The sequence below is a fragment of the Arachis hypogaea genome, chromosome 3 (genome assembly GCF_003086295.3).
Source record: "Arachis hypogaea cultivar Tifrunner chromosome 3, arahy.Tifrunner.gnm2.J5K5, whole genome shotgun sequence".
Lineage (NCBI taxonomy): Eukaryota > Viridiplantae > Streptophyta > Magnoliopsida > Fabales > Fabaceae > Arachis > Arachis hypogaea.
The window spans coordinates 131,951,285-132,023,373 of record NC_092038.1 but is presented as its reverse complement, the minus strand read 5'-3'; the positions used below and the strand labels follow the sequence as shown (position 1 = coordinate 132,023,373).

Sequence of the window (72,089 nt, the reverse complement as noted above, 5' to 3'; positions counted from 1 at the left end):
ATCCCCAGAACCTGTAAAGGTCCAGTAGAATGTAAATTTAGTATAATAACCATCATTTAGCATAAGCAGTAAGCAGAGAATAACTGGATCCCATACCAAGCTGAGAGGATTGAAAAAGTTAGTTGAAAATAAATGGCAGGATGCAAGACATTTTAAAGTTACATTGCTTCTAAATTTTCTAGTCTCTTCAAAACACAATTTAAAGCAAGAAAAAAACAAGAAGTAAATAAAATTTCAGCATTCCTTCAATCTGATTAAGGTTAGCAGAGCTTAAACCACTTTGTGCTAGCAATAATGCACAAACAAGTGAATCATGAACTGACAATTTTCCATTGATGCAAAAGTGCTTACCGGATATTACAAACATTCCCTCTGGACTGAAAGAAGCTTCTAACGTGGAGTTGCACGAGACAGGTGTGACATTATGTTGATAACTATGTACATATGACAGAAGAACAGTCACACAGAAATCCTATCAAAGCATATATAAATAAAAACTTAAGTAGAAGTGAACTGAGTTTAAGTAACAAAGATACTAACAAGTGTGCCACGAAATGAATCAAGAACATGAATATGCCCATCTGCAGTTGTTAAAAGCATGAGTCTCCCATCGTTACTAAATTTCACTGTATTTGCATCAGAAATATCTCCCCCAACAGAAAAGATCTCAAAGGGACCCTGTAGAGTGAATTTTACCATATGAGATAATTAGAGTATATCATAATTAATACTCCAAATTATAAAACCAATGTAAGAACCAAGTTTTATACTTATTCTTGTGCAAAATTTGCTTACCTTTTCATACTTGCGAGCATCAAACATTCTTATGTATCCTCCAAAGGCAATTGCAAAAACAAGCCCTTGATCATCATATGAAATAGCAGGCCTTCCTTGTACACGTAAAAGTCCCTATTTTGTTTATAAAGTAAGTAAGAATCCCCTAAAAGAGTTACATGTATTAGATACAAGAAGATATACAGGATATAAACAAGCAGAGATGCAAATGCCATACCTGGCATTTCTCGGCCCTTTGATCCCATAGTAAAACAGTTCGATCAAGAGATCCAGAAATAAAGCACTCCTTCCGGGAGCACAAGCTAAGTGAGACAACCCTGGAAAAAGAACAAGTATGCATTTTGTTATATGGAAAAATGGATAGTACATGAGCACTATATCATATAGTTCGAAATAGCAAACCTGTCATGATGACCTTTGAAATATCTCAAATACTTGTTATCATGCAACGATAGAAGCCGCAGAGATTCTGGTTCAACTAATCATATTAGTAATGGGTGCACGAAAATCAGTGGAAATTGACACAGGTATGGAACATACCATCCCACCCATTTCTAGATGAGTATATGACAGTGGTCGGATGAGACGTGAAACAAACCAAGTCAACCCCATACTTCTTGCTGTTAATTGTCTTCAAACATCTGGTAACAATTATGACATCTTAAAAACAGGAAGGATGTGGATGATACATCAAAATATGTAAATAAACTAAAAATAAATAACTAAATAACTTGACATGTTTAATAACTAATTGTGCATATTTACACAACAATCTACCCAACCATTTAGTTGCAAAGGATGTTAAATTTTCTAGTTGCGAAAACTAAATAACATTAAGAATGTTAAGAGTTCCAATCTAGCACTAGAAACTTGAACAAATTATTATGTGGAGAAAAGATTAACCTAAAACAGTGGAGGCTAAAATGGAAAGAGAGGCATACGTTCCGGCAGTGACATCATAGAGACGAATGGATTCATCATTGCTAGCAGTGACTAGATAGCTGGTTGCCCTGTGAAAATCCATGGAACTAATTTTACAATTCTGCATAGATACACATAAATAGGTAAGCAATGAAAGCATAATAAGAGAGTTACGAAGACAAAGAACTGAATTTGAAGGTTGCAGCCCTAATTTTATAACAAGAAAAGAAAGGAAGGGTAACATACATAGTCTTTGAAGGCCATTCCAACTTCCATGCTCTGAAGAATTTCCTCACTGAGCTCCAAAGACACCTTCTCTTCTCTGTTTTCCTGCTGTATCCCTGCGAATGTAAAACATTTTCAACAGTGAAGAGACGAGCAAGCAAAGTAGAAACAAAAGCCGTTGCATTTGAAACCTATGAATTAAAACCACAGCATGTTCGACATACCGCCCATTTTTTTGGAGAGAAGAAACTTTGGGTTTCTGAGAAGGATTGGAAGGAACCTTTATCCAACCACAACAACTGGTGATGTCTTGGATTTTCCGGGAAAACGCAAACAAAATCACCGGACTCGGAGGCAGAGCTCGACGGATTCCAATATCGGCTTCTTCAAGCCCTAGTATTGTATCCTCAAAATTCGATAAGTTGAACCAGACCGGTCATCGAACCGTTCTAGTCACTGGTTTACTGGTCCAACCGGTCCAACCGGTGGTTCAACTAGAAAAACCGTTTTAGAATAAAATAATAAATAAATTATAAATAAACATCCTAAAATATAATTATAGTCTAATATAAATCTTAAAATATCTTCGAAATTTAAAACACTACATAAAATATCATCAACCTAATCCATATGATCTTATCAAAATACAAACTCAAAAATTAAATAGTAAAACAACATATCTAAATATTAAATCCCAACATCATGATTTATCAATCATCAAAATCCACAAGAACTTGTTGCAAATTTGCTTCGGTGGATTAGGATTAAGATTAGCAGCATCATTCGAAATTTGATAAAAGTTTTATTAATCTCTATTTGATTAATACTATTATCCATAACTGAAATTAATAAAAGTTTTATTAATTAAAACAAAATTAAAGACCAGCCACAGCACAATGAAAAATAAAAAAAATTATCAATATGACCATATCTAAATTCTGCCACCAACATTCAGCAACAAACAAAGGCAGCAAAACCAGCATAATTAGGAGCTAGCAACTACAAATCAAAGCAAAACCAGCAACTACAAAACAAAGAAGTATCCATAACCAGATATGAAATTAAAGACTAGCCACAGCACATTGAAAAATCAAAAAATTATCAACATGACCATATCTAAATTCTGCCACCAACATTCAGCAACAACCAAAGAAATAAAAACAGCAGGACATTCAGCAGCAAAAACACCATTACCAACAGCATTCAGCATTCAGCAACAAAAATTATCATTCAACAACAAACAAGGCATTCAACAACAAAAATTAGCATTCAAACAACAAAGTGTCATCAATCAAATCCATATGATCTTATCAAAATACAATTTCAAAAGTTAAATAGTAAAAAGAAATATCTAAATATTAAAAACTAACATGAAGATTTATCAATCATCAAAATCCATAAATTAGAATCAGCAACAGAACGGCTAGAAATCCAATAATCATCCATAAGACCATAGAACAGAATCAGTAACAAATCCATTACTCAATTTCAGAAACAAATCCATTAATCAATTTCAGAATCAGTAACAAATCAGTAACAAAAGCACATATTAGAACAGAATCAATAACATATCATAAATCAATCACTAACTTCAGAGTTCAGATTCACAAATCCCTAATTTCAGAAATTGCATATTTGAGTAATTTGAAATTTCAAGAGTTCAGACCACTAACCTTTGACCGAGAGAAATTATAAAAGCTAGAAATTATAAAACCAATCAGAAATATGGTTAAAGCATTTCATCAAACATGTTGAGTGCGGTAAAATTAAAACGAAATAAGAGAATCCAAAGCTTAATTTCAATGTGATAGAGAAGAGAACAAAACTATTGTAACTTTAATTTAGTCTATGAAAAAATCCAAACCACTACCAAATCAAATAATTACTTATTGTAGTAGAAATCAGAAGTTGCAGAGTTTGAAGAAGAGTATTGGTGTTGTCTGTTGAGTGAGTGTATTGTCTGGTGGCGGGTTTAGGGAACTCACGGCGGGGACAACAGAGAGCAGTTCGACGGCTGAGTGGAGCACGCGGGTTGGTCGCAGAGTTTGAAGCAGAGCAACGTGGCTTCCAGACGAACGCGAACTAGAACGGTGAACAACGAGTGAACGCGAAAGGTGAACGCCGAGCGAACGCGAACGGCGAAGAACGCGAACGAAGACGCAAACGTGAACGGCAAACAAACGGCGACGGAAGCGAGGCTGAGCAGACAAACACGACGGACGCCGAGCTCGAGGAAGCAACCGTGATCGGTGACAGCGAACAGGGGTTGAAGACTTGGCGCACGAGGGAAGCTAGATGACGGATGGCGAACTTTGAGTGCGACGGACGGCGGCAGTATGCCCCTCCTTGTGGCGGTGGTGTAGGCTTACAGTGCTAGGGTTTTGTGGTTGGGTTTGTGTGATTTCTCTGACCGAAAGAAAGAAAGGTAGAACGGGAGAAAGAAACAAAGGAGCTTCCCTTTCTGTGTAAAACGGCCGGGTTCCGATTCGGTCTGACCGACTGGTTCTCGTCCGGTTCAACGATTTTTTCTCGGTTTTTTTATTGTTGGTTTTATATGTCTTGACCAAATCATTAATACCGTCAGTTCGGAGTTAAACCGATCTGACCAATCATTCCGATTCGGTTTTCAGAACATTACTTCTTCTTCAAGCCCTGGTATTGTATTCCAATAAGGCAATAACGGCTTCTTCGTGACCAAACAAAAAAAGAAAGTATAAGGAGCTAATGGAATATTTTTATAATATGTTTAATGGAGATTTATGGAATATTAAAGATATAATCATTAGTGTTATCTTTTTTCATCAGCGTAAGTTTTTGGAATCAGTGGTATCATAATATGGTATCAGAGTTCTAAATTCAAAAAGTCAAAAGTTTAATCCTTGGTGAACCCTAAAATCAGCTTAAATTTTTGGGATGTTTATTATTCCTATGATGGTTATTTTAGATATTATAGGTAATGTTCATTTTATAATTCATATAGCCTTTTGTACAAGTATTTCATTGTATTTCTAACAGGACTCAAAAAAAGTAAGAGGACTCAAAAAAATGTTCATTTTATAACTTATATAGCACATTGTACAAATATTTTATTGTAATCCTAGCAGGACTAAAAAAAAAGCCTGATATTGTATTCTATCTGAGATTTTTTTTTTTTAATAGATATTATTTATAGTTTAATTATAAGAGATAGATATGCATAAATAAATAAAAATTTTACATTCTGATAAAATAAATACATATAATTATATGGTAATATATAGAATAAGTGACTTTTTTTTCTTTTCTTTAGAAGTTAGTAGTAGTTAGGGGTGCACATGAGGCGGGTGAAGCCGGGTTTGATGTGACCCAAACCTGACCCTAAATATACATCGAATCTATTTATTAGATTCGAACCCGATCCTAGATCCGATGAAACCAACACACTTTTGGGCCACAATTATACCGGGTGAAAACCGAGCCGTTAACATTACATTACGTTAATACTTTCTTGTAAGCTAGCATGTAAAAATATCCAAATTTCTAAGACTCCAACTATTATTTGACATGGTAAAATTTACTTAGAAAAATATAACAAGAACCAACCCTTCTTCAAAATTAAAGTATAATTAAAATCAATACTAATATTGTCTAATAACACAAAATATTTAAATCAATACAAATAACACAATATTATGCATTAGTCTAAAGTCTTATGCATTCTAAACATAAAACATTAACTTATAGTCTTATAATGACTAATAATACAAAATATTAAGGTTTACAATACTTAAATTTCACATAAGAATAGCCATTATCCATCACTAATAACACAAAATATTAATTGTATATGATGACCAGGCCACCGGGCCGACTTCGGATGACCCGAGTTATGGTCCGGACCCGACCCGAAATAATGAACGGGTCTATTTGTGAGACCCTTACCCGACCCTAAACCTGATGAAATCACACCAAATTAGCTCCTAAAATGTTTGGGGCCGGACCGGGTCTTCGGGTCGGGCGGGCCATATGCACCCCCAGTGGTAGTTATCTATTTTAATAAATTTTTATGTGAAATTATTAATTGAGAATTATTAGATGATTTGATATATTTGATTAAGTATTTAAAGACTCTTAATTATTCATTTTACGTAAAAAATAATTGCGTGTAAATTTTTATTTTTATTTAATTTATAAAAATAAAAAGAATATAATTATCTACTCCAATCTTAAAAAGATTTTGTTTATCTTAAATTTTAGATTTTAACTTTTTTTTATCTATTCTTTCTCTAAGTTAATATTTTCTTAATACATAAAGTTAGGCATTCAAGCGCTTTTTAAAACAAGTTTTCAACTATTTTTTTTGTTGTTATTTTTTTTTTCTTCTTTTTCTTCTTTTGTTATTGTCTTTATTGTCTTCTTCTTCTTTTTTTGCGAGCTTTTTTTTAACGTTGTTATCATTATCGGTGCTGCCATTACGGTGGTCTTCTTTTTCGTTGTTGTCACCACTATTTTTTTGTTGTCGTTATTTAATTTTTCTTCTTTTTTTTCTTTCTAATCCTCCTTTGTTATCATCGTCGGCGTCGTCTTCATCTTCTTTTTCTCCTACATTTGTTCACAAAATTAGAGTACAGAATTTTTAATGCACAACACATAAATTTTTGTATAAGTACAAAAAAATGTTTTAAAGAACTATGTACCCAAAATATTGACATCTAACTAACAAAAATTCGAACAATACAAAAATTTTTGTGCACATCATATAAATTTTTAAAAGATCACATGCTCAAAATATTGATATCCAACCAACAAAATATATCTATTACATAAATTTTGATTGACAACACATAAATTTTTTGAGGATCACATATCTAAAATATTGACTCACTCAACTAACAAAATATATTCATAACAAAAATTTGTATATTATGTACAAATATTTATGTATTATATACAAAAATTTATATGTTATATCAATAAATTTTTGTTATGTACAAAATTTTTATACTATATAAATAAATTTTCATACTATTCAACAAAATTTTTTGTACTACAAAAACACAAAAAAATAATAATAATAACGTATGTACACAATTTTTTTCGCTAAATTTATACCAACTTAATTAAATTTAATTACGACAACACTTTACACTTGTAAATATAACATCATTTTCTTATTTCCCTGATTGAGATATTTTGAGAGACTCCCGCTTCTTTGATTGTGTCTTCTTTTTCAAACAATTCTTTTCTTAGCAATAAAACTATCATTATTTATGAAAAAAAAAATCATAAATTTTTCTATTTTAAATCTTTCAAAAAAAATTTATTGAATTATATTAATTAATATTAACTAATTAAATATTAATTTTTTATATTTTTTATAAATAAGTAAATAAATAAATAAAAATACCCATATCAACCAATCCTTCCGTTGGGCAATTAGTTTTAGAGAATGGCGTATATGCAATTCTATATTAAAAGGTTGGGTTATTAGGGTCCCATTATTAATGCTAATTTAAATTTAGATTCCTTTTTTTATCTCATAACACTAATCTATGTATCTATGCTATACACAAAAAATATTATTCAATGTATGTTTTTATATACTTAATATTTTTTAACTTTATTTTTTATTAATTTATTTAATTTATATAAAAATGATTAAGAATCCTAACTCATTCTTTTAACTATTCTCCTAATTTATAAAAAATAAAGTTTTATATTTTTATCTTTTTAATATTTTAAAAAATAACATATATATATTTAAATTTTATTTATTTAAATATTAAAAAATAAATTAAACCTCCTAATCATTACTCCTATTTTATTATTTTATATTATGTTTTTATATAAATATTTTTTAATAATTACTAAAAATACAAATTTATGTTACATATTCACATATGATAAATAAAAATTAACATGTTAATAAAATACATTGGTATAATTATAAATAAAATAACTAAAATAAGAGTAGTGTAAATTAAATAAGATACCTATATTATTCTTCCCTTAAATGAATAAATATAAAGAAATTAATTCAAAACCATCAAATTTTTCTCCTAACTTACTTATTATTCAAAATCTCAATTCTTGGAATTCAATTTTCATTATATTCCGATTAGATTTTCTAACTAATTATATATATACTACAACTAATTTTTTTTAAATGCAATATAAATAGTAAGAATTCAATTCAAATATCCACATTAAATCATCCCAAATTATTACTTTTTTTTACCAATATTATCTAATAAAATATTTTAAATAATTTCCTCCAAAATTTGAAGTTGGATAAATACAAAAGATAATTTTGATCACACAAACATATATAAATTTTCTCTGTTAAAGTTTACAAATTTATAACCCATTTTTTTATAATTAATTTTAGAAAAAAATTGCTACTCAATCAATATTAATTCAGACAACACCTCCATCTATATATATATTACATAATTCAATTTTAACAACGTAAAAATTTAATTTTGAATAATACTGTTAATTTTTTTTAATTATTTTATATATTTACTTTTCACCAATCTTCTCAACTAACATCAACTTCTAAAATAATTACTAATTAATCTTATTTATATTAATTTTTTTATTTATATTTTTTTTCACGATTTTAAATTTGTTATTCTTCTTTACTCAAATTTTCGTAACACTGTTAGAATGATGGGAGAAATCCTAATTATAGTGCTCTGCTAGGGTTTAAATGGGAGAAATCCTAATTTACGAAAAAAAATACAAATGTCCATCTGAAGTTATCTGAATTCTGAAAGCGTTACTGAAATCCTAATGGCAGTGTCGGCTGCTCACAATCAAGACAGAGAAAGAAAGAGTTTGGAGGAAGAGGAGGAAGTTGTTGCATTTAGCAAGGAGAAAATTCGAGTAGGGGTAGAGAGATGCTCAAGGAGTTTAGTGGGTAGGTTGCTGGCTGACCAGGCTTTCTCAGGAGGGACGATGGAGGCAGCAATGCAGGCTATTTGGAGGCAACCAGAGGGATTTAGCATGGTGGATCATGGAGGGCCATGGCTTTTCAAAAATTTTACCCTAAATATAAAGAGGTGGAGGAGAGAGGAGACACTTAATAATGCAGAATTCTCTCAAGTTCCAGTGTGGGTTTAACGTTGGAGATTACCAGAACATTACAAAACAAAGGAGTTAGGTGAAAATTTCGAAAGAGTAATAGGAGAAGTCCTAGACGTTGACATCTTTCAAGTGAGAGGCAAAGAAAGTAGGATTGTTAAAGTGCTGATCAACCTGGATGTTACCAAGACACTCCGAATAATCATCAAAATTGAGGACCCAAATAGGAGGACTATGGAGGTCTCAATTCGCTATGAACGGATTGAAATTTTTTGCAATTATTACGAGTTCTTGGGACATGAGATACAAAATTACAGCAGACATTTAGATAATTCGCTAAGAGGGGATGTGGAAGATGAAGGATGGGGGGATTGGTTGAGATCTGAACAGGCAGAAAAATGAGAATAGAACACCACAAAAAATTCCAACACTAATTTTGGTTCTTCAAAGGATTGGAGAGCAAGGAGAGATAAGAGACCCATACCAATTAACCTAATCAAGGAGCTGGCTGGTCTTACTATGGGGGAAAACAGGAGAGGAAGACAGTAAGAAGGGCATAATGAGAAGAAGGGAGGAAAGGAAGAAGAAAGTTTGCTGCTGGAATTAGAGGATACAGGAAGCAGAGTAGATTCTACAGCAGATAACATACGGTCAGATACGATGAACCCAAAAAGCATGGAGAACATGAAGGGGTTTATCTTTAGAACAGGCAGTTACCAAGGAGGACAACAAAATAAGAGGAAGCCAAACTTGAAAAATCTAGCTAGAAGAAAAATGATCAATGTGACAGGAAAAAAGAGGAAGGCCTAAGAAAGAATGGAGATGGAAATTTCAAAGAAAATACGCCAAAAAGCCACTGTTACTAATGTTGAGGGGGAGGGTGCCACCCTTGAAAAGACACCCGAAGGACTATAAAGATGTTGATGTGGAACTGTCGGGATTTGGGAAAACCCCTGACAGTTCACAGTATATAAGAGATTTGTAAATCTCATTCCCCCGAGATATTATTTTATGTGCGAAACGAAAAATAATACCTTAACTGTGTCGGGAGTTTGTAAGAAGTTGGAGTTCTTGAACTTTTCTTGTGTGGATCCTAGGGGATCGATAGGAGGTTTGGTTTTGGCATGGAAGGAAGAGTCAGATATTACAGTTCAGCATCAAGAAGAATTTATGATACAATTCTCATGGACTGACTGCAGACTCCAAAAGCAATGAGGTGGTGGCTGTTCATCTTCATTATGAGGAGAATCGGAGGAAGGAGCAGTTTGACAAAATTTTGGAGATTATTCATCGCTCGGGTCAATATTCTATGGTGATAGGAGATTTTAATGCCATCTCAGAATACCACGAGAAAGAAGGGGGTCGTATGAAAACGAGAAGCTCTATTGATGCTTTCAATAATTTCATTAATGAAGGTGAGTTGGTGGACTTGGGGTATATTGGAAACAAATTTACTTGGAGCAACAAACAATTTGGTAAGAATTTTGTTAAAGAAAGGCTGGATAGATGTTTGACCTGAACACATTTGAGATTAGAGTACCCGAAAGCAACAATCACCCACTTGGAGGATACCGGTTCAGATCATCGTCCACTTCTATTATATTCGAACAAAAGAAAGCAGGAATAAGAGGAGATTTTGGATCCAAGAGAGGTGGTGTGACAGTGAGGAGGTATCAAACATTGTGAAAGAGGCATGGCAGACCCAAATAAATGGATCTCCTATGTACAAACTGTTTTGCAAACTGAAAAAATGTTGCCATATGCTTGTGGAGTGGCAGAAAAGCAGCAGAAGCAACTCAAAGACACTCATTACTAATATTAAAAACAAGCTGGAATAGGAGAAGGAGAAAGGAAATGGCGCGGATAGGAGACAGATTCATAATATAGAGGTTGAGCTAACAGATGCGTACGAGAAGGAAGAGCGGTATTGGCGGGAGAAATCAAGGGTTCAATGGCTGAAATGGGAGGACCAAAATACAAAAATTTTTCATGCAAAATTTCATAATAGAGCCAGGAGAAACAAGATTCGAAAGCTGTTAGATGACTCGAGTAACTACAAATCCGATCAGGAAGGAATAGCTCAAATTGCACAACAGTACTTCACCAAACTCTTCTCAACCTCTAACCCAAGTTCAGCCATGGAGAGTATAGAGGACATGGAGGTAAGGGTCGATGTCACGACTAACAAAAGACTAGTGCGGAGAGTCACAGAAGAAGAGGTTAAAACAGAAACCTTTTCCATTAATCCCTTTTTGGCCCCAGGTGATGACGAATTCATGGGTAAATTCTTTCAACATTACTAGAGGATCATCAAAAGGGATGTAACGGAGGCAGCCATGAGTTTCTTTGCAGGAGAAAAGATGTTGCGAAGTTTTAACCACACGCATATTTGTTTGATACCAAAGGTTCAGCAAGTAGAAAATATGGCTCAAATTAGACCCATTAGTTTTAGTAATGTTTTCTATAAAATCATCTCAAAGATACTGGTTCACAGGATGCAAGGAGTGTTGAATAAGGTGATTAGCGAGAATCAGAGCGCATTCATCAAAGGAAGGCTGATTAGTGACAATACCCTAATAGCTCATGAGCTCATGCATTTTTTGAAGAATAAAACTTGTGGTGATCACGAGATGACAGTGAAGCTTGATATGAGCAAAGCCTATACTAGAGTCGAATGGAATTTTGTATGGGAGGTCAAGGCAAAGCTAGGTTTTTGTGAACAATGTATTGACTGGATGAAAGAGTGTGTCACTACTGTATCCTACTCTTTTATTGTGGAAGGACAACCTCATGGTTACTTTAAACCATGCAAGGGATTGCGTCAAGGCGATCTCCTCTCCCCCTATCTATTTCTTATTTGCGCAGAAGGTTTATCCTATCTTTTCCATAGAGGAGAACAGAGGCTCGAGATCTCAGGATTGAGGATCAATAGCAGATGCCCTACAGTCAACCATCTACTTTTTGCAAACGATTCTATACTCTTCTGTAAAGCGAATGGAGAGGCTTGTCAGAGACTACTTCAGGTATTGAACACCTACGGACACCTTAGTGGGCAGCAGATTAACTTTCACAAATCCTCCACCTTCTTCAGTAAGAATACCCCCCTCATATAAGAGATGAATTAGCCCATATTTACAAATTCCACATGTAGGAATCAGAACAAATATCTGGAGCTGCCAGCAATAATTAACAGATCCAAGAAGAGTACGTTTAATTATATTAAAGATAAAGTGGAACACAGGCTACAGAACTGGAAACGGTCATTACTCTTGGTCAGTGAAAGGAAAGTTCTTATCAAAGCAGTTGCAACAGCTATTCCTCTCTACACTCTGAGCTGCTTCAAGCTACCAAACTCCCTAATTGATGATATCCAAAGAAAACTTATGAATTTCTGGTGGGGTCAAAGGGGAACCGAGTTAAAATAGTGGTGGATTAAATGAGATATAATTTGCAGAGACAAGAAGCAAGGGAGGGTTAGGCATCAAGGATCTTAAAGCTTTCAACTTAGCTTGTTAGCCAAGCAAAGTTGGAGAATAGCAACTAAACAGGAATCATTAGTTAGCAAGATATATAAAGGTCGTTACTTTAAATATTCATCTTTTCTTAAAGCAGACACTGGATCAAGCCCCTCTTGGGCTTGGAGAAGTTTATTGGAGGGAAGGAAAGTGATTGAAAAAGGCTTAATGTGGCAGATAGGGAGAGGAGGTTCAGTTAAAATTTTTGAAGACCCTTGGATTATGAATTTTAGGCCTATCTCAGTCTACCAACAACAGAATGTAAGCTCAGATATTATATGGGTGAATCAGCTACTTAAACAAAATAGAACATGTGATGCACAATTAATTTAGTCCATCTTTAATCCAGATATTGCAGCAAGCATTTTGCAAACAACAATTAATGAAGGAGAAGATAGGATTACTTGGGCAAATGAAAAATCAGGCCACTACTCAGTAGCATCGAGGTACCAAATAGCTTTCTTTTTCTTCCATCCTCCAATTAATCAACTCTCTGAAGTCTGTAACTAGAAGAGCATTTGGAACTCGGTCTGGGATCTGCAATGCCCCCCGAAGGTAAAGATCTTCATCTGGAGGCTACTTCACAACGGGATTCCGGTTCGACAGTGCATCCAAAACAGATTCCACAATGTATAGGACGTGTGCCCTAGGTGTGGAGGAGAAGGAGAGACGGCTCTTCACTGTTTAGTGCTCTGCCATTTGCAAATCAGACTTGGCAATTATCCAACCTCAACGCAGCATCAACAGTTAACAACAATCAAGAACCGTGGTGATGGTGGTCGAAATTGAGCAAGCTTGCACGACGACAATTACAAAAAAAGAAAGAATTAGCATTGGTAGCTGTGCTAACTTGGACAATCTAAAAAGAAAGAAACACTAAGGTAGCGTTTGGTGGAGAGACAGATACTGAAAGACTGAGATTGAGAGACAGAGATTAAGAGACAGAGACTGAAATAAGTTTTAGTATTCTGTTTGGTGCCAAGTGAGAGACAAAAATTGAAACAAGAATAAAATTCTAATTTAATTTGCACAAAGGATAAAATTGGAATTAATTAATTAAAATGAGAGTATTTTAGGTATAAAATATTATTAAAATTTCAGTCTCTGTTTCTAAAAATATCAGTCCCCTGTGTCCCTACATTTTGGAGGCACTGAAATACTGAAATTTTGGGGACAGAAACAAAAATTTTAGTACCAGTCTCTGAGCCAACAAACATGATACTGTATCTCAGTCTCTCAGTCTCTGTCCTAGTACTGCAAAACAAACGCTACCTAAAGTCTTTGAAGGAAAGGATGTTCCTCCTCAACAAATGTATGCTCAAACTAATGAAGTCCATTCCAAATATCAATCGCAAAAACTCCACTAATTTCTTTTAATAGCTTTCTTTAGTTCAGACATATAATCTAATTCCTACTTTTTCATTTATTTCATTAGCTTTTTTTAGTTCAGCAAGTAATTTTATATTGACTTTCCCTTTTTTCCGTTAGGTTATTATGTTTTCATATAAGGGCATTTTGAAAAATTCTTCTCTTATTAATTGGTGTCCAAATATGAACCAGATCACAACAATATACTCATTTTATATGATGAAACGAATATTGTTTATCTTAGAGAAAAAAAAAAATTCGTAACACTGCTTCACGCTATCATCCATCAATTCTCTTTTCTTTATCTATATTCATCCATCAATATTTATTTTCAAATCAACTGTTTTAAAAACTAAGCACGCATCATAATGTGTCATGTCATCGTGTTTCACACCAACTCTTATCCATATGATTTACATTATATTTTGATTATTTTTTTAATTATTTTTTATAAAAAATAAAATAAAATCTAATTTATTATATTTTTATTTTTTTCTATTACATACTAAAAAATGTTAAAAAAATTAACAGAATTTATTATTTTTAACTAATAATTAATCAATAATATTTAAAAATATAGACTAAAAATATATATTATTAAATTATTAAACCAAAACAATTGAATTGAAGGCTAAAAATATTAGACAAAAATAATAAATTCTACTGTTATTAAAATTTTCTTTTACATACCAAAAATAAGAATTGATTCTTCCTTTAAAGAGATATATAAAAACTAGAAGGAAGTCATAAGAGAACCAATTCGAAAATATGAATTAAAATACATCATATCACCAAGTTTTATTAGTCTTGTTTTTTTTATTCAAATATTTATGTCGATAATTTGATTCCTATTTTATGTTGGATACATCTCTTAATTGATTTTTTTATAATCTAAATCTCTAATTAATTAAATCTTAATTTTTTAATTTTATTTTATGATTGATTCTTCTTTTAAATAAATGTATAGAGAAAAAATGATTTAAATAGTCGCACGAAAGTACACTTCATCGTCAAAATTTTTACTTAATTTTACATATTTAAATATCTATACTGATGATTAATTTATTCCAACTATATTTAGAATATATTCTCTTATTAATTCTTTTTATAAATAAAATATTTAATTTATTACATTATAATTTTCAAAATATATCAGACAATTGATTCTTCTTTTAAATTAATTACTATGAAAGAATCGATTAAAAAATTCATATCAAAATACTATATGTTCTCAAGTTTTTTTGCCAAACTTTACCTCTTCAAATGTATATATTATTATTGATTTTTATTATATATTATTTACATTTTTAGTTCCTTCTTTATTTTAAAATTAAAAAAGGTAAATTATTTATATTAAGATTTTTTAATTATATACTATGATTGATTATTTCTTTAAATAAACCTATAGATATAATTGATTTAAATATTTGCACTAAAATGTGTCACATCTTAGTAAGTTTTTTTTTTCAATTCTACTTATTAAATTCTCTATATCTAATATTATATCTCATTATATCTTAGTTATTTTGGTAATTGATGATTCTTTTTATAAATAAAATCTCTAATTCATTATATTTTTAATATATATCATGTGATTGATTTTTTTAATAGAATAATATATTAATCTCATTATGGATAATTGATATTTTTTAATTAATATTATTATATTTAAATTACATCACATAATTATTATTTTTATTTAAATATTAACAAATTTAATTATTTAATACATAATTATTTTCTAAAACTAACGTCTATATATTAGAATTATTAAAATTATTAATTAATAAAAATATAAGAAAAATTATGATAATTACTAAAATTTCTATTTTAATCATGATTTAATCACTAAAAGTATATATTAAAAACTTATTTTATATATTTGTGTGAAAATGATTTAATCATTCATAGGAATAGACATTTAATCATTAAATCATGTGTTAGTATATATAAAAAAGATATGAATTAGGATGATTAGAAAAATTATTGATAACTAGCAACATTTTAATCACTAAATGTTAATTTTTATATAATTAAATGGAAGATACTTTTTTAAAAATAATTAAAAAAAATATATGCATACTAATATTAGAATGTGTCACATCAATATACTTAACGCCAATAATATTATACGCTGTAAGATAATATAACGATAATATTTAAATTACATCACATAATTATTTTTTTTAAAAAATAAATCTAATTATTTAATACATGATTTTTTCCAAAAATAACGGAAATATAAGAAAACAAAATCATAATAATTACTAATGTCTATTTAGGTCACGATTTAATCATTAAAAACATATATTGAAAACTTATTTTATATATTTGTGTAAAAATGATTTAATTATTCATAAAAATAGACATTTAATCATTAAATTATGTGTTAATATAAAAAAGATATAAATTAAAATAATTAAAAGAATTATTGATAATTAATAGTATTTTAATTATTAAATATTAATTTATATATAATTAAATAAAAATTACTTTTTTGAAAAATAATTGTAAAGAGAAAAATATGCGTACCGACACAAAAATATGGCATATAAATATATTTGGCGCCAGTAATAATATCCTATGAATTTTTTATTTAAATAAATAAAATAAATTTAATAATTATCAAAATAAATAATTTAAAAAATATTTACCGAAATAAATACTCCTCTCTTATCTCCGCTTTTTAATTTACATATGCCCCCAACGCTGGTGTATGAATACGATATGGGGGTGTGGAGTGCTTAACAAGAATGTGGTGACAGTGTTGAAGCAACTCGGACCCTCCGAGTTATCAACACAAAACGCATGGTATGAGTTCCATGCATTTGGGTAACGTCACTCAGCAACTCGGACCCTCCGAGTTCGTGAAAGCATGCGGACCGTCCGATTCACGTTTCGGCAATCGCACGGTACGAGTTCGCACCACAGGAGACACGCATCGCTTCCCCACCTGATGCATATACGGTGTATTGTTAAAAGAAGAAATCCTTTTTTCTCACCATCCGAATACACCACTGTCTCACATTTCACTCTCAAACTCAGTTTCTTCTTTCTTTCTCTCTACTGGTTTTGCATGGTGGAGGAGAAGAAAAATGTCAAAAAAATATAAAATTAAAGATGTTAATCGATCTGAGCTTCACATTATTCATTATCTCAGTGATCCTGATTATGTAAGTATTTTTTAAATTTTTTAAAATTTTGCTAAAACGTATTAAATTTTTTATGTGAATAATTATTAAAATTTAAAAATTAATTATCATGATTGTTGTTAGTGTTAGAGTCTAAGTAGTTGTGAAATATAAATAAAATGATTATGAATAATGTATAATTATTTGCTAGATTTTTTTAAAATTTATTTACAGATTATTAATTATATTTATATATCACTGTTAGGCAATTTTTTATTATTATTGTTGATAGGTTTTGTGTTTTGGAGTGTTGCAGAGAGGGAGAGACCGTAGTTATTAGTAAGTCATTAGGAGTTTAATGTTTTTGTATTTTGAATTTTATATTAATTTTTATTATAATTATAATTAAGTGTAATACAATCTTATTTAAATTAATTTATAAAAAATTAGGTATAATTGTTCTATTATGGCAGTAGTTAAATGTTAACGTTATTGTTCTTGTGAAAAAGTGTTAATGCTGAATGATTAGTTAGATCCTTTTTAATTAAAGCATGTTTGATTTTACTTTATGAGAATATTTATAAATTATTAATTTTAGTAATTATTATTAGCAAGTTAATTATTACTGTTGTTAGAATATAATTGATGGCATATACTGATTGTTAATAATTTTTATTATGGAGGAAAAAAATATTTAGCAAAAGAGTAATTAACATTCGACTTTATTATAAATGATGTAATATTGTTGAAAATATTGATTAGGAATATATGTGGTTGTAATGGGTTTCATTTGCAGTTACGAATAATTTTTAGGATTAATTAAATTATTTTAGAAATTAGAAGAATTAGTTATATAAGGATTCAGTAAATTGATTGATGATGGTAAGTTAGTAATTGTTAATTATCTGACTAGTAAGTTGTTATGTTTTTTTTTTGTAGAAATCAAGAATGTTGACATGTAACCATCCAGTTCCTCCAGATCGGTACAACGATAGGGTGGAGGATCATTTGCGAATTACCGGGTTCTATCATGTGTCTCAGATTGGAATAGTGCAGTGTCAGAAAGCATTGGTAAATGCTCTAATCGAACGTTGGCATCCAGACACACATACGTTTCACCTTCCCATTGGTGAATGTGCTGTGACACTTGAAGATGTAGCTTTAATTCTTGGTCTTCCCACAGATGGTCTTCCAGTGACAGGGATGACAATGAGTAGTTTTGAAGCTTTGGAGGCGGAGTGTTTGCTTCAGTTAGGGGTTGCACCGCGAAAGGAGGAGTGTAGATCTAGCTGCATAAAACTGACGTGGCTGAGGAATCTAAAAGAGAATTTACAATTGACTGATGAAATAAATATACAGAGGTATGTTAGGTGCCACATTATGTTGCTGATTGGAACGATCCTGTTTGGGGATAAGTCTGGGGCAGGTGTTCATTGGAAATTTCTACCCTTGCTACGTGATTTTGTCAATATTGGACAGTATAGTTGGGGCTCGGCATGCCTAGCACACCTCTACAGGGCGTTATGCAGGGCATCTCGTTATAACTGTAAGGAAATAGATGGTCCACTAACACTTCTGCTCGTATGGGCTTGGATCCGACTACCTTATCTATCGCCGGTTCCTAGAGAACCACGCAGTTTTCCACTAGCAAACAGGTAATATTATGTTACAATGTACCCATTTCTTGATATTTAAGCTTCAGTTGAGCTAATTGAGAACATCATTTTAGGTGGCGTAACTGGGAGCGTGGTGACCGACGATTTAGATATTTGAAGCTAGATCACTTTAGGAAGGCCTTCGATGAACTTCAGGAAGGACAGGTGTGTTTTAGTTTAACAAGTTTTCTTAGAAAGCATCATGCATTTTTAGAATTTACTTGCATTGTGGGTTGTTATGATGAGTATTCCTTAATTTTTCAGTTTGTCTGGGTTGCTTATGCTGTGGATCGTGTGGATCCAAACATAATTCCTGCTGAGGTCTACTTGCAAGCGGTTGTTTGGAGCGCTACAGTTCCATTAGTGTCATTTGAATGTATCGAGTGGCATGCGACCGATAGGGTCAGGCGACAGTTTGGTTTCATTCAGGGAGTACCTAATGCTGAGCAGAATTTGGAGAAGGCCCATGGAGAGGTTCTGACTGGTCCTAAGAATCTTAACTGGGCCAAGGCACCGAGTCATTCAAAATGGGTGATGCATTGGACAAACAGGTATCACTACGTTCTTTCTGAGCTTCCCATGCCTTCAGAGCATCATTTGGATACTTACATGAACTGGTACCGTACAAATTATGGAAACCGCTTAGCCTTGTTGAATCTTGTGGGTGAAGATAATGATGAAGGTAACCAGGACATGGATGCGGGTAATGATGATATGGATGGGGGTAACCAGGATACTGAGGAGGGTAGTCAGGATATGGATGAGGACAATGAAGATCAAGAGCCACAAATATCACCTCCAAATCCGACTCAAGAAGAACAACCTCAGCCCACAACCCAGTATCTACCTCAGACACAGTTCACCTCATCATTTCCAATGCAGCAACAATATTGGGGTATGTCACAGTTTGAAACAGGTGAAGGACCTTCTTTTAGCCAGTTGCTTGGTTTCATGGCTGCAGATGCAGCACAGTCACAATATGGCCATCAGCCTGAGATCATGCCAGGCAGGTATTCACTGGATGCGAGGTATCCAGGCCATACCTCATCCGTTGCTTCTGGAGGGTTCGTATCTGTCGACTCTAGTAGGAGTGAGGGTGGTCGCGGTGTCATTAATAGTCAAAATCCTAGCCGTCTTAACATGGGACTTATTGAGGAAGACACTAACACACTCGAACGAGAAAGCGATGCCTATCTAGTTGACGACCCAGATGACGAAGGCGATGATGAGGAGGATGATATTGAAGAGTTTGATGAGGATGAAGAATCTCGTAACGATGGTATTATGTTTAATATTTTACTTTATTTATTCTATATTTGAATGTATCTTGTTTGCATAATTGGCCTCTGTATTTGGATTTTTGTTCTTGATTTGTTGTAATTATGTTGCTTATGAATATGTAATATGCTGCATCTAGTTGTTTATTCCTTGATTGTATACAGGTCAGGCACACAGTTCGGATGACAACGTCAAAGGTTACAATCTAAGGATCGATCCCCCACGTCGGAGTGCTAATCGTTTTACTCCTTCTGTCTTTAAAAAAGCGGTCAAGAAATGCAAGAGCTTTGTGAAGGATGTAAAATGGGGAATGAGAAAGTAGTTGTTTAGTTTTTTGTAGGATAATTGGTATATGTTGGAAACTATGTAGTAATGACTTAATGTAGTTTTTAGTGTACTTTGTAATGTTCAGAGTAATATCTTTGTGTTGGACATTATGTAATAATAAATAGCAGTAATGATCAGATTATATTCTATATTTATTGTGCTTATCGTGTATTGATATTGCTAATGTATTAATGACGTTTATTCTTTAATGTATTGATTTATAGATGTATTAATGATATTAATGTATTTATGTAATCAGGATGGATCAATAAAATAATGATTTTGATGTATTGATGCAAAACATATGCTCATTACGAGCTTGATGTATTGATGTATTAACCATGATATTATATAATGCCACAGATATGTCATAATAATAGATTGTGATAAATTATAAGGTTACATATAACAGGTAATGCTAATTAAATTTGCTCATTCAGGTAATATTATACAATCTCGTGTTAAACATATGAACCTAGGGGGTACCTCTGTTGGTATTCGTAGCACCTGTCTGACGGCATCTGCTACGACTATGTCCTTCAGCCCCACATAAAGTACATCTCCTAGGACGACGTAACATCTGCGTGTCCATCTCATTCAGAAAATGCGTCATCCTTGGGCGACCCTTCGTCACCTGTCTTAGGTATGGATTCGGAATGAACCTAGGTCCGTTGTAAGCAGGCCATGTAGCAGGATTACCCAGTGGCCTAAACCTTGCTCGGTACACCCGCCGCACTTGGTCCATCTTATACACATCATGTACATACATTTGTCAATCCAGTCGCTGGTTGGCACAACATGCGAATACATGTCTGCAGGGGATCCTGTCCACCTGGAACTCACCACAGTCACATCGTAGGCCACATAGATCGACTGCAAACTCCATTCCACTTGGCATCTCCCGAACCTCAAAGACCTCATTCTGGTGGTCAAAGCAACTAACCTGAATATTTCCTGATGCAAGTTGGTTTGCATGCAACTTGGAGGTCACGATTTCAGAGAACACATGCCCAGCATTGATCCTTGCTTCCGCCTCCGCTCTTTTTCGGGTGAATAACTCATTTAGCCTATAGAATGTTGCCTTCACAAGAGCAGTTATGGGGAGATTGCGTGCACCCTTCAAAACTGAATTAATGCACTCCACAAGATTCGTTGTCATGTGCCCCCATCGATACCCACCATCAAAGGCCAATGCGTACTGCTCGCGAGGAATTCGGTTTAACCAGTTTGTGTACGCCTCACCACGTTCCCGTAACCGCTCGTAACGCACCTCATACTCCCGCACCGTCCTAGAATATCCTGGTACATCACAACATATGCAAAGCAAATGAATGTAGGTCAGTAGATTTATGTAAGGAAGATATAAAAATAAATTGCTTAAATATGATAAATGGTTACCGATGTTCACGACCAATTTTTGGAGGTACGGTGCCTTGAACTTTCTCAAGAAGTTTGACTCTATATGCCTGATGCAAAACATATGAAAAGCTCTTGGAGGTGACCACGCTCCGTTACTGCGTTCCACAGCCGCATTTATGGATTCGTGCCTGTCGGATATTAGTCCCACACCGTCACGAGTTACAACATGTTGACGAAGGTTACTAAGGAAAAAATGCCATGCATCAGAGGTCTCTCCCTCCACAATAGCAAATGCAATTGGGACGATATTGTTGTTGCCATCTTGTGAAACTGCCACAAGCAAACAACCCTTATACTTTCCGTATAAGTGCGTCCCATCCACCTGTACAATTGGCTTACAATGTCTGAATGCCCTAATACAAGGATAATAACTCCAAAATACACGATGCATTACCCGAATATCACCCACCAACTCATCGCCTTGATATGCAGGCATAGTCTCAAAATGAACAACAGCTGATGGCTCCTTGTGACACATGGCCTCAAACCATATTGGCAACGCTTCATAAGATGCCTCCCAACCACCAAATATTTTTTCAACTGCTTTTTGCTTAGCCAACCATGCTTTTCGGTAACTGACGGTGTAGTTGAACTTCGATTGGACTTCAGCTATAACCGATTTTACCTTCAATGCTGGGTCCGCCTCAACCAGTGGCTTAATTGCTTCTGCAATTGTGATAGAATCCAGCTTCGAATGATCCTGTGAAATGGTGGCTCTAGTACATGTGTGACTACCATTATACCTCCTTATAACCCAACAGTACCTCCTGCTGATCAAGCTAACCCTAATAAGCCAATCACACCCTAACCCATATTGTGTACACTTTGCATAAAATGTCAACGGCTCAGACTCAAACACCCGGTAGTCTACGCTTCGTCGTATGCTATAGTCTTTTACCGCCTTAATAACAGCTTCTCTTGAACTGAACTCCATACCTACGCCAAATTCACCGTCTTCCACAATAGGAATTTCTGCTGGGACAACAGAAATAGCAAAAATTTCATTAACACGTACATATTTAAAAAGCAATTATAAAGGTTAATCAAATTTCACTTAATCCAGCATGCTATAACTCGGAACCTAACAACATGTTATGATGTCACTCCATACAAATAACTAAGAACATCAGCATATTTAAAAAGCAATCCGCATTTCCCGGTTCGACCGGGATACCAAACGAATCGGACCGGTCAGGCTGGTTCAACCGGTAAACCTTTAAACCGGACCGGTCCTGTCCGGTCTGGTTCATCGGAGTTGAACCGTTAAAAGGAACGCACCAGTGCAAATCATTATTACAATCTCATTCAATCCGTAATAACCATACCATGCACAATTTTATTATTAATTTCTAATTCATACTTCTAGCATATAAAAGTAAAAAAAATAAAATCAAATACCCCTAAACTTGCTAACTCATAACTAATGTTCTGAAAACCGGACCGGATCGGCCGGTTCGACCGGTTTAGCCGCGAACCGGCGATGCAAGCGGTCCGGTCCTTATCTGAAAACCGCAGAGAGAAGAACCGATCAAGAACCGGCGAACCGGTCAAAAACCGGCCGGTTGGACCGAACCGGTGACCGGCCGGTTACGCATATTTTACTATACGACGCCGTTTTACGTTTTCAAAAAAAATAAAAAAACAAACCCGACCCGACCCGCCCGTGGAGCACCCGACCCCACCCCCCTTTCTTCCCCCGAGCCCCGACCCCATTCATTCATCAATCATCATCTGATTCATCTCCAATGGAGAAGAAAAACCCTAGCGGCGCTGCCTGAAGCCCTGTCGCCATCCCTCGCCCCCGTGGTGTCGCCATCCTCAGCTCCAGCAACCCTCCAATCTCCATCGTCGCATGGTTCCTGCCCAGTAGCCCTCAATTTCGATCGTCTTCATCTTCTCAAGTGGAGAACACCAGCACGCAGCAGCCTCTCATCGGCGGTCCTCAACAGTTAACACCGGTAGCCCGCCATCGACCCCAGGTGAGTGACTCGTCCTCTGCTCATTTCTCTTTGTCCTTCGCCTCGTCCTCTGTAAACTGAACTGAACTTAGACCTCTGCTCATGTTCTCTTTCTCTTTGTCCTCACTGTGAACTGAACTTAGAGCTCGGCTTGATTTTCTGATTTCAATTTCCGATTTCAATTCCTGTGAACTTGCTCTTTGTGAACTGTGCATTTTCTGTGAACTGAGCATTTTCTGCTCTATTTTGTGAACTGAACTGTGCATTTCCTGCTCAATTTGTGTTCGGTGAACTTGCTCTGTGTATTTTCTGATTTCAATTTCTGATTTCAAGAAGTGTGAACTTGCTCTTTGTGAACTGTGCATTTTCTGTGAACTGAACTTAACTGTGCATTTTCTGCTCTATTTTGTGAACTGAACTGTGCATTTTCTGCTCTATTTTGCAGCTTAATTCCTCTTTGTTGCACAATTTCTATTTGTTGGTCAATTTGTGTTTGGTTCTCTGCTCTATTTTCTGCTCTATTCTGTGAACTGAACTGTGCATTTCCTGCTCAATTTGTGTTCGGTGAACTTGCTCTGTGCATTTTCTGATTTCAATTTCTGATTTCAAGAAGTGTGAACTTGCTCTTTGTGAACTGTGCATTTTCTGTGAATTGAGCATTTTCTGCTCTATTTTGTGAACTGAACTGTGCATTTTCTGCTCTATTTTGTAGCTTAATTCCTCTTTGTTGCACAATTTCTATTTGTTGGTCAATTTGTGTTTGGTCCTCTGCTCTATTTTCTGCTCTATTTTGTGAACTGAACTGTGCATTTCCTACTCAATTTGTGTTCGGTGAACTTGCTCTGTGCATTTTCTGATTTCAATTTTTGATTTCAATTCCTGTGAACTTGCTCTTTGTGAACTGTGCATTTTATGTGAACTGAACTGAACTGTGCATTTTCTGTGAACTGAACTGAACTGTGCATTTTCTGCTCTATTTTGTGAACTGAACTGTGCATTTTCTACTCTATTTTGCAGCTTAATTCCTCTTTGTTGCACAATTTTTATTTGTTGGTCAATTTGTGTTTGGTCCTCTGTCTATTTTCTGCTCTATTTTATGAACTGAACTGTGCATTTCCTGATTTCAATTCCTGTGAACTTGCTCTTTGTGAACTGTGCATTTTCTGTGAACTTCGTTCCTCTGCTCAATTTCTATTTGACTGTTTGTTGGTTAGCAATTAGCATTGTGAATAATAAATTGGAGAGGTGAGAGATCTCATCAAGGCATTGTGAATAATTAAACATTGATGCATTTTCTGTGAACTTAGCAATTAGCATAAGAAATTAATAATCTGAAAAGTAAGTGGCTGTGTTTGTTCATTGTGTTGTGTTGTTTAATTTCATACATGTTTTATTAATAATCTGAAAAGTAAGTGGCTGTGTTTATTAATTTCAGTTATGGAAGATAGTATTAATCAAGAAGCAACTGCTGATAACAATGCTTCTGTGAATAATAACATGCCTGCCGATACTCCTATTCCAAATGATGCTGCTAATCCTAATTCCTGTAGTGCTAACGATAGTCATTCACAAGGTTCTTCTAACTTTAGGGGAAAAACAGATTTAGCTTGGAAATATGTTGCTCTACAACACGTGAATGGAAAACCACAATATCAATGTTTATTTTGTCTACAAGTTTTTAATGGAGGTGGAATTCACAGGATGAAGAAACATCTAGCAAAGATTACTGGAGACGTGAAAAAATGTCCTAAAGTTCCATATGATGTGGAAAAACAGATGGAAAGTTTGTTGAAAGATATTCAGGCCAGCAAAAAGAAAAGAAAAGTAAGTTTTGGTGAAGAGGGTGGTGATGAGGTAGAGGATGCAATTGATGAGGCAATAGCTCAAGAAGAACAGGAACAACAGCGTACCTCGAGTCAGCAAGGAGTTGGAGGCGATCCAAAAAAAAAGCCAAAGTCATTCCTCCTATGTTTGCACCAAGAACAACTCCAGGAGCTCAACCAAGTATTAAAAGTGTTATGCAAAACAAAGAGGCGATACACGAGGTTGATAAACGATTTGCTCGGTGGCTTTTGGATTGTAAAATTCCATTTAATGCTGTGATGTCGCCATATTTCCAAGATATGTTAGATGGTGTTGCTGGTATTGGACCTGGTTACAAGGGCCTTCTTATGATAAGTTAAGGGTTCATTTGTTGGCTGATCTTAAAAGAGAAAGTCAAATGCTAGTTGATAGTTATAGGAGTGCATGGAAGAAAACTGGATGTACCCTCATGACTGATGGTTGGACAGATCAAAGACAAAGAACGTTAATCAATTTCTTGGTGTATTGTTCTAAAGGTTTGTGCTTTCTGAAATCAGTAGATGCTTCCAGTATGGTAAAAAATGCTTCACACTTGTGTACTTTGTTTTCTGAGGTGATTGAATGGATTGGCCCAAATAATATTGTGCATGTTGTAACTGACAATGCGGCCAATTATGTTGCTGCTGGTAGGCTTATCAATAGAAAATATGATAATATCTATTGGTCACCATGTGCTGCTCATTGCCTTAATCTCATTTTAAAAGATATAAGCAGCATGGCGCATATTTCTAACCTTGCAACTCGTGCTTCAAAGATCACAGTATTTGTGTACAATCATACGGTTTTCTTATCTTGGCTAAGAGAAAGACCTAAGTGGAGAGAAATTGTACGTCCTGGTGCAACCCGGTTTGCAACTGTGTTTATTACATTGAAGAGTATCTTTGACCGTAAAAAGGAGTTGCAACAATTGGTTGTAGATTCAATTTTCACTGATCACAAATTAGGAAGGAGTGATACTGGTAGAGCTGTGAGTGCTATTATTCTGGATGCAAAATTTTGGGACGATTGCTTTACTGTATGTAAACTTGTGAGCCCTCTGATTTACTTGCTGAGGGTTGTTGATGCTGATGACCCCCCATCTTTGGGGTATGTTTATGAAGGAATGCTAAGGGCAGAAGATGCAATTAAGGAGATGTTTAGGCAATCCAAGACTGCATATCAGCCGTACACAGATATTATCAACTCAAGATGGGACAAGCATTTGAAGAAAGATCTTCATGCGGCAGCTTACTTTCTGAATCCTAAATTCTTTTTTAATGAAAATTATAAAGAAGCACCTGATGTTATGCGAGGTTTGCTTGATCTTGTTACCTTGTATTGTAAGTGTAACAATTTGGATTCAGTTCAGGCAATGAAAGAAATACATTTATATAGAGATCGGAAAGAAAGTTTTGATAGACAAGAAGTTATTCCAGCTGCATCTGAACTTAAGCCTGGTAATAATATGGTTGAATATTTGTTTTAACTTGTTTTATTCTCCTATGTTCTTAATTAATATCTTATAATATGTTATGGTTTTATAATTGGTAGATGAATGGTGGAGGTTATTCGGAGGCTCTGCTCCATGTCTACAAAAGATAGCTGTTCGCATTCTTAGCCAAGCATCTGCTTCTTCTGGGTGTGAGAGAAATTGGAGCCTTTTTGACCAGATTCATACAAAAAGAAGAAATAGATTGGAGCATGATAGACTGAATGACATTGTTTATGTTACCTATAATTTGCGTCTTAAATCCAGGTAATATATGTTTCATGAAATACTATATTGTTTCATTTGTAATCTTTATCATAATAAATTTGTAAATTATTAAATCTCCATATATTGTATTTAACTTTTTAGGAAGGAAAAAGAAAAAAAAAAAGCAAAAGACACAACATGATCCAATTGATTATGAAAGTATCAGTCAAGTTGACTTCTGGGTGACTGAAGAGGTTGTAGAGAAAGAGCCTGATCTTCCTAGTAATGTGGATGACTTATTGCGTGAGTATAGTATATTTAGTTTCTAATGATTTATTAGAATGTTGTTAGTTTATAATATAATGATAACATTTCTATTTTATTAGGTGAAATTGATGCTGATTTATATCAAAGTGGCGGTGGTAGTAGTGGTCTTTATGCTGCATCTCTTTCTTCTGCTGATCAATATGGGAATGAAGGTGAAGATCATCCCACCGAAGCAGATTTGCAACAAGTTCTTGCGGATTTTGATAATTGATAAACCATGATGTTGGGATTTAATATTTACATATGCTTTTATTACTATTTAACTTTTGAGTTTGGATTTTGATAAGATCATATGCATTTGGTTGATGATATTTTATGTACTATTTTTAATTTCGAAGATATTTTAAGATTTGTATCAGACTATAATTATATTTTAGGATGTTTATTTATTATTTTACTCTAAAGCGGTTTTTTCGGTTGAACCATTGGTTGAACCGGTTAGACCAGTAAACCAGTGAACCAGTGACTAGAGCGGTTTGATAACCGGTCCGATTTTCTGAACCTTGCTCATAACTGAATCAATGTCTAACTAATAAAGGACTAACACAACATTCACGTACCTGCAGTCATATATTCTGGAAATTCTGGAACATGCATGGCTTCCAGGTCTAAAACTCACATGAAGGATGGCTCCTCAAACGGAATTTCGTTCCCGAGTGCATTTGCCACTTCCGTGACATCTGGGGCCATGGGTGCGTCACCTTCATCTTCATCTCCATTTGGAGCAACAAATTCATAGTTGCTTTCGAACTCTTCCTCACTGTCACTATTATAATCTTCCCGTAGAATATTCCGGTCTGCCTCAGATTGTTCGAACTCAACATACATCTCGATCCACGAGATCTGGGACCGATTTTCAATATACATTGAAAACATCTCCTGCATGCTCGCTTCGTCCGTCACATATTTGGTTTGATACTGGACAAATCCACCAAACACCGGTATGGGATATCTGTATAGCATACACGATACCTTTCTTGCCCTCTCAGCATCAATCTTTTCACATATTACACCTTTCAACTCTTCAAATGAGATAACAAAAGGAATAACAACATCTAGTGGATTTTCACAAATAAATTTAACTCCTTCAGTCGTTTGTAACAAGATCTGACCAAAGTAGTATACTTTTAGTAATACTCTATCACTCATTTTTTCTCACTCAACACAAAAAAAGCATTACATTAATCTTTAACTACAAGATTTTCAAATCTCAAAACTGTAAAAAATGGATAGAAGAAAGAAGAAGCGGCAGTTCAGAAACGAAGAAGACGCCACAAAGCACCACCAATTCACCTCACACTTTTATATCACCATTTTTGCAGAAATCGGACCCTTCGACTAGGTTAAACATGCATTGCAACAAAAAAATGGATGACACCAACTCGGACCGTCCGAGATCCTCCAAAGCTTTCACAACACGGAGGGTCCGAGTTCAATGTTACCAACTAATGCCCTCAGCTATGAACTCGGACCCAACGATATGTTGGCAAAATGATTCATTGTGAATTCGTAGGGTCCAATTTCAATAACACTAAATTTTGCTCCTCACCACACAAATCGGACCCTGCGATTTGTTATTCAAAATATTGATTACAAAGAAAACGCACGGTCCGTGTTCCTGCTGCTCAAACTGACAACAAACTGTCCCACATATATGTCTGTTTCCCCCCTAAACCATATCAAAGTTAAGCTCACTCATGCCCCCCATTTCGAAAAAAATGACCCTCTTATCTCGTTTACCATTAAAAAAAATTTTGAAAATAATAAAAAATATTAATAATATCAATAATCCAAATTTTTGGCATGCAATTAATACATAAAAAAGTTGGTAAAAGAGATTAAAATAGATATGTTTGATCAATTAGTACTCAAAAAGATTAATGAGATAGTGGGAAGAGAATTAAAACGGTTATCTCTCACGTTATCTCCCACTATCCACGTGAGAGATAACCGTTTCAATTCTCTCCCCACTATCCTATCAATCTTTCTTAATAATTGACAAATGATTATTTTTATTTTTCAAATTTAAATCAATTCAATTGGATTATAATTTAATTTAAAATTTTTTAAAATGGATATACTTGTAACCGTCCATTATTAAAAGTATGCTAAAAATATGTGCTCATTATTAACTGTGCATTATTAATAGTATGTTGAAAACGTGTGCTTATTATTAACTGCGCATTATTAACAGTGTGCTGGAAATATATTTGTAACTATCCATTATTAATAGTGAGCAGCACATTTATTTTCTTTCATATTCGCTCACTCCTTTTGTTTCTTTGTATGGGAGAACATATAAATTCTATTCATTGTATGCGAGTACATAAACATTTGAAATATAATTTAGGGTTAAATATTGTTCTCGTTCCTAAAGTTTAGGGTGAAAATCAAAATTATCTCCCAACCTTTTTTGTTATTAAAATCATCATCAACATTATAAAACGTTATAAAATAATTATTTTTTACTTTAATTTTAATTTTTTTTACTAAATTATCCTTAATAATTAATAAAAATAATATTAAAAACAAAAAATAATCCCCCAAACCCAACCACCTCCCCTCCCCCGCGTGTATCTCTTCACTTTCTTTCCTCTCCAATCCGTCCTCCATTCCCCTCACTTTCTTCCCTGCTCTGAACAAGTATCACCGGTCCACCATCACCGCTTGCTTCTTCTTTTTCTTCTTCAGTTATGGCTCCAATGCAAACTAGAGTTCCCAATTTCTCTTCAATCTTGAACAATAATGGTGGATTCAACGCTGTTCATTATCCACAACAGCAAGAACATTGAAATGATGCTTCTTCAACTTCTTCTTCTTTAATTTTTATTCAATCTTAAACAATAATGTTGGATTCAGCGCGGTCATCATTCACAACAGCAAGCACATTGGGATTATTGGACCAATAATGGAATTGCTAGTAGTAACAACTCCTGCTCCCTTCTTTCTTTTTTTTAGTTGATTTCTTGAATTTCAATTTGTTCTTAAATTTTTTATTTTTTCTAATTTTCTTTCTTCTTTATCATTTTTCTCTGATTCGCTTCTTCTTTGTTTCTGTTGTTGTTGTTGATTTTGGGCAAAACTAAAGTTAGACTTGTGATATTTTTTGGCAGTAGAAAAAGAAAGGGGCAAGGCAGTGCTATGATGGAGGTGGAAGGAGTGTTGAGGGTGGAGAATAAATGGCAGAAGTAGAAAATGAAAGGAAAAGATACTGCAATTTTGAGTTCTTGTTTCCATTTTATTCTGTTGTTCTCTTTCTCTCTTCTTCTTTCTTTTTTTTTTTGTTTTTGAAGAACATATGAGTTCTTCTTTTTAAAATTTTTTAATTTATGTTGTTGCTAATTTTGGATCTGAAATTATGATTGATGATTGCTGAATTGTTTAATTTACAATTTTTGTTGATTTGTTTTGTGATTGTTGCTGTTGATGTTACTGGATTGTTGGTGGTTATGGTGTAGCGATGGTGATGGTGATGATAATACATAGGGTAATGCAGGGTCGTGACGAAGGTGGAGAGATTTTTTAATTTTTGTTTAAGGGTAAAATTGTCCGAAAAATTTTATTTATTGATAAAAGGACGATTTTATAACGCTTTGTAACGTTGTGAATGATTTTAATAACAAAAAAAGGTCGGAGACGATTTTGATTTTCACCCGAGACATTGGGACAAAAACAGTACTTAACCTATAATTTAAGTAAAAAGAATTTCATATTATATACCAATAGAGTAGTAACATGTATTAACCGGATTATTAAATAAATTATGTGTATTTAAATTATATTTTAAATTTTTAAATAGTTGGTATTTAGAAGAGAGGTAACCATGTTAATAGTGGATAGTTTAATGGTTTTTAAATACACGTGTTAATTCCTATAAATTAAAATGGACTAAAATTGATTAAATATATCTATTTTAATTTCTTTTACTAACCTTTTTATGTACTATATGTCAAAAGTTTAGATTATTGATATTATTAATATTTTTTATTATTTTTAAATTTAAAAAAAATACTGATGGTTATCAGTGGCTAAGAGAAGGGGGTTGAATCTTAGCCCTCTTTCCGTTTTTTATATCATAACTGGTCAAGAGACATTTTCTTTTTGTCTCGTAACTGGTTAGGAGATATTTTTTAATTTTGTCTCCCACGAACAAAAACAGTAAAGGAGTACAAAAACAGTAAAGGAGTAGAAGAGAAAGAGAGAATTACACCCAAAAGTATCCTGGAAAGAGAGAATTACACCCAAAAGTATCCTGGTTCAGCTACTCAGTACAATGCAGCCTACATCCAGTCTTCATCACAACTGTGACGGAATTTCACTATAATCAAACTGATTACAGACACCAATTCTTCCCTAGGAACTACCCATTCCTATTCGGGACAAGTCCAGAATCTATCTCTAAAACTGAACTTGACTTGGTCACCTACCAAGCTTTCAACTGCTAAGTGCTAATCCAACTTGCAATGGGATCCTCTCAGGATCATGATAACAAAACAGAAATACATATAAAGAATTTCTGAGATAATAATGACTTTTTTTTAACTCTTTGTCTTTTTTCACTCACAACATCACATTTTGCCTTTTACCAATGAAACACAGACAGACTCAATGAGCTATGAGAACCCGAACGTGTGCTTTCACTCCTTGTCTCAAGCCTTTGCTGTTCACCCTTATTATAAAAGGGGAAGCCTTCAAGGTTGAAACTCTTGAACCGAACTAAACTTCTTCTTCTTCAAGGAAAAACCAGTTTAGCCAGAGAGAGAAGAGAGAAAATCGAATGTAAAACCCAACATGCAATTACCTCGGTGTTATCCCTTCTCACCAATCTTCATCAATCCGAGCCTAAGAATGATTCATAGCCCTTGATGAGTCATTGATGCTTGACAGCTCCTCTTGCTCTAATCTTCTGCCTCTTCCTCCACGTAGCTACAGTAGCTACCTCCTGTGGTGGTTGATCAAAAGTGGAGACGAGCCATGCTTCCAAGGAATCTTCTTCCTCTGGCCAAAACAGATCTTCCACCATTTTTAGGTATGGTGATCTTGAGACTACCTCACCACATCTTACCACATGTGGTAAAGATCTCAGCCACACCATACTTTAGATCTTCTTTTTGCAATGGCCATTATCACCTTAGCCGCTTGCTTCTTCATAGCCTCTTTGCTTCTATCTCTGATGGCTTGCATCTTCAAGCTTCTTCCTAACAGATATGGCCGAAACAATAAGAGAGAAGAGAGGGAGGAGTGACAAGCTTTTACTGAAAATAAAGAAGGAAATTAAAATGAGTTAATTATCCACTTTCCTTCCCCCATGTCTTGTAACGTATAAAACAATTAATACCATCAAATCAATTTTCAAATTTTCTCTTTCCAATTACCAAGACATTAAACACAATTAAATAAATTTAAAATCCATTCCTTTGTGGGAGGTAGGTGTTATAACATTTTGTATCAAAAGCTGAATTTCTTCAACATATTGGGCTTGATGAATTTTCAGCCCAAACACAATCTGCACAGTAAACTTATTAATCAACAAATGTGAATTAAGATTTAATTTAATAATTTTGCAATTTATTATTTTTAATAATATTTATTCATCATCAACATAATTTTAGAATTTTTCAAACTCATCAAATACATATATCTCGTTTATAAACGAGATAAACACGTGTCGTATACACCTCTCTTATCTCGTTTATCTCGTTTAAGACGAGATATATATGTACATTTATTTTATTAATTTATCTGTCAAACTGATATTTCCTTCAATCATTTATGTGTACAGTACAATGGTTGAATTAACAACTTAATAATCTCATGTATATATCAAGTCGTCTTATAGATGAATGATATTTATACTTTGACCCATTAAATTGATTTTTTGCTTTAAACAAACACTAGTTCAGGGGTAGAGCTGTGTTCAATTTCCGAAAAAGATTAAAATTAAAAAAAAAAATTGGCAAATGCAGGTCTTTTACTTGTTGGGCAAACATAAGGAACGAAGAAAGATTGTTATTTAATTAATAGAGTGAAGCCTACTTTTGCATACAGTAACATAATTATTAATTAACACATAAACTAATTAAAAAAAAACAATGCCCGATAGAGGCTTTTCAGTGTTCAAAGTGCAGCTATTTACAACTTAATTAATCTCAACCACACTGACAACTGAAATCTTCAAAGAATAACTAAGGTTTGTGGTTCTGGTCGCAGGTCAAGATTCTTATTCAATTCCATGTTGCGTACTGTTTTATATTTTTATACCAAGAGAAGAGCATCCTTTGACTTTCCCATTAGAGACAAGACTGTGCCGGCTATATGCTTTGATGAAATTCCTGCTTGTTCAATCTGATCCTGAGGTGATCCATGATCAATGTACCTATCAGGTAGCGTCATTGCTCTCCACTGCAACAAAATAATAACGTTACAACTTAATTAGTGTCACATTTCACTAAATAATAATGAATATAGAGAAAATGAGTTGTTGATAGATTAAAGCTATACCTTTAGAGGTCCATCAAGGATGCCAGATAAGCTCAAGTAATGTGCAACATGAGATCCAAAACCTCCAATGGAACCCTCTTCAGCAGTGATGAGTATTTCATGCTCTTTAGCTAGTTCCTTAATGAGATCAGTATCCAAAGGCTTGCAGAACCTAGCATCAGCAACTGTCACATAGACTCCAAGTGTTTTGAGCAGTTCTGCAGCTTGCATGCACTGCTGGACTATAGAACCATATCCCAAGATTGCAACTCTGCTACCTTCTGTCAGAACTCTACCCTTTCCAATCTACATAAAGTACATCACCAAAACTTCAATTTAAGTTGGCTTAACCAAATACAATACAACATTATGTTTGGAAAGTAATGCTAACCTCAAGTGCAGTTCCTTTGTTATTGAGAGGCAAAACGGCTCCAATTCCATTCCCCCTTGGGAACCTAAAGCAGCTTGGTCTGTCATCTATGGCTGCAGCGGTTGCAACCATGTGCATCAGTTCAGCCTCATCTGATGGAGCCATGACCACCATGTTAGGCAAGCAAGCCATGTAGGTGATGTCAAATGCTCCACAATGAGTAGGTCCATCAGCACCAACTAAACCAGCTCTATCCATAGCGAATCGGACCGGTAACTTCTGAAGATCTACATCATGAACCACCTACAAACCCAATTTGGACCACAGTTGTTAGATTGTTTTGTGAATCATGACATTAACTACTTAGCTACCTCTATAGTGGACATAAACCAATTTGGCCTAATGTTATTTGTTCCTTACCTGATCGTATCCACGCTGAAGGAAAGAAGAATAGATAGCACAAAATGGCTTGAGGCCCTCTGTGGCTAGCCCTGCAGCAAATGTAACAGCATGTTGTTCGGCGATCCCAACGTCGAAGCATCGGTCTGGAAACTTTTTCTGGAAGTAGTTTAGGCCGGTTCCACCACCCATGGCAGCGTGAATGGCTACAATCTTGTTGTCTACTTCAGCTTCTTTTATCAAGGATTCAGCAAAGTACTGAGTATATGATAGTGTAGATGCTTTTGTCTTGAACTGGTGGCCTGTTTTCGGATCAAACTTGACAACACCTGAAAGGGTGATTAGAGAACTATTAGCAACTTGGAGAATTAGAAAATTGCTAATCATAATTTTGTTGGGATAATAAATAGACTCTCTAGTCTCACCATGCATCTTATCAGCTGCGGCTTCAGCAGGAGGGTATCCTTTCCCTTTCTCTGTCACTATGTGAATCAAAACTGGACCCGGAGCCGGCATGGCTTTGACTTTTTCAAAAATTGTAACCATGTCTTCAATATTATGACCATCCACAGGGCCAATGTAGTACAAGCCAAGCTCCTCAAAAAAGGTTGATCCGGAAGCACTGATCATGCCTCTTGCATACTCATCTACTTTTGCTGCAACTTCATGGGTTTGTCTTCCAATCTGCTTTGTGATGCTCTTCAGCAATGAAAAAATCAGGGTCAGAAATCCATACATAGTGAGATTTGACAAAGAAAAAACAATTCTAGAATATAGAGAGGCTTACTTTTGCAGCCTCTCTGAGCTTGCGAAATTCTGCGCTTGCTTGAATTTTGCTCAAGGCACTGCTGAGGGCTCCAACTGGAGTTGCAGGGCCATCCATTGTGGCAGTTGGTAAAGAAACTTGCTTGTTGTCATTAAGAATAACTATAAGGTTAGCATCAAGAAACCCAGCATTGTTCATGGCCTCATAAGCTTGCCCTGCAGTCATTGCTCCATCTCCAATAACTGAAATCACACTGTTGTTCTTTCCCAACAGATCCCTTCCAACCGCCATGCCTACACGAAGACCAACATAAACAACTTAAGATTTCCATTCATATTCTGTCACCAACCATCTCTGTAGGATTGAAGAATCTTACCAAGACCAGCAGATATACTTGTGGAACTGTGTCCTGCCCCAAAAGCATCATGAGCGCTCTCATCTCTTTTAGGAAAGCCTGCAAGCCCTGAAGTCTTCCTAATGGTATGCATCCTGGACCTTCTGCCTGTGAGAATCTTGTGTGGGTATGCCTGCAAAAAATTCGGATGCTTCTTTTTAGACCCTCTCTAAACATTCCATAGTAAATAATGTTGACAAAAAAAAATGTTACAACATTTAATTATTCAGAATTGAAATTGGAACAATTTGTACCTGGTGGCCAACATCCCATATGATCTTGTCTTCAGGAGTGCTGAAAACATGATGCAGAGCCACTGATAAGTCCACAACCCCCAAGCTTGAGCTGAGATGGCCGCCGGTCTTCGATACACTGTACACAATGTCTGCCCTTAGCTCTGCTGCAAGTTGTTCAAGATCCTGACATATGCAAGAGCCTTAATTAATACACAAGGAGGCAAAAATCGGAGCAAAATTGAAAGAGAAAGTCTAGAAGGCCAACACTTTTATCAAAATCTGGGCAGCAGTTAGCCAGTAAAAGAAAAAATGAGTAATTCTCCACCATTAGATGAAATCTCACACAATTAAAAACACTGTTGATGGCTACAAATCACAAAGTCTGTTGCCCCCTAGCATTCCTTAAATTGAAATTTGTTATGCCATGGATTAAGTTTGTTACCTGTTTGGAGAGATTCTTAGTGTGAATTGGATGATTGATTGTATCCAAAAGTGGTGTTGGTGGTTTCTCATCTGAGTAATTGATCTTCCATACACCATCTTTCTCTTTTCTTATGATAGACCTTTCCTTATCACCTGAGCTGCTACTTGCTGTTGCTGATGAAGCTCTCACACACAACTGAGAATCACAATCATAATCACAATCAAAATCACACCATCACTCAATGAAACGATCATGTTCTTTCATTCTAACAAATTAAAAAAAGCTAGAAGAATATATTATATACACAACAAAAGATGGAAGAAATGAGAAAAACCATGATATCATTACATCAATTTATGGTGCCTCTTATTAAATGGTTAACATTGTACATGTCTGTCCATAAAAGTAAAGAGATGTGTATGTGATTGAAAGAAAGCAAGCAAGCTAACCTGTTTTGTGCAACCATGGTTTGTAGTTGGAGTTGAAGATGTGCGGCATGGCAGCAAAGAATGGGTTGGCTTAACAAAAGTGCCACAGAAGGCCATGGTTTCGAGTTTCAAGCAAGTCAATGAAGGGCTCAGTGATTATGAAATGAATGAATGAATGAGAGAAAGACGGTGAAGAATCAAGAATGTATGAAAGAAAGATACCAGAGCTTAGCTATATATACGTGTTTTGGCTGCTTCTTAATTCTTACATATGAACTAACGGGTGGAACTACATTTATATATTGAGAAAACAAGGAATAAATAAATAATATAAATTCATAAATATAGCTCAAGAATTTTCCATTCATTTTCCTCTGTCCTTCGGTCAAGCCGTTTCGTATTCTTTGTTATTTGCATCGGAACATGTGTTTCTAAAATATATTTTAAGAATATTGTTACAAATTATTGACAATATTTTTTTTATATTTTCAACATGTTAAATACATTAAAAATTAAAAAAAATATATTATTAGATTGTTAAAATATATACTCAAGAGTCAAGACTCAAGACACAAACTAAGATAACTAAATATTATTATTATTAATAATTTTTTTAAGCGTTGCACGCAACAAAATGTTGATTAAGTCGTACGATCTATTAATGGGTTTGAATAGTAGTATTAACATTAATGGGGCTTGATTACATTCTCAGTGATAAAAACAAATGCATATTGGAGAGCAAGTATAGTATAGATGGTAAATATTAAATTTATATTTTATTTAAAAAAACGAATGGATTTTCTTTGTTCTTTTTGAAAATTTTGTAATATCCCATTTATAAATAGTTATGCAAGTATTCGTTGAACTTACAAGCAAAATATAATATTGAGATTGACTAACTCATGTCGATCTTATCTAAATTATTTTTCAACCAAAACATAAAACGCCAGGTTAATTTAAAAAACCAAACTATATATTAATTTAGAGTATTCATTATAATAACAATTCTAAAAAGAATGTTATGATAGTTATATATAAATTTCATGGGCACACGGACTCGATCACCCAGGTGAAGGAATTTGAATCTTTAAAAAGATTTCATCCAAAGATAATTATTACTTGAGATAGATATCTTTTTATATATGCAACCTGTTTTATTCTGGAATAACTCTTTAATTAGTAGGTATTTATAGTTTAAAATTGAGAGAATATAAGTGGTAATTACACGGTGTTTGATCATTAGTCATTTGTTTCTGAGAATTTTTTAATTTAAAACACAAAATTAACTATCAAATTAATTATTAGTTGAGTATATTTATATATAATCATATTATGTGTACACAAAAATATAATTACTTATAAATGAGTTCCATAAACAAAATATATATTAAACTATAAAATATATATTAAAAATATATAAAATAATAATATAAACTAAATATAAATATATAATAATTAATTTTTACTTACTAATATTAGTTTAAATATTTTTAATTCTAGAATTGATATTTGAGTTATTGGTTTTAATTATACACATTATATAGTTTTTTTTTCACAATGTATGTATATAAAAGTTACATAATGCATATGTGACGGTGGACAGCAGACAAGTGGTGCATAATAAAAAAAATTTTAAAAAATTATATATAAAATAATTAAAAAATTTAAATATTTATAATTTTATTGTAAACATAATACATAATAAAATGTAACGATATCGTTTGATTTATATAGGTGTTCAGCTAGTAAGTGTTGTATATTTCTCGTTAATTGTTGATCCAGCATTAAAAGAATAATAACCAATCGAAAAGTTTTCGCAAAAAACTAAGAATAAATCTTTTAGAAAAAACGAGGCTGATAAGGCATTTGTTCTCCAATAAAATGGTTCCCCTCAGTCATAAACATTAATATTTTCCAGTCAAAGCTTTAGCATCAGTGTACACTTTGACAAGTAGTATTATTTATTATTTAATTTAATATTTATATATTCAATATACTGATTATTTGATTTGATTTCTTTTCATTTTATATAGGATTAAGATGTCTAACTACACATGTTAAAGTTAATTATTAAAAAAATATTTATAAAAAATGTAAACTTTAAGGTTTTAATATATTTATTATATATTAAAATAAAAAATTAAAAAATTTATTAATAATATATATATATATATATATATATATGAACTAAATTGTTTTAGGTATAACGGTTCCATCCACAGACAAACATTTTTTCTTTTTTAAATTTGAGTGCATATAAATTTTCAAAATATTACGCTTACATTAAGAATTAATTATGTATATATAAAATACATATCAAAATATAAGATATATATTAAAAATATATGAAATAACGTATAAATAATACAAATATAATATATACTAATTATTAATTTTGTGATTAATTTTTAATATATACATATATAATATTTCTATAAATTTTTTTTCTGTAATTAGGTAGAAGAGCATTACATTAGTATTACTAAATACATTTGAATTATAAAAAAAATAAATAACAATGTTTCGCATATAGTGATATTAAGTACTGAACTAAGGTAATTTAATTTAGAATACTATAATGTTTTAGAGCAAGTATAAGAAGTTAATGGAGTATCTGTACAATGTGTATAATGGGAGTTTAGGATGTTCGATTTAGTAGAATATCAAATATTTATTATTTTTGATACCTGGATGGTTATTCTGGATAATATGGATGTATTATGTTTAAGAAATTAGTAGTATTTTATTTTAGATATTTATTTTTTAATTCATATTAAACCAAATAAATAATTTATTATACACATTGTACAAATATTCTACTGTCCATTAACTCCCTAACGGGATTCTTTTAGAATAACAAACGATATTTTTCGTGACGATGAGATAACTCTAAAGTCGCGGAATATTTTGTTTGATATATCTTATTGGGAATCATAGAAAGCACTACATCGAGGTCAATTGATTTTATATTATTTTATTAGATTTAACTATCTTATATTTAAAGATATTTATTAATAACATAACAATAATTTTTTAAATTTTTTTATGTATATTTATGTTAAAAATATAAAAATATATATTTTAAATTTTTTAATAAGTACTTTTTTATAATATTTTTAAAATATATTCTTAAAAGACATACATGTTAGTAAAACCTATTTTATTATTATGGATACCAGCCATCTTTTATTTCTTTTGTTCTCTGTGTATTGAAATACTAGGTAGATGGAAACTGGTAGATGAACGTGCTTTTATTATAACTTTATAAGGCGTTCACCGATCAATAATATAATGCTTACTTGATTCAAAAGATTACATGTAGCCACATTAAAAGGGTGTTATGAGAAGTTTTTGGGCACTATATAATAATAATAATAATAAATTTTAGTGATGATATATGATGAATAATATTTTTTTAAAAGTTCTGTTATTTACTATTTTGCACTTGTATATATACTTATATAGTCAAATAATTAGCGTGTTTCAAACTCATGAAGAAATACTAAAATTAGAATATTATTGGGCGCAAGTCAACGTTAGCACTCAGCATGAAGCCATGCACTATTAAGGTGCTCACATTGCAACTCCCCAAATAAAAAACAAAAATCGCCCAACTTATTTTATGCTTTTTTTTTCTATCAAAAATTAAATTTTAAATTTTTTGAACATAAATTTTTAATGTTATATTATAAAATTATTTATTTTAAAAATTTAAATAAAAAATAATATAAATAATTATATCTCTAACACATAAAAATATAAAATTATTATAAGACTTTTCTTTTTTTTAATTATTATTGACTAGAAAGAAATATTAGGAAAAGAAAAAGAAACAAGTTTCCCTATAAATTTTTTTTCCTTAGTTGCTATGAGACAGTGATGTTTGACTTTGGCTTTGGATGATATCAACAGCTCATGCACTCGGTCGTGAATGGATTACTGCACATAAAATAAAATAATGTAACTACATTTCTTATTTGTGCGGAAACATATAGATAAATAAAATTTGACAAGTATGATAGACTAAGTCTTGATACATTCGTGCATGGGCGTTCCAAATTGTCAGCTTATTGAATAATCATTAGTTAATTACATTTCAAAACAAATTAAACGTACCATTAGTGGTTTATCGTAAAAAAAAAATAAAAAGATAGATAACATGTTCTTTTTCAGAAGTAACATGAAGATCAGAGAATCCTTCAAGATCCCCTCTGTTTTGTAGCTTATGTGTTCATAATTATTAATTATTATTAATATATACAAAAGTTTGACTAATATGTGTCTTTGATTATTAATAATAAAAACATTTAATTTTTTATATTAATAAATACATAACAATGTATAAAAAATTTAAATTTTGTAAAATTTTATAAAAAAATTAATTTCTATAATAACATACAGGATAAAAAAAAAAACAGAAAAGCTCTGCATACAGGTCATTAGGACTTGTATGATTTACAAGTTAATTAACGAATAAACCTTAAAAACGTGATGCAAGGTCTACGTTCTTCTCCTTCTTCCCCTTTCTCTTCTTCTTCTTCTTTTTTTTTTCGTTTCTTGCCTTCTCTTTCTCCTTCTTCTTCTTTTTGCTGCACGTTCTTCTTCCTCTTCCTCCTCTTCTTCTTCTTCTTTTCTTTCGTTTCTTGCTTTCTCTTTCTCGTTCTTCTTCTTCTTGCACGTTCTTCTTCCTCTTCCTCTTCTTCTTCTTTTCTTTCGTTTCTTACCTTCTCTTTCTCCTTCTTCTTCTTCTTCTTCTTCTTGCTGCACGTTCTTCTTCCTCTTTCTGTTCTTCTTCTTCATTTACATGCTTTTCTCTCTGTTTTCTTTTTTCGTTATTTTCGATTTCTATTTTTTTATATCAAGCTATGAAATCGTTTTTGAAGAAGAAGAAGCAGCAGAAGATGAGGAGAAGAAAGAGAAAGAGTTCTGAAATATGCATAACATGTACTTCAACGAATTTTGGGTGTATTTCTTAAATCTTTTGGGTGTATTTTTGTAATCATTTGGGTGTATTTCTATAATCGTTTGTGTGAATTCCTGTAACCGTTTGGGTGTATTTCTGTAATCCTTTGGATGTATTTCTGTAATCGTTGGGGTGTATTTTCTGTAATCGTTTGGGTATATTTCTGAAGTTTCATTATCTTCAAATTTGGCAAGAAAATTGTTTTCATGGAAGAAGAAGAAGAAGAGTCGTTCATAATGTATAGTGAGTAGCGTGCTTTGGAAACAGGAAGTTGTTGAATAACGTGCGTTTTATTTACTCTTGAATGTGAAAGTGTGTAATGCGTTAATTAAATGTAATGCGTGTGTTTTATTGAACTTGTAAACCAAAAAATACTTGTATGTATATCAGGCCTCTAAAAAAATTACAAATGAAAAAGGGAGTCCTTCGTTAGAGATCACTAACGTACATATTTAGTTTAGGGTGTTTGTTATGGAGTCATCGTGTCTACAAATTTAGTGTCTAATTATCTAAAATAAATAAATAATATTTAATTTAAAATTATAAAATTAATAAATTCTAAATATTTAAATTTGTTATAAAAAATAAATTCAACAAAAAATTAATATTAAATAATAGGCAAGAGAAAATTGGGCTTAGTTTCAGTAAGCAGTCCACGTGAAATCCTTGCTCTTGATGCATGACCAATTAAGTGCTACTTAACTTGTTTGTTGAAGTACTTTATTTAAAAAAATTATATTTGTGTATTAAAATTAATAATTAATATATTTGTGTATAAATATATATTTTAGTTTATTTTTAATATAAATTTTTATTTTAATATATATTTTAATTTAGAATAACCATCCGAGTACAAGGGACATTTTTGAGTTCACCAAGAATCGAACTCTTGACCTTTCGGATCTAGCGTTTTAATACCATGTCATGATACCACTCATCCCAAAAGCTTTAGCTGATAAAAAAATGTAACACTAATAATTATATCTCTAATACTCCATAAACCTCCATTATACACATTGTATAAATATTTCATTGGCTCCTCGTACTTTCCCTTAATATATACATGGTAATATAATCTATACAACGTTGGATTACGATACAGGAGATGGATTATTAGGACCAACATTGTCCTTTACTGTAGATAGATAAGCTTGTTTACTTAGTTAAAAATTTAGGAAAGATTCCATAATTAAAAGTTTCTTTAAAAGTATGTTAATAAATTTGTTTAATAATTAATAACAAAAATTATTTTATTAGCAATTGTCAACTTTTCTTTTATTGAAAAGGTAAGTTTAAATTCTGAACGATTAAATTACTAAAATTACTCTCGATTATTTTAAAATTTTGACAAAAATATCCTTTATTTTATTAATAATATTTTTTTAGATATTTAAAAAGTAATAAAAAATCCAACATCGAATATATATATTCTCAAAAAGTGTTTTAAAAATTAAATTTTGATGTGGATTTCGAGAGTATGATTAAAAAATAACATAGTTTTATCCTTAAGTAAAATTTGGTTATTTGAAGTTAAGTAGAGTTTTTTTGTAATTTTGTTTATTCGATTTTTTGTATGTAATTTTTTAAAATATTCATCTAAAAATATTTTTATAAAATATTATATTAAAATAAGTGATTTGTCAAATATAAAAATTATTTATTATTTATAAAAAGTACTATTTTTTGTTATTTGAAAAAGTCGTATTTTATAATATTTTAGAAATATTTGATCATTTTTAAAAGTGAGAATTATTTTTGTCAAAATTTTTTAAAATGTCGAATACAATTTTAATAGTTTATCCTTCCTGAAATTTAAAATAACAAACACTTGGATTCTTTTAAGAGATTTTTAAAATCCAAGTTTCTAATTAATATTATAGATATAGTATATATAAGCATTTTTTATGATAACATTTTTTTGTCAGATATATAATTATTTAAACACTGTTATATAATATTTTACATTTTTGAAATAAACGATTTTATGATATATTATTATCATTCAATCTTTATTATAAAAAAATAATTTTAAAATTAAATAGATAAAAAAAATGCATACAAAAAATTATACTCCGACGAATCTAAAAAGAAGCTAAGTATAGTTTGATAACACTCTTATACATATAAAATCTCGATAACCTGGAAAATTAAGTAAAAAGAGAAAAAAAAATAGATAGATAAATATACTAACTAATAAGAATGAGATGACATAATGCATGCATGAGAGGGGAAGTTCCCAGTTTGTCTCCTACAAGAAGCATCAACAAGCCGGCGCTATGCTCAGATTCTATAAAAAAGTGTCTCTCTCTCTTTTCTTTTCTTTTTTTTTTGTCTTTTTCTAAAGCTTAACAAACATAGCTCCAACCTTTTTATAATAATTTGATTGATTCCTTCCAAAACTAATTAATCTGTTGTCCTTCTTCAGACTTTGTGCTGTTCTTATTATTAACAACACCAGGATATACTTTAATTTGTTCATTTTATTAGTTACATCTTTTGCTTACAAAGTATGCTATTGTTAATTATTACTACTATATATATAATCAACCGTACTTGTCTTGTTCTTGGTATAAAAAGAGAATGAGAATACTAAATAATGTGAATAATAGATATATTAGATGTTCAATTCAATAGGTATGCAGATAAGTATGCAGATGATTATATTCATTATTTTTAATTGGATGGTTATTTTTTTTTATTCGATTTATTCATGCACAGCTAACAATGGTTGGATGTTCAATTCATTAGGTGTGCGGATAGTTATCCTAATATTAATGTTTAGAAGGTAATTGGAGCGAAGTGTTTTTTTTTTTAATTTTATTGGGTCAATTATAAAATTCATTGTTTACATTGTTTATAAAAGTCAATGTGTACCTAACAAAATCGTAAATTAAATAATCCAAATGTAAAAGAAGCTGGAGTCCTCTTTTAAAACAAACAAACTAATAAGGAATTAATTATGGGGATGATTCAAAAGTGATTTATAGTTGTGTCTGAATTTTCTTATGTCCCGTTCCAGTATTATTGTGGATGAACAAATTTCCACTTAAATGATGAGTTAGACCTATATTCATAGTCGCATACTAATCAATAAGAACAACTTTTTTTTTTTGGCTCAAGCAACACATTATGTATTTAAAATAATAATGTCAACAATAATCAACTAACCACTTAACTACTATATTATTGTCGTCATCTAAGATGAATTAATTAAAAACAGCATTTTTGTTTGAAACTACAATGATCAATTTCATATTAGTCAAAAAAGAAAACATTTTTTGGATGCACATGTACGCATTCTTCGATCTATAATATATATTGACAAGGAAATAATCAACCCAAAACACAAATCAATTATGGATTGTTTCTTTCCATTGAAAAAGTATTTTCAATGTAGCTTATAGTGTTAGATGTTTGGAACCACTTGAGGGGAGATAATTGTTTTATTTTATTTTATGATCGAACATGTGAATAATTACTAAGGGAATATATATATATATATATATATATATATATATATATATATATATATATATATATATATATATATATATATATATTCATGGCACTTTTTTTTTTGTCTTCAATATTGCTGATTTCTTAAGTTTTGCTTTGTTTCGTGAGTCAAACAAAATGGCAAAATATATAGTAACACATTGACCAACTAATTCTTGTTAAAATAATCTCTCTATCTTCTATCGTCGCAAGATGTGACTGATGATTGAGGATATACAATTTTTTATTTCAACACATAAACATACCAATTTACATACCAATTAATTAACATCTTAAGAATAATGATAATTTCCATACATCTTTGGAATATTTCCTACTCTTCTGTTGATTATTTCAAAGATTCACACCTATAAGATTTGACCAATTTACAGAATAAACAGCCTAGCTATTAAAATTACTCACTCATCTATTTAGAGAATTCCACTTGGACCAAATATTTCTGTCTCGATAAGTTTGATCTATGATCAGTTTAGTTTTGATGTACTACAATATAAATTTATTTGGTTATTCGATTAAATTTATGTATTTAATTAGATAATTTTTTTAAATAATAATAAATATAAAAATTAGTTATTTTTATGATATGTTAATACACGATTGAATGCTTTTATAAAACTCTTTTAATTGTATAGAAATTAAATTCTTAAAGTTTAAATCTATTTTACATTATCAACTAACTAATCAAATTTAAGGATTTAAATAATCTTTTTTAAGTCAAAAGAAAATTAAAATTGACTATAATAATTGACGTTTCAATTAATTCCAGTTATGATCTCACTAATTTCCACTTGAAAATGATAATTGCACGACCTATTTAATAATGTACATTGTATACATTTCTTAAAATGATAATATACATTGTACACATTGTGCCCTTGCCGGTCAATCTAATCCAAGGCCCAATCTTAGCTTATTTTAGATCGATCCGACACATGGTGTATTTTTTAAGAGGATTATTATATGTAATACTTTTTGTATATCTAAATAATGTACGTTTTATTTTTTGTATTAAAAATTATTAATAAAAAATGAAAAAATATTTTTTTGTTTATATATACCAAAAAAAAATATAATAAAAACTTTATTAGTTATTTTTATTTAAAATTTATAATTAAAAATCGTTAGATAATAATTTAGTTAAACATATCAAATTATTTAATAATTTTCATCGATTAACTTCATAATATCTCCACGTGAATCTTCACACAAAAAATACAAAAATATCTACAATAAAATGGTAGAAGCATTATTTTTCTATTTCTAAAAGTTAGATAGTCAATGATTTTTGGATAATGGTTATACTAGTCAAAATCTGTCTAAATCAAATATTTGAATTACGATCCCATGCTACCAGCAGGTACACTAGACTCCTCAAATATGAAATAAGCGATATAGTATCCTAGCATCTCTCATACCCACTCTTATTTTGACATACATACATGGAAGTGGTTTGCAGGTGATTGATCTTTAATTTGGTGTATGTCTTCAGGATGTTAGAGTAGGAAAATATTTCGGTGGAGACATATATATAGACAACAAGAAGGAACACGTCTAGAATTCATGCTAAACTTGTAATAAACATGAGAACATGAGTATTCAAAAAAGTAATCTCTAAATCGTTAAAAAAGTAGTAGCTAATAAGTTAATAATTTATAGTTATATCTTTTGTATATCTAATATTTGAGTCTCGAACAGAACAATGTATTCTATTTGCATTTTTCCTCCCATTAATATTTTTTATTAGTGAAAAAAAAGGGGCATAATTTTGTATTGATTTTTAGTTAAATTATATGGATCGAACTCTTAAAACTATTTAAGAAGTTATTTGGTGTATTATAAATTTTATATCTTTTAAAAATATAATTTCTAAAATATTTTTTTTAAAAATTTAATTTTAATTGACTGACATCAGAAGAAATTTTATAAAATTATTTAATCAAATTCATATTTTTAAATAATATTTTAAGTAAAAAACTTAAAATTTTATTATTTTTTACTAACGTAATAATACATAATTAGTTATCCATGTAAACCTTTTTATACTTAGAAAAGATGAAATTAAATTATATTTTTTAGTCAATAATAAAACTATTTTTTATGGGTCTATTTTTTATGTGATTTTTTATTTTTTAATATTTTAACATATTTTTTTTATCTCACTTAAAAGATATATGATATGAAAAAGTTAAAGAATTATCAAAATTTATTATTTTTTATTATCACTTAATCATCAATTTTAAAAAAATATAAGATAAAATATGTTGCTAATTTACTAGAGTAAAAAAATTAGACTAAAAAAATTAAGCTAATGACTAAATAATAATAAAAAATAATAAATTTTGATCATTTTTTAATAAAAAATTACACTTGATAAAATAACTGAAAAGATTAATTTCCTAACATTAGGGAGTTTACGTCCCCGGTTGACTTATAATTCATTTTCTTGTAGCTAGATAGCGGATATTAATAAATTGAGTTTTTATTTATAATTTTTATAATTCTTTTAATATTTTTTTTATTTTTGAAGATCTATATTTTAATTTATTAATTTGTATTGCTAATTGTTCTATTTTTAATCTAATAATTTTTATTTATTTTTGAATTCTTTGAATAAAACTTATTGTAAAATTGAAATTTAAAAATTTTTATTTTATATTAATTTAAAAAATCCACTATCATTTGAATTAATATTAGTTATAATTATTAATATAATTATTTCTTCTCTTAGATCTTTAATTTTATTTATAATTTATATTTTTATTATTAATCTAATTTTTTAAAATATAACCAAATAAACAACTTTAGAAAAAATTATTTTTGTCATCTTTACATGAGCGGTACCCATATTGCAATCTTCAGTTGGGACTATAGATTACTGTTAAATTGTACTACTGTATTGTGTTTGATTTTTTAGAATCTATGTATAACTACTTTAATTCATTTAAAACTTAAAATAAAGCATGCTAACTTAATAATGGAGGTGATTATTGATGAACCTCTCATCATCACGGAGACTTCTTATGATCTTATCACTTACTTATTAAATGCATAGACGGCTGGGTACATCAAATCTGGGTTTATCATGCAGAAAAGTATATGCAACCTCTTCGGTCAAAAATAATTAAAAAAAATGTGGCTAATAACTTAATCGTGGTTGAAAGATGTGTATTATATTAATATATCTTTTAAAAATTTTGAACAACGTTAGTTATTTGAATATCTAATGCTCTAATATACACAAAATATAAATATTTGAATGTTTAATATATTATTTAGTGTTTACCCTGAGGGCCTGAATGTAAATCATCATTTCAATACTTAAAATATTCATGGCTGCATGCATGTGATATCAAATATAATAAAATATTACATGTCAATGACTATTTTTCAGAACTAATTTAATGTAAAAAATTTTTTTTCAACAATGAAACTAAACTATAGTTAACTGCACATGCCGACTCAAACTTGGGCATTCAAAGTCAAGAACAAACGAAACGGTTTTTTACGGGGACACGCCTGGCTTTATTTTGAACTATGACATTGAACAATAGTTAACATAATAATTTTCTGTTTTGACCATAGAAAATTGGATTTTGTCAAAATAAGGAGTATACTATCTTATAGTAACGTTCAACTTATACCGTTTAATTTGTATTATATTTATTTCATTATTTGACCTTAGACTTCAGTATCAAATTGTGTACACCACATGTATTATATGCACTTATATTACTTATTATGTAGGCGTCAACCTCATTGCTTAGCTTTGACCATCTTGTATCTTCTGCTATTCAACGGAAAGGCTAATGAGGTTTCATTGTTCTTAGTTTTACGCTCATTCCCTTTAGAATTTCAAATCTGCTACTTGAAAATTATAAAGGAACAAAACAAGAGTAATTAGAGGTCACAGGTCAACCTTCAACTAAATAAATTATATTATCCTACACAATTGCTGATTTGGTTATATCTGATCCAATAATTGCTCATCTTGTGCAAAAACAAAGGCTAATAATAGTAAGAAGTTATTACAATTACTAATATAAGCTAAGCCAGGAATGGATCATCTTATGTAAATATTTCACATGATCTTATCATCAGTTCTTAATTTTTACAATTGATTACATGTTTTGTTGGTTTCTAATAATTGGTTCCACCTTTTTTTTTCAATGATGAAAATCAGCATATAATAAGATTATGTGAAATTTTAAAATGGGAAGATTCATTCCCCAACAAATCCAAGCATCATGCTCATGCATGGTTCATGGTTAATTAGCACTAACTGATAATACAAGAGAGGCTAAAAGCAGAGAGAGGTTAATTTGCTTATAAAGACACTACTAAACCAAGATTACAACCTTGTTCTACGTTAGAGTAATTCCAATGAAAATGTTGCTGGAGTTTTAAATATAACATGTACGTAAAGTAAAAGGGTTTAAAATTTGGAGACCACTTCGATAAACACACTAAAAATGTCTGTTTTTTTTTTGTTAAGACGTTTATATGTGTCATGATATTATTGGACATCTTTATTAAACTGGTTAATAATTTATTTTTTAATAAACTAGAACAAAATCGGTTTATTATAGTAATAACAATAAATCCAATTGTCCACACTATAATTATTAGACCCGATTTGATCCGATCGATTTACACAATCTAAATCGAATCATGTTTAAATTTTTTGATAAAAAGATAACTATATCTCTAATTTTTTAAAAAAAAATCATAATTTAGTGGGTTATGTAAATTAGTCGGTTCGACCAAATCAGATAACAATTAGATTTATTGTTGTTGTTATAAAAAAATCAATTTTGTTCTAATTTATAAAAAAATTTAAAAATAACCGATTCATTAATATGTCTAATAATAATGTATGTTATACATAAGTGTCTTTACAAAAGACGTTTTACATATTTTTATAGGAGTATCCCCTTAAAATTTTACTTTGCATTGGAGATGATTGATGAAGTGAAGTAAGTTTCATTTTAAAGATGTGATTTTACAAATAATAATATGATATTTTATGAAATCCAAAATAAAATTAAATTGAAACCAAACATTAGAGTTGCTCTTATAGTGTTAGACACAGTCATACGTAAGAACAAAAACCTCTAATAACATGAACCATACTGGTTCTTATAAGCTCATAAACCAAATATTGAAATCAATCAAAACGTCACACTTCAGCCCTAATTACTAAAAAATAGTAAATGACAATTGTATCCCTTAATCCCTTATGTTGACTATAAATAGAAGTGGCTCTTTAACCAAAACAAGATTAGGAGGTATTCTTAATCTTGCATCTTATATTCTTATTATCATTCCAATTAGGTCTATTTAGCAAATGAACTCTGCTAAAACATGTACAAGACAAGATTCAAGTTATAATATCGGTATTTGTTAAGTGTGGTAACATTACACAATTTCCTTGTGAGTTCCACCAAATCCACACTCAATATTCCATGAACCAGACAAGCCCTCTTGATTTCTATTTTGACCTTATATGTTGCTTTTCCTTTCAAAATCAAATAAACAAGAAAATAGTGCACATCTTTTGCCCCACGACAATACAAAATGCCAAATTTATTTCACTAATGTGAGTAGATTCTTTATATCCTCCTCTGTTATTTGACTTGCCTTAACATACATAGATTTAGAAAGTAAGCAGAAATATCAGCTTTACAAGAAAAAAAAAAGTTGGAGAGGGCATAGTTCGATATTGATAATTTCTATTAGATCTACACTGTTGGATTACCTTGGTACAACATGCACTAAGTTTAACTTAATGCATTTAAGGTATTTCCTAAACCTAAATGAGACTCTGTATAGTATAGAATTAGAAAGATCATGTATTATTTGGCTGAAGCATATACAAGAAAATTCCACCAGCAACAGAAACATTAAGTGACTCATATTCTCCAGCCATTGCAATGCTAACAAGCTCACATGCCTGCAGGGATTTTTCCGAAAGGCCACTTCCTTCGCTGCCTAAAACCAAGCACAATGGCGTATCTAATAAGGAATAACAAAAGCCTGGAGAAAGCAAAGAAACTGGCTTGACTAACCCTTCATGCTCAGGATGCCCAGCAAGCAACTTCATTTGAAATTCTTCTATGAGAGAATCCAGATGACTCCAACTACCGGAAACAATGGGGAGCTGAAAGGATGCACCTCGGCTAGCTCTGAGAGCTTTTTCATTGAATGGATCGCAGCTGCCTGGAAGAAGAAAAACTCCATCCTGTTGGACGTTGGCCATTTAGTTTGCACTTTCAAACAAGAGTTTCAACAATAACTTATGCAGATACGAAGTTCTCAAGGCAAAGGATAATAGAAGCAAACAATCTGTTAGACAGTTATGTTATAGAACAACAATTAGGAGGAATAAGTACAAATCACTAGTCCAATTTCATAGAGGAAGTTCACATTTAGGAAGAATATGGAGCTGTGAACTTATTCCCTTACACTATTAACGCAGCACATGGACAAATCACCTATTTGAGATTGAATAAGAAGCAAAACAAAATCTCCACTCAATTATCCTCTTCTGTAGCTTCGCAGTATAACTCACAAGTCATGAGCTTAATCCACTTATTCTTATAAATCGGGATTTAAGTGTTTGAGAAGTGAAGCTACAAAGAACCAATGCAGTCCACGAACAACCAATTACAATCAGTCAATTCTAAAAAATTGTCTTATGCCATTTGTGTATGTTAGGATATTATTTTAGACCAGAAGATATGTTCCCATACTCCGAAGCTAGTAGAAGTATATAATATGAGTCAGATGCTATATATAACAACAGGCTCAGAAGAACGGCATAATTATAAAGAAGAATAGTGCCCCATGGACCTACAGAATAATTACTTACCCATCTAAAGGCAACAGCTGATCGGAGTAATGTGCCGAGGTTACCAGGGTCCTGCAGTGAACAATTCTAAATAAGTCAGTAATGGCAATTAAATTTTTTGAAACCTGCATGACTTCTAAGGTGTTCACAGTGTGCAATATCGATACTGGCACAGAGAGTTGCACATAGATATTGAAAGGCCAGAAAATCAATCAAGTCCCTTTTTGCAAACTGATGTCCATGGATATTCTGCTTCAACAACCAATATATATCGTGTATCTGAGATTTATTTTGATTTTGATTTTACCTTTTTTTTTGGGGGGGGGGGGGGTGTTAGAACTTGATTATTGTGATTTTGCTTTAAGATGGAGACAACAACAACAAAGCCTTGTTCCACTAGGTGGGGTCGGCTACATGAATCAAACGACGCCATTGAACTCTATCATGTCTATAGCTAGAACATTTACATGTAGATCTCGTTTGACCACCTCATGGATGGTCTTCTTAGGTGATTATTGTGATTTTGCTTTAAGATGGAGAATATAGACAAAAAGTGTCACCTGAATCCCATCAAGAACTAAAATCCGATGTGTAGAAAGAAACCATTTCTTGCAGTCTTCTTTCTTTTGATGATCATCTACATTTAAAAAACTAGCAGGAATCTTCATTATGGCAATTGCATCAGTAGAGTCAGTCGATTGCAGCCCTGAAATTTTTTTCATCACAGTTGGGCTTGCATGCACAATAGAAGCTGCGGATTTATCCAACCCACTGGAAATTTCAGCTTTATCAAGAAGAATCAAACATTCCATTGTTATATTTTCATCTTGGAATGAGTCTTGAAACCTGTATATTTCTCTGTAAATAGAGAAGTTATGTCATACATAAAGTTTTCTCCCATAAATTTAATCATGAATATCATTTATGGTTTAAAACTGGTTGGAGTAAATAGTTATATACAATAAAGAAGATTCCTGCAAATGTTGCTCTCCTACCTCTCCAATGACCAATAGTAATTTCTCAACTGAACCAGTCTAAATCTCTAACACACTCTTTAATATTATTCTTACTAACTAACTTCTATCCAAGGCCAGGTACTATAAAAAAACACTTCCCTTTCTCAGTGGATAAACACTGCTTTGTATGAATCATAACTCAAGTACAATGCCTATCCTTTTAACAAAGTCAATTAGATTCACAAGGACGAAGAACATATCCATTGCTCTAGCCTCTATAGCATTGTGCTAAAAATGACCAAAGTATTAAAATGTAACTGGATACAAAAAAGTTATAATGAAGGGGTTAACTCACATAGACTTGATAGTTGATAATCATTTTCAAGTGAAACTATTTAAGCTTATCAAGGACACCTAGCTTGAAGCTTATCAATCATTGTAAAAGCTAAATTGAATAACTAGTAAACATACGAGAAAGACATTGATAAAAAGATCAAAGACAGGGAAAAGGAAGATTATCGAAAGATTAATTACACGAAGATATAGAAAATAATCAAAGCTACAAACTTTGATTATTAAATAAACAAAAACAAAGATTGGAAATTGGAAGGCCATACAGCTCAAAAAACAAATATTTTTACGAGAAGGTAACATCTTTTCCTAATAAAAATGCAAATTTGAAGAAAAATCAGAAAAGGGTCAGTGCTAAAACAGTTTAAGAGTTGAGGAGTGTGTAACCTAATGGGTGTGGAGCCCACAACAAGAACGGAGCCATGAGAGCGGCGATAAGAAGAGCTGTTGCGGAGCTTGAGGCAATGCTTCACGAAAGGGTTCGAAACACTCGTTATCACCTTCTTCGAATTTCCATAACCGTCAGAACAGGTTCTTCGTTGTTCTGGTGGCTGTGGGTAAGTGATTTTGTGCTGCTGCTGCTGGTTTTGTGAAGTAAGATTGAAAGTTGGGTGAAACTGAAAAGAGAATGTTTTTGTTGAGAGAGTTTGAGGAGAGAAAGTGGAACAAGCACAGTGAACAACGTTCGCGCTGCATTGCATTTCGGTTCCTTCCTCCTTCTTCTACCTTTCGCCTTTGCTATGTTACTTTGCTTTATCAGCTTACTATATTTTCTTTTGTTTTGTCTTAATAATTATTTGCACAATCAAATCTTTATTGGGGATTAAACTGGCAATTTGCCACAATTTTATGCCTATAACTTTTTATATAAATATAAGTAATTTTAGTTTAAAATAATTTTTAATCCTTCTTTCTTTTTTGTCTTCCGGTATTAGGTTTTTGGTTTTATTATTCTAAAGATATTTTATTTCTAAAGAAAAAATTACAACTGATTCAACTGTTATTATCATATTAACATCTTAATGTTTTAATAAAAAAAAGTATATTCATCTTCATTGAGGTACTGATATTCTGCAAAACACAACCCTCCCTAACTTTGTAAAACATATACCTTATATCAATATTGTTAAATACCATTGTAAATTTTTTTAAAAAAAATGCCGTATATAATATCACTTAATATGATAAAAACATCATATTTATAAACGTTTTAGAAGGAGGAATAAGATTAAATAATCAATCTTTATTTAATCTATTTTTCCCATTTTTAAACAACAATGCTCTCATTTTTGCATTTCTTAACCTAGATTCAAAAGCGAATTGCAAAATGATTTTCTGCACAAATCCACATATTGCCAACTATGAATACTAGCATCCCTTTTATTTCTAGAAGTTATCTTTACATTATATATCCATTAAAAATCTAGCCTCTGGACTTGGTTAATCGTTTCACTCAAGAAGCTTTCATCTAATTTTGGTGCTTGATTAGATGGGAGTAATTAGTACTTAGTAACAAGAGACATTTCAATGTCTTATATCCTTTTGCTGGGAAATTCATCCATTGAAAATTATTGGGTTTTGATTATACATCCTTTGGGAAGAATTTGTAGGAACATGTAGCCTCACTGAACTTGCCATATTCTGTACCATTGGGGGCATTAATGCCCTCTCAGAAGCTTGATCCATTCTTTCATGTCTATGAGATGCTGAAGAAGAAGGCACATATACCTTCTCTGAAGTTGGACTTAAGCCTATATCAGTCGTGTGAGATGTTGTTGCAGGTATGTATATTCTCTCAAAAGTTAACATGGTGTCACTTCTTTCAAATGTTTCACCAATGCTTTTACTCACATCAGCATCTATCCTAGGTGATATTTGAGCTAAGTCATCAACTTCATGGGTCATAGACATGTATATTCCATCTGATTTCAGAGCTGGGGCAGTAGCAGTGTCAGCCCCTTGGGATGCTGTATATAAGTTTACATTCATCTGAGATGAAGTGACATAACTCTGCTCGGAAGTTTGGGGAATAGTCTCACTTCTCTGAGATGTTGCAGGCGAATTCTCATTCCACCAAGATGGTTTAGAAACACCAATCCTCTCTGATGCCTGGGACGAGGGCGATAATACCAGGGAAACATGTTGGCTTCTGATATCCTTATCAGCTGGTGCTGTCGCAGATGAGATAGCTGTGTTCTGTATATCTGCATCAGCAATAGCTAGTAGCACTTCATAGGTTGGTGAATTACTCTGTAACTCTAAGGGCAATGATTGAGGTGCCAATTGCATAGATGAATCTCTCTCAGATGGACATGCAGCAGGTAATGTTCCTAGACTTGGGAATTCCTTCCATCTTTTTGCCACTTTTTTTATTTGGGTATAAAATTGTACTCCTGTTCTTCCTGCAACTAAATAAAGTGACAAGTAACATTAACATACCATTAGCAACCTTGTGAAAAAACGTAAAAGGGGGAAGAAAGGACACAAACTCTACCACAAAAATTGAAATTGCCGGCAAAAGATGCTTTTGACTCATTAAAGGAAAATTGTAATGGAATAGGTACAGGCACGTCGATCCCAAACTGCGAGACAGAACACTAATCAGAGGATAAACTAGCAGCCTCTACACAAGCCTGGAAAGTTGGGAAACATAAAAACGTTGATTGGATAGAAGTGAATAAAAGAACAAGATAGATGAAGAACAGAAAGCATGATTCATCTAGAAATTTCTAGATATTCATATATATCACAGAACACATTGCTTACCAGTACAGCATCAACCTCATGTTGGAACTTCCTAGCAACCATACCAGAGTTGAAGACAGAAGCTCCATTTCCATATCTGTAAAAATGAGCTTTAAATGTCACATTGTATTTCCAAAACTATTGCAAGTTATTGAAGGAAACTCCTCCTTGTCTGAGTTTCAACATGATGTAGAAAGAAACAGGACTCGAACAGAATTTCTATTTTCAATTTGATGTTCAAGGGACCTGAGATAAATATTAATACGTTCACACACGACCTGCAACTAGGAACATAAGAGTACCTGTTTTTATTTATTATTGATATAGCTTCATCTAGGTTGTCGGCCTATTGTTCAGCAAGAAAATTGTTGTTTAATTCCAACAATGCAGAAGAAGTTAATAGCAAATATATGTAGTAAGCAATGGAAACCTGCATGCCAAGAAGAACTGGTCCATAAATTTCTTCCTGCAAAACGAAGGTAGAGGTCACTTGCTATCACTCCTATCAGAACCATCGATGATAAATATGGCTATCTTTTCGTGCATTCTTCTTCCATTGAGAATAGTTGAAACATGAAATCAGATATACCTTGTAACACTCCATGTTGGTTGTGACATCACACAAGTTAGTAGGGCCAACAAAATTTCCATTCTCATATCCGGGTACCTATCAGGTAAGGTCTGAACTTCATTTCTTCCAAAGGAAAAGTTTAATACCTTGAGAAAAATAACAGAGCAAAAACTTATTTTAAGTAATGAACATCAGTGAAATTGGTCACAAAAAAGGTAGTACCACAATGTGCCTCCCATCAAGTAGGAGTCTTGCACCATTTTCAACAGCATTCTGAACTAGTCCACATATCCTATCTTTTGCCTGTTAGTTGAAAAAGTGGATCAAGAACTCAAACAGCAAAAAGTTGACAAATTATTTTCCAGCTTAAACATGATTTGTCAAGATGCGGCGTCTAACAAATACCCTCTACACATGATATGATGAAAACTATACAACACCTTGAGATAATTGGGAATAATGTTTGCACCTCTCTGCTAATAACTGGACCTAGGTCTGCATCAGGATCTGTTCCTACATTCACTCTAAGTGCTTTGGCACGCTGCCCCAATTCGTCTTCCCTGGAAATAGTTAAAAAAATGAACAGTGTAACATAAAACAAGTTTTTTGATCATCCAGAGCACCTTATAAAGTCCTTGATACTGCTGTTAAATAACAAGGTCACTGCACAGTTAAGTGCCACATGGTAGGAGGACTCAATTATAATCAATAATTGGCAGAAGTAATAAAAAGCTTCTTCCAAGAATGCATTTTGTAGTAATTTTTAACACTTCTCTGATTCACATCTTAAAACAACAATTTAGGTTGAAAACAAACTTGACATCTGAAGAACCCTTCATTATAGATTCCACTAATTAACAAAGCATTATTAAATGGTAGATACAGGGTCAACTCTACAGCACCCAAAATACTGATCACAGAAAGAAAAAAATGTAATTCTCGGGAATAACACAATGAAAAAGAATAAAAAAAGGTAAAGAAGTCCAAATAAAGGGAATAACGTCGCATTGAACCTCCCACAAAGATAGCTGTGTTTAAAGCCATGGACCTCTCTCCTGCTGCACGGAAACCAGCAGAAACAAGGGCATCTAAAGTAGCATCCATGCTAGCATCTGGCATAACAACTATATGATTTATGCCACCTGCATTTGACTAATATAGATAATATCTAATTAGCCAGCCAGTATATGCGTATATGATATTTCCAACTCAATAGGCACAAAAATGCATTTAGTGTGACATAAGAACTAGTATTACAAAGTTTTATGAAGTAGCACATCAATAACAGCTTATAGTGTGAACAACTAAAAAATGCTTCCTCACTTTACCTTATGGTCAAGGCATCCTTGCTTCTGTTTGGTGAGGTAAAGGTGTGGGAAGTAAATTGTTGTTATAGGACACAATTTTATTACAACTCAGAATATAAAATCCTAGATTTCATGTAGCCTTAAATGAACCTGTAATAGCTCTCAGGTTGCAGCCTGGAGTGAAAAATTATGTCACAGAATTCAGAGGTATGAAGCACTAAACTTACTGTAATTGAACCATTGAATGACACAGCTTTTATATCCTCATCATCGCATATGTAATTAACAATCTCCTGATCAAATAGAAGCCAAAAGTAATGCATATCAATGTTTGGTTACCTCACTTGCATGACACTAGTTTTTTTTTTCTTTTGTTAAAAAGAGTTAAGGATACTGATATCCTTAGAGATTCCTGGCCAATATTTTGCCTATATAAGAAAATAATAATAACTTATTGAATTGCAAGACATATCTAATGATAGCAAAACCAAATCCCAAATTCATGTCACAGGCCTAAATTTGTTACAACAGGCTAGAATTGTAACCACAATAATGATGAAAAAAATAGAAATATTACTTTTTGCATAGTATAACATACACGTTTAAAACACCATCGGGCAAACCAGCTTCCATTGCTAATGCTGCAAGTATCATTGAAGCTCCTGAAAAATTATCGCGAACACAACACTATTTAAATTACATATACAGTTAAACTACTGACACAAACTTGTGAATTAGATATTTACTGTTAAGGGAAGAATTGCCAAAATGTGCCTGACACAATCTCAGATCGTAGGTTCACATATATACTAAAACAAATAATCACCTGGATTATTTTCACATGGCTTAAGAATAAAAGTGTTGCCGCATGTTATCGCGATAGGGAACATCTGAAAATATTAAATAAGTGGTTTAGTAGAAAGTAGGAACCTTCACCTGATGCATGCAAAAGCTATGCAAGCACAAGATTCAGTGTGAACATAAAAAATGCATTTGTAAGGAAAAAAAGAAAAAAAGGAAGAAAATTCAAGAGTCAGAAACCTAACACTATTACAAATAGATTCAGTTTAGTACTTTATGAAACATTATCAGCAAAAATATATCCAATTGGGAACCTGCTTAATAATTTAGGGGGGACAAAAATCAAGGAGCAGAATGCTTTTGGACAACAACTAAAGATAATAAAGGTTGGACATACCCACAAGGGTGTCATTGCAGGAAAGTTAATCGGGCATATTCCAGCACAAACTCCAAGGGGATCTCTGATGCAGTATGTATCAATTCCATTACAAGCTTTAGGAACAATTTCTCCCTTTTGCAGATTTGCCATCCCACAAGCATGCTCTACCATCTCTGCGAAAAAGACAGGAAGCTCACTTTGAAATAACTATAAAAGAAACTGAACCAGAAATTTTGTTAGAAGCACAAATTTTTACTATACAAATATGGAAATAAAATAAAGACTAACCTAAACCATGAAGCACATCTCCTCTGGCACCCTTTAATGTTTTTCCTTGTTCTATGGTGATGTTCATGGCAAGCTTATCCTGAAATAAGAATATTATTCCTGTTATCAAAAGCAAAGTTTGATCAATACTATATCAGTTTGAGTATCATCATACATACAATATCTCTGCGAATAAGATCCTGAAGTTTAAACATAATACGTTGACGAGTGGTAATAGGAGTGTTTTTCCATGAAGGAAATGCTTGCTTGGCTGCAACAACTGCTGCTTTAAACTCTTCATATGTGGTCAAAGGAACTTGAGATACAACTTCTTGTGTTGCCTGAGAAAAGATAAATTTCTCAAAATTATGTTCAATAAAAAACCATACCTTAAAAAAGTTTAGAAAACTTGACAAGTTTAAAAATGTCAAAATCCAAACTAGTATCTTCGAAGAACATATCAGCTTACAGCCTTACAGGATATAACATCAGCAATTACACAACCTTGAGAATCTACACATTTACCCCCAATAAAATTAGGGACCTTCAGGTACATACAAAGAGAAAAAAAAGTTTATGTAAATTCACAGCCTAATAAGTGCAGAGTAAGAAGGAGATAGGGTAAGAGAGAGAGGGGGGGGGGGGATGGGGGGAGGTACAAATCATACACAACAGGAGTAGAAGTATTGTCCATGGACTTTCAACCATACCAGGTGGTAGTTTTGGTTTAATGAACCATCACATGAACTGTTGTTCCCCTCAACAGACATAGATCTATTTGGCCTCCATGACTTGAAGGTTTTATCTACAAGATGTAATTAAGAATAGCTATGATGAAGATTGACAATCAATATGACAACATAGAAATTATAGACTCAAAAAATGTGGAATACAATTTAAAAAGAACAAAGGCAAATACATATAGCATCGATATACTCTATATCAATAACGAAAATTTCCTTTTTCACCCAACAAAGAAAAACAATTTAACAGGAAGAAATAGATAAACATCAGTTGGCATAAGGAAATCATCATAAATTCCAGCTTTGGGCTTCTTGATGGTCACAACATATCCTTCATTGGCACCAAAGTCACGCATATGTTTAATGAGGTCTTCACGGTCTTGGAAAGTTCCAGGTGGTGGAGGAAGCATTATTGTCAATCCTTCTTTGGGCTCTAGTTCATTTTCAGTCTCCATGGTGGCAAAATCAATATCCTAAGGCCTACAAGATGACACACTCAATTTGGTAGATACTATGGAAATATTTTTAACTTGATATGCAGAATCAATTTTGGTAGCTGGAGTTTTTACAGGGATAAACTAGTACACAATTTAAGAGATACTAAACAAGAGGTTTCGTTCACAGTGAAAAGAATTCAAGTTTTAATAACCCAGCATTCTCCACTTATCTGAAATTATCCAGCATTCAAGTTTTACAAGTCAACACTCGTTATGCAAGAATCAATAGTAAGAGTATTTGAAAATACTCAAAATAGCAAGGGAGTGAAGGGGTCTCACCTGATCACCAAAGCCGCGCGAAGTTTGCTTCTCACATCACAAACATAAGAACATCACCTAGGAAAAGTCAGGGACAGAGAAACAAACAACTTGAATTAAAGAAATTCTAAAATCCCCCATTATCCAGGATTGAACTCAAACGTCAGAAAACAGGTAAATTAATGTTCCAATAAACTTCCTTCCTTCACACGTAACAAAAGGGATGAAGGGTGTATGTATGCATACCTCAGTTCTGTTCAATTTGATGAACATGTCCTGTTTGACTGGTGAGAAAAAAAAATGGGTTTGTATGTAGCTATGATTGAAACAAAGCGTGGGAAAATTTTGAAAGTGTTTGCCCACAAAAATGGATCCGGACACACCCTAGTGTTTTCATTCACTCACACTCTCTTTGAAACTTCTTTATATTGTTACTACTATAATATACGTTGGTGCAATATTTGAGGGAATATTTTATTAATGTAGTTTTTAATGTACATTAATAAGATCATTAAGCAATTAATATATATTTTTTGTAAAACTACAAACACATTAATTATAACCTCTAAAATATAATTTTAATAAAATAGCAATTATAATTATTATTAATTTTTTTATGACTTACTATTAAAAATTTAACATGTTCTATTGGTGTAACACCCTACCACATTAAGCTTTACGCTTAAGTCGTAAAACAGAGGTGGTGTGGTATTACGACCTCTAAAATAAAATGAGTACACATAATAGCAGAAGAATTATAATATGCTAGGAGCCTTGAAGAATAGAAGAAATAAAAAATCGCGAATATAAAAGCGCAACGCTCGAGAAATGAGTTAACTTGCGTGCAAAGAAAGCTACAGCTATCAAGTGTCAAGTAACCCAAAACAGGAATAGAGAGTCAAAGATACAAAATAACGAGCTCCTGACTCAGCCTGCGAAGTCAAGACTGGCCGGAGAATATACACACATATATACATATATATACATATCCAAAACCCAAATGTACATAAACAAAATCCTGCCTCTCCATACACCTCTAGGAGGATCAAAAAGAATAAGTTATGTGGAGAGAAAGCTAAGTACATATATATACATCATAGGATAACAAAATAACCCAGTAACCACTCCACTTCAAGAGTCCAGACGCCTAACGAGATGCCTCTCGACCTACATCTGAAAAATAATAACATAGTATGGAATGAGAACCGGAGGTTCTCAGTATGGTAAAGGTGCCACACACATAATATATAAGGTCCTGGGAATGCCAGAGGCAATCCTAGAACGCCGACACTCAGATTATAGAGCTTAAAGTATTAAATAGAAGCCATAAAAGGTGGTTTACTAAGGATATTTAAACCTAACTTAACTTAACCTTAAATCTAAATCCCATTCTGCCATTCCTCCTTACCTCCAACTCCATCATGCATTTTCACAGACAAGTAAACAAACAAAGGCAAGCACAAGAAGGTTACAAGTACTGCAGATAACAAATATACATTTAACATGGCAAGTACATTTAGGCACACCCAGTTAATACACAAGCAAGTAATTCAAGTAATATGCATATGATGCATGCCTGTCCTATGGCTGATGAGGCTCATCTGTCGGTTATCCAGCCAACCCGACAAGTCTGAATTGTACTTAGACTGTCCCCCGACGTGCATCCCCAAGAGTCTATGCATAGTTTTTCTCAAATAATCAATAATACTCAATGGGGGTAACATTCCCGGGAATTCATATAGTGCCCGGTCACACACTTACGTCGTAGGGTCAACAAAGTATCGAGTTTTCAACCTGGTACATGTGGTGGCAAGCCACGGCACTTAATCCAGGGAATCTCGTATCTCAGATTATTCAAATTCATAAGCCATATAAATAATTCAATTATAATTCATCAACTTCAACATCATTCTCAATCGCATTTCATTCATCATCATACATCAATCATATTCAATCCTTATCCTTCATTATCACACCTCCCATTCCGTCCATCAATAGTTCCAATTCAAAACATAACTCATTCCTTTCTAAATGAATCAAACTTAAAACATGCTCATTTTCTTAATAACTCTAAATCAAACCATATAACCTTTGAATCTAAATCTTTTTAAATAATCATATAAACAAAATCTCTAATTTTTATAAAATTTCGGCAGCATCTCCTCTAAAACTCGGACTTTGCCACCCTTTTCGGGTCCAAACCTGCTTTCTTTTCAATTCAACATACCCTTCCTCATTATCATAACAATCTCCACAAAAAATCTACCTCAGATCAACAATTAAACTCATACAATATTCAAATCCAACAACCAAAATTCAACTAAGAGTCATAGTTCACAAATCCTAGGCTTTTAACACACAATACCTCAAATCAATAATTCACCGAATCATTAATTAATCAACAAGCACCAAACCAACCATGTTCATCAACAATAACATTCAACTATAATTCTCTCCAAATTAACATAACAACATTCAACATCCAAAATTAATAACCAATTATATTCATCGACAAATTACTAAACATTAAACATACACCTGCATTCCAACTTATCCTATGGTCATCTAGCCTAAATTTTCACAGAACATTATATATTAAATGCAAGAAACCTAAACCATACCTTGGCCGATTTTCACGTAACGACCAAAGTTATTTATTCAAAACCAAGACAGCCCCTCAAAACTCAACTAATCCGCTTCCTCCAAGTTCCAGTATTCACAAATTCAAGCTCCAATTATTTATTCACAACCTAATACACATTCATAACACATATATATCCAATTTAATACTCAAAGCTCAAATTCAATGAAATTAAAATAGAATTATCATATCCTCACCCTACCCAAGCTTCACATAAGCAAGAGTGAACGTTTTCCTCAAGCTAATTGGATCCTAAAACATCAAAAATTAAAGAAATTCAATACCTCCACTCAAATTCCCAAAAATTGGGGAAGAAGAGGCTGAGAATAAAAAAACAAGTTACCTATGAAATTGTTCCGATAGAAACGTAGAGCTCGATGCGGTGGTCGCGTGGCCACAAACGGTGCGGCGATCGGAGCTCGGACGGAGGAGATACGGCGTTCGGAGTTCACCGTAAGGGTTACGGGATTCCTTTCTCTCCTTTCCCCTGCAACTTCAACGTTGCTGAAATGGGGAAGATGAGGACGTGGGTCCTTTTTAAAAGCTGGTCCGGTTGGGCCCACGGTCTGGTTTGGGCCCGGTTTAACCGGTTCGGCCCGTTCGGTCTAATTTTGGACCGTTTTCTTTAAAATTGGTGTCAAAATTCTCGTTTCGATGAGCTCTATCCTAATTTGATATAATATTCACATTTCTAATCCTCCTTATTAAAAATTAATTTATTGACTAATTATCTACTAATTAATCGGGGTTTACAATTGGTATATAAATTATTAAAATGATTAAATTCGTTTATAAATTTTAATTAATTAATAATTTTTTTTATTTATTTTAATTATTTATGTAATATTATAATTTATCTCATAAAATTTGTCTTATATATTATTTTTTTCATCTATAGCATCATGATTTTAAAAATTAACTATATTATAACATACCGTTTAATTAGAATATATATAAGGAACAAAATTAATATTTTTTAAAGTGTTATTTTAAATTAATTTATCAAAAAATATTTCAAAAGAAAAAAGAGATATTAAAAATAAATTTAGATGTATTGAGGTACTGCATAATTTTTTTAAGATTTTATTAGAGATATTTATTTTAGGTTATTAGTTGAATGTAATTTTAGATTTTTATAGTTAAAATTAAATTTAAAAATAATTTTAAATAAGTAGTCACAAAAATTAATATTCATTTCAAGATGTCTCTTTTAAAAATAATTTTTTGGATTTAAATTTTGTAATTTTTATAATCAATTTTATTTACTAATATTAAAAATTCAAAATTTAAATTTAATTATAAAAGACTACTATAATGAAAAAATTATCTAAATGAATTAAAATAATATTTTAATTTTCAAAACAAATAAAAAATATTAGTATACCATATTTATTCCTCCATTTATACCAAATTTATTTTTACTCCTCCTTTTTATACCATATTTAAATGTTACTATAAAAAATATTAATGAGTATAATAAAATAATTACTCAATAATATTTTTATAATACTTACTAATATATTTTATTGTACTTATTAATAATTTTTATAGTATGATAAAAATATAGTATAAAATAGAAGAATAAAATATTATATATATTGAAAGTATAATAAAAGTATTAACGAGTTCGATAAAAAAATATTAATAAGTAATTATTTTATTATACTCTTTAATATTTGTTATAGTATAATAAATATTTAAATATAAATTTATAGTTAAGTATTTATAGTTTAAATATAAATATTTGTTTGTAGTTTTATAAAAATAATGCATTAATTACTTATTGATTTTATCAATATGTATTAAAAGTTTTATTAATGTAATGCATTCTAAGATACCGTGTCAATAATATTATAATATTAATAATATAAAAGAGTTTTAAAACTCTAAACAATAGAGAAATATTGTAATATCCACCTTAAAAATAATAAAAAATATTAATAATTTAAATTGGACTAAACTTTGTAACAAATTTTGTACAACCAACTTAAATAGAAAAAAATTTATATTCTATGCTAATAGAGTCGTGATCTTTATCAACTGTGTCATCAAATAAATCACCTATATTTAAATTATATTTCAAACTTTTATACACTCTCATTTGACAAACGAAATTTGAAATATATAATTTAAATTTAAAAATTAATATTCAAGAGAGTACATAAAAAATATAAAAATTTTGTCATTTAAAAATTTAAAATATTATTTGAATTGCTTTAGTGTAAATTCTAATAAAAAAACGATAAGTAGATGGAAGTGGGTGAGTGGAACAAACAATAGTTTTACTAGTGGGTAATTAGAAAAAAAAAAAAACCTGTGTCAACAATGGGTAGTTAACGTTGCACTTATGTGCTTTTTATAGTAGACGTGTTAACGTGTCCATATTTTTTATTATTTAAAATGAACTGTTTATCTTTTCTATTATTTAAAATCGTTTATCTTTTCTATTATTTGAAACATTCCATTTTTACAAAATTTGGTCTAATTTAAATTATTAATTTTAAAAATTATATTTAATTATTTATAAATACATATATCTCGTTTTATACTATAAACGAAATAATTTTTTATGTGTAAACAAGATATATGAAAATTAAAAAAATGCACATATGTAAACGAAATAAATAAATATAGTGTAAATTGGTAAGTACGCTACAAATTATTTATTTTGGTAATTAAAATAATTAAATTATTTATTTAAAAATTTTAAATTTTATGAGATAAGTTATAATATCAAACAAATAATTAAAATAAATAGAAAAATTATTAATTAATTAGAATTTATAAACGAATTTAATAATTTTAATAATTTATATACCAATAGAATATATTAAATTTTCAATAATAAGTCATCAAAATAAAAAATTCTGTAATAATCATAATTGTTATTTTATTAAAAGTATATTTTAAAAGTTATAATTAATGTATTGGTAGTTTTACAAAAAAATATATTAATTAATTAATAATTTTGTCAATATACATTAAAAGCTTCATTAATGGAATTTCCTAGGATATTGTGCTAACGTACATTACAATGTTAATAATGTAAGGGTCACTCTACGGTATAGATGTAACTTCATAAAGAAATACAGATATTCTTTCTCTTTGCATCTGCTATTGACACGTGCTGTTGTCCTTTTTCATAATGAAGCAGGTTGTCATGAAATTACGGACGCTGATGGGACGGTCGGCTGAGCCGAGTTGTTAGTGTGAACTGGAATGGAATTTTATTTTGCTGGGTTCCGTAGGTGCCAGCTTCGCGAGTTGGGTCTCGTTGGCGGCTCCAAAAAAGAATTGGGTGAGAAGGAGGCAGATCGGGTCTTCAGATCACTCTTCTCATCTCGTGACAGCATACCCGAACTTTAGCCACCGCGATCTGCCTACGCTGTCAGTCTTCTCATTGTGGATGTCACTGGCGCTGGATATCTGCGCCCATTTTCCGTAGTGAAGGACCTCTCCCCGTTCCCCAATCGCCATTGTTCGACGTAGTGGCGTAGTCGTGGAGTCCCGCCCCGTCAAGGTGGTAACTGTGTTCGGTAGCGCGAAGTCCATCGTGCTTGTGAGTGCAAGGTAAGAGGTGATCTGACCACTAATTAATTAGCATTGGCCTCTGTTTATTGAATATTTAGCACCGAACCCTTGGCACGGTATTTTCGTTGTCTACTTTCCCTTCGTTGACATTTTGTTATGTTGAGATTTGACCTCATAATATTTTGGGTGGGGTTTTAGACAAGTTAGATTTTTTATGCGAGTGATGTTACTATTCTTTGCATTTTAAGAAATTTTGGGATAAAGACACTGATGTGTATATGCAGCCTTGGTTTTTGACGATAGAAAGTAGAGAAAGTTTCTGTTTGAGATTGTGTTTATGCTAAACAATGATTGTTTGAGTGTTGGTTCCAAATTTTTTCAAGTTTGATCAAGAATTAGTATTGTATTTGCTACCTCGATTACAAAGGTGTAGTTACTGGTATTGGCTTTCAGGCGAAAATGCCATTTTCTGCTGATCGAATGGGTAAGGATTAGAAAATTATGGTTTGAATCCGGCTTCTACTGTGGGTAGCTGAGTACTATTAGTTCACAATATCTCCCTTCTATATGTTTCACAAACTCATATACGAACAAATTATTAGATTATTTATATATATGTGTTTTAGTTCAAAATTATTAAGTGCCATGTATTCTGGGTTTTGAAAGTTGATATTGCCATGGGTACTACTAGCAAGGTAGGCATGTTAATGATTACATAGTTGTTGAGAAGGGATATTCTCTGACTGCCCATCTAGGTTTTTGTCAACATTTAGTAGACATTCTTGTTGGGGATTGAGTTAACATGTCATGGACACATATACTATTATAAAGTAATGGTTTCTAATGGAATTTTAGTTGCTTGATTGACTATAAATATGATAGAGCTGTTGCTTGATGCCAGTACAAAACAATGTAGCTTTTACTGGTATTATGATTGTACTGTGATAAAGACTGATTAAAGCGCTGGAAAGTTAATCACTTATTTGTCCAATGATGTAACTACCCGGATCGATAGTAGTTTAAAGAATGTTATAAAAATGGTGGATACGGGATACATCATGCAATTTCAAGTACCATCCCTCCAACACAAACACACTTAACCAGAAGTAGTTGACAATAAGTACGTGAAATATAAGCAAACTAAAAAGTTATACAAAAACAAGCCATAAAATCCAGGTTATCCAATACAACACAATGCATGTCAAATTGTCAATCGTCCCATAATATTTTATAAAGGAGAACAGAATCATATGCAGGTTACTTCTACAAATTTGTCCGAGATTATTTCTGTTGGCTAAAACACTTCTTTGTAACATATAGGACAAGCCTGAAAAAACATGCAGAAGAAAAATAGTTTAAAATCATATGAATTTCAGTGGATGCCAAATACAGTGTTTGTTACTAGAACAAGAACTAAAAGTATCAAGTTCATGATGAGCATCTTGACTTATGTGATTAATATTAACCCAAAGAATAAGCTTAACAGTGGCAATCTCAAATCGCTGAAGATCGATTTACCCCAGAGGGGAGTTGAATTGTTAAAAAGAAGTTAATAATTGAAGAACAGAAGTAAGTTAAAAATATAAACCTGAAACAATTATTTGACAGTTAAACAGCAGCAATTGCTTTGAAACTCTAAAAACACCAATATTACCTCTCATCCCTCGACTTCTTCCTTGAGAAGAACCCGCACTTGTACTTTGATGAAACTGGAAGCATCGAAATCTGCTCTTGGGTAAGACCACAGCTTTGGGTTCCAACAGCTTCACCTAATTCAAGTAGTTCCTGTAATAAATAATATGATCCTAAGGCAGGAAAATTGGGGGGGGGGGGGGGGGGGGGAGGGAACAAAACCACATTTGCACTCGAGAAAATTTTCAAATATGGCTTAAATGGAAACATGATTCATGATAGGACACTGGAATCATTTGATCTATATTAGTGACCCATTTGGGAGGACAAAACTTAGTCCCTGTTAATATCATTTTCTAAACTAATGTTCCTTTACTTTAGTTGTTATCGACACAATTTTCTAACTGCAGTCAAAATTTCAAATCCAATTCAGATTAAACAAACAGTATGCTGTAAGAATATTATGTAATGATTTACCCAAAATATTTTATGGAGTAGCTAATCTTACAACAACAAAAGCCACAGAAACAACTAAGTTAACAAAGTAGGGCCTCTTAATAAAATAATTGTAAGATTAACTATTATACGTATTAAGAACATTGACCTTAAGAAAACCAGAGATATAGCTGTGTTTTAAGAAGTAAATTAAGCTAATAAAGATCGTAATATGAGAATCTCAATCCAACCTCGTAGGTCATGTTGTCAGGATCAATACTGTCTTACCAAACAACCTGAAAAAACATGGCCAAACTGCTTAGAAATCTTTTATTGTGCTTCTCAAAAATGGAAAACTAGAGTTAGAAAGCAATGTAGTTTTCCCAGAAAAAAATGTCTATAAATTCAAATATCAGTTTTTCAAAAATAAAAATTACTGTTCATAAACTAAAGGCTAAATTGCTCTCATTATACTCATCAAATGTAACTGAAATAAATGGCCATTAATTTATTACCTTAATGGTTCTATTATTCTACTAACATCTTTGAGAATCTGAATTTCTCTCTTGGAGGGTGCAAAGAGAAACAATCTCAGAATGCTTTGTAGTTTAAATGAATGAAAAATGAAACATCTCAGATTCAGTCTTCTACAATAATTGAGAAAAAAATTAAAGCATTAAGAATTTACATATATAACAAAATACCTTTTTAAATTTAGTTTCAAGATCTTTCTCTTTGTTGGAGTCCTGATATCTCAGTTGTTAATTTCATAACAAAGAAAAGGGGCAGTGAAAAAAAATCAACAGTCCCTCAATAATTAGTTATGACCAATGAATATTGGTTATTGTCATCTAATTTCTAAGAAATATTCAACAATTAATGGCATGTAATGTAATAATTAAGTTACCATATAATAAACTAATAATCGACAAATGTCTCCCTTTTCTGTATATAGCTTGCCACTGCAAATGCCAAAATTTCAGTAGGTAGACAAGGAACTGGACCTCAAACTCAATGAACCAAAAATAATAAAAAGGGAAAGAGTCATATATAGGTACAATAATACTGTAAAAATTGACAAAAAAATATTATATCATCCGGAGTTTCAACTTACTTAATGTCACAAATTAGTATAATTTGGATCTACTATATAAGTCAAAAGTAACCTCAATTATAATAATCTAATGTATAAGATATCTCAAATTTCCAGTAACATGATAAGATTTCCCTTTCGAACTCAACACCATTGTTTCTTACTTCCATCCCAGATTTTAATGCAACATCTTCCACCCGTCATATTTTTCACATATGTAATGGCAATTTACAACAACAAAACTCTTCAAAAACATATATAATTGAGGTTTCAAATTTAAGTCAACAACTGCAATTAGCAATGGAAGCGCACATCTTAAGAAATGATGCGATTCCACCGCATTTTATCAGAAAAATAGAATTCATCTTCGCTATCAAACCAGAGAGTAACCGAAAGGTTAAGACAGTGAAAAATAAATGCAAATCTAAGCTAAGAATGAAATAGTGATAAGGAGAATGAAAGAGAACCTACAAGGAGTTGACAAAGACCTTACTGTGATCCATGGAAGCCTCGTCGAAGGTCCGTGCTGAACAAGGCGCGAGCTCCAGCAATGACGAACACGACGATGGCGAGTAGACAAGAGGGATTATATCAGCGGTGAATCTGGCAGTGCAAGGCAGAAACAACAACAGCAGCGGTGCAGCACAAGGTAGAGACGGTGCTGGAGCCTGGAGGTGAAGAAAGTGGCAGTGGCAACTTCTAAGTGGGTTGAGTAGATATATTAGTCCATGTAAACGAGCCCACCCCTGATGACCCAATAAAAAAAATGGAGCCCACCTCCCTTAACACAGTTGGGGATTTGCACCGTAGCTCTTTCTCCCATTAGCCGCGGCTCCTCCATTAAACTAGAGAGCTCGACAAAGTCACAGAACTCTGCAAGCCTGTTCCCCTGCTTTCAATTACCATGCCACTTGTTAACACAGCCTTCAATCTGTATGAAAAAACATGTATGCTATAAATGGCCATAATGTAAAGGAGTTTTAAAACTCCAAACATTAGGGGAGTATGCAATCGGTCCCCAACTATCTTATAGTACTTTGGTAGATTTGGTCAAGGTTTCTGACTTTCTTCTAAGATCTAAGTGAGTGTGGGCACGCGCCCTGTCTAAAGAGCATTGAATAGCCACACGCATGTAAGGGTCTGGTCAATGATTATGGGTGTTTATGGATTAGATTTTATTTGCATATCCGCGGTAAATATCTGCATCCGATCCGAAAATTACGAATACGATTCGATCCGCATTTTTTACGGATCGGATCACGGATATATGCTCTATATCCGCATATCCGATCTGCAGATCTGCACAATAATTAAAAATAAATAAATATTTATATGTTCGGTATTGTATTTACTTGTTTGTATGTTTTAGTTAGTAATTATTATTCATATATTGTATTATTTTATATTTATTATTTAGGAAAAGTTTGATTAAAAATATTTTAGGAATAAATAAGTTTAAAAATGTGAAAGAAATATTTTTATTGAATTTTTTACATAAAAATATGATTAAAAAGAGAAGGTTCAACTATGCGGATAT

The 72,089-nt window shown here is 32.2% G+C and overlaps 5 protein-coding genes, 4 long non-coding RNA genes and 2 pseudogenes across 18 annotated transcripts; 4 read left to right on the top strand and 7 right to left on the bottom strand.

Annotated features, from left to right (window-relative positions):
* LOC112791720 (protein ANTHESIS POMOTING FACTOR 1-like) overlaps positions 1-4,373 on the bottom strand; it is a 5,351-nt pseudogene extending 978 nt beyond the window's left edge.
* A 16,382-nt stretch (positions 4,374-20,755) lies between these two features.
* Positions 20,756-22,949, bottom strand: LOC112782892 (uncharacterized). The gene is made up of 5 exons (XM_025825551.1): positions 22,874-22,949; positions 22,188-22,674; positions 21,679-22,052; positions 21,113-21,579; positions 20,756-21,025 (listed from the first exon to the last, which is right to left on the bottom strand). Exons 1-5 carry the CDS (start codon positions 22,947-22,949, stop codon positions 20,756-20,758), a joined length of 1,674 nt encoding a protein of 557 aa, XP_025681336.1.
* Positions 22,950-25,094: 2,145 nt separating this feature from the next.
* LOC112782883 (uncharacterized) lies at positions 25,095-26,985 on the top strand. Its single transcript, XM_025825538.1, has 2 exons — positions 25,095-25,563; positions 25,820-26,985. The coding sequence occupies exons 1-2, from the start codon at positions 25,095-25,097 to the stop codon at positions 26,983-26,985; spliced, it is 1,635 nt and encodes a 544-aa protein (XP_025681323.1).
* Positions 26,817-27,796, top strand: LOC112771461 (uncharacterized). Its single transcript, XM_025816225.3, has 4 exons — positions 26,817-26,956; positions 27,051-27,255; positions 27,358-27,498; positions 27,582-27,796. Exons 2-4 carry the CDS (start codon positions 27,213-27,215, stop codon positions 27,731-27,733), a joined length of 336 nt encoding a protein of 111 aa, XP_025672010.1. The 5' UTR covers positions 26,817-26,956; positions 27,051-27,212; the 3' UTR covers positions 27,734-27,796.
* A 2,330-nt stretch (positions 27,797-30,126) lies between these two features.
* On the top strand, positions 30,127-30,937 carry LOC140183890 (uncharacterized). Its single transcript, XR_011880385.1, has 2 exons — positions 30,127-30,445; positions 30,636-30,937. It is a non-coding gene; the product is annotated as an uncharacterized lncRNA (long non-coding RNA).
* Positions 30,938-33,515: 2,578 nt separating this feature from the next.
* On the bottom strand, positions 33,516-37,428 carry LOC112791719 (1-deoxy-D-xylulose-5-phosphate synthase 2, chloroplastic). The gene is made up of 10 exons (XM_029297225.2): positions 37,041-37,428; positions 36,610-36,786; positions 36,186-36,350; positions 35,914-36,064; positions 35,559-35,830; positions 35,197-35,470; positions 34,793-35,100; positions 34,394-34,675; positions 34,024-34,308; positions 33,516-33,924 (listed from the first exon to the last, which is right to left on the bottom strand). The coding sequence occupies exons 1-10, from the start codon at positions 37,134-37,136 to the stop codon at positions 33,778-33,780; spliced, it is 2,157 nt and encodes a 718-aa protein (XP_029153058.1). The 5' UTR covers positions 37,137-37,428; the 3' UTR covers positions 33,516-33,777.
* A 13,518-nt stretch (positions 37,429-50,946) lies between these two features.
* LOC140183889 (uncharacterized) lies at positions 50,947-51,588 on the top strand. 2 transcript variants are annotated; one of them, XR_011880383.1, is made up of 2 exons: positions 50,947-51,094; positions 51,455-51,588. It is a non-coding gene; the product is annotated as an uncharacterized lncRNA (long non-coding RNA). The 2 variants fall into 2 exon arrangements; XR_011880384.1 differs by lacking the exon at positions 50,947-51,094 and adding an exon at positions 51,152-51,294.
* LOC112791716 (uncharacterized) lies at positions 51,051-54,498 on the bottom strand. 2 transcript variants are annotated; one of them, XM_025834653.3, is made up of 5 exons: positions 54,040-54,498; positions 52,906-53,203; positions 52,367-52,417; positions 51,564-51,736; positions 51,051-51,486 (listed from the first exon to the last, which is right to left on the bottom strand). In XM_025834653.3, exons 1-5 carry the CDS (start codon positions 54,351-54,353, stop codon positions 51,441-51,443), a joined length of 882 nt encoding a protein of 293 aa, XP_025690438.1. In that variant the 5' UTR covers positions 54,354-54,498; the 3' UTR covers positions 51,051-51,440. The 2 variants fall into 2 exon arrangements, with proteins under 2 accessions (XP_025690438.1, XP_025690437.1); XM_025834652.3 differs by having other exon boundaries at positions 51,208-51,736; positions 54,040-54,494.
* Positions 54,499-55,004: 506 nt separating this feature from the next.
* Positions 55,005-60,281, bottom strand: LOC112791718 (methylmalonate-semialdehyde dehydrogenase [acylating], mitochondrial-like; annotated as a pseudogene).
* Positions 60,282-62,111: 1,830 nt separating this feature from the next.
* On the bottom strand, positions 62,112-64,376 carry LOC140183888 (uncharacterized). 2 transcript variants are annotated; one of them, XR_011880381.1, is made up of 4 exons: positions 64,205-64,376; positions 64,064-64,113; positions 63,842-63,970; positions 62,112-62,393 (listed from the first exon to the last, which is right to left on the bottom strand). It is a non-coding gene; the product is annotated as an uncharacterized lncRNA (long non-coding RNA). The 2 variants fall into 2 exon arrangements; XR_011880382.1 differs by having other exon boundaries at positions 64,059-64,113; positions 64,205-64,374.
* A 4,126-nt stretch (positions 64,377-68,502) lies between these two features.
* On the bottom strand, positions 68,503-71,552 carry LOC112791715 (uncharacterized). Of its 7 annotated transcripts, none has more exons than XR_003197269.3 (7): positions 71,046-71,184; positions 70,367-70,421; positions 70,164-70,205; positions 69,975-70,058; positions 69,711-69,755; positions 69,047-69,177; positions 68,503-68,719 (listed from the first exon to the last, which is right to left on the bottom strand). It is a non-coding gene; the product is annotated as an uncharacterized lncRNA (long non-coding RNA). The 7 variants fall into 7 exon arrangements; XR_003197266.3 differs by having other exon boundaries at positions 71,024-71,157; XR_011880379.1 differs by lacking the exon at positions 70,367-70,421 and having other exon boundaries at positions 71,046-71,149.
* Between the last annotated feature and the right edge of the window lie 537 nt (positions 71,553-72,089).

Coding starts and splice junctions, on each gene's coding strand:
- LOC112782892 (XM_025825551.1), bottom strand. CDS start 22,949: ATGAACCAGACCGGACAGGACCGGTCCGGTTTAAAGGTTTACCGGTTG. Junction 22,053..22,187: donor TATGAAGCGTTGCCAATATG/GTTTGAGGCCAT, acceptor TCCTTGTATTAG/GGCATTCAGACATTGTAAGC. Junction 21,026..21,112: donor GTGACTGTGGTGAGTTCCAG/GTGGACAGGATC, acceptor GATGTGTATAAG/ATGGACCAAGTGCGGCGGGT.
- LOC112782883 (XM_025825538.1), top strand. CDS start 25,095: ATGGAAGATAGTATTAATCAAGAAGCAACTGCTGATAACAATGCTTCT. Junction 25,564..25,819: donor AGAAGAACAGGAACAACAGC/GTACCTCGAGTC, acceptor CCTGGTTACAAG/GGCCTTCTTATGATAAGTTA.
- LOC112771461 (XM_025816225.3), top strand. CDS start 27,213: ATGACATTGTTTATGTTACCTATAATTTGCGTCTTAAATCCAG. Junction 27,256..27,357: donor AATTTGCGTCTTAAATCCAG/GTAATATATGTT, acceptor TTAACTTTTTAG/GAAGGAAAAAGAAAAAAAAA. Junction 27,499..27,581: donor TAATGTGGATGACTTATTGC/GTGAGTATAGTA, acceptor CTATTTTATTAG/GTGAAATTGATGCTGATTTA.
- LOC112791719 (XM_029297225.2), bottom strand. CDS start 37,136: ATGGCCTTCTGTGGCACTTTTGTTAAGCCAACCCATTCTTTGCTGCCA. Junction 36,351..36,609: donor CTAAGAATCTCTCCAAACAG/GTAACAAACTTA, acceptor TGCATATGTCAG/GATCTTGAACAACTTGCAGC. Junction 35,831..35,913: donor AAGTATATCTGCTGGTCTTG/GTAAGATTCTTC, acceptor GTCTTCGTGTAG/GCATGGCGGTTGGAAGGGAT.
- LOC112791716 (XM_025834652.3), bottom strand. CDS start 54,353: ATGCAATGCAGCGCGAACGTTGTTCACTGTGCTTGTTCCACTTTCTCT. Junction 53,204..54,039: donor GTGGGCTCCACACCCATTAG/GTTACACACTCC, acceptor CTCTATTTACAG/AGAAATATACAGGTTTCAAG. Junction 52,418..52,905: donor TAGTTCTTGATGGGATTCAG/GTGACACTTTTT, acceptor TGTTCACTGCAG/GACCCTGGTAACCTCGGCAC.